This window comes from Acanthopagrus latus, chromosome 9 (assembly GCF_904848185.1).
Source record: "Acanthopagrus latus isolate v.2019 chromosome 9, fAcaLat1.1, whole genome shotgun sequence".
NCBI lineage: Eukaryota > Metazoa > Chordata > Actinopteri > Spariformes > Sparidae > Acanthopagrus > Acanthopagrus latus.
The window spans coordinates 21736199-21803024 of record NC_051047.1 but is presented as its reverse complement, the minus strand read 5'-3'; the positions used below and the strand labels follow the sequence as shown (position 1 = coordinate 21803024).

The 66826-nt window shown below is 41.1% G+C and overlaps 1 long non-coding RNA gene across 2 annotated transcripts; it reads left to right on the top strand.

The window, feature by feature from the left end:
- The first annotated feature begins 11673 nt into the window (after positions 1-11673).
- Positions 11674-58869, top strand: LOC119026399. Of its 2 annotated transcripts, XR_005077137.1 has the most exons (5): positions 11674-11795; positions 12677-12775; positions 26547-26694; positions 52621-52741; positions 58624-58869. It is a non-coding gene; the product is annotated as an uncharacterized LOC119026399 (long non-coding RNA). The 2 variants fall into 2 exon arrangements; XR_005077136.1 differs by lacking the exons at positions 52621-52741; positions 58624-58869 and having other exon boundaries at positions 26547-26872.
- Positions 58870-66826: the final 7957 nt, after the last annotated feature.

The following is a 66826-nucleotide window of genomic DNA, read 5'->3' as shown; positions in this document are numbered from 1 at the left end:
ATTTTCCACTGCCATTCATTTCAAAGCTCGGCTATACTGGAAATTAGTTTTGTGACTTTTCTCCTGTTTTCAAAGTAAAGGGAAATTGAAAAATGTCTTTTCTACGGGGGAAATGCATATATTCCAAATTTAGCACCCACTCTTGAGGAAATGGTGATAATTTCTTGGTGGGTTCAGCAAGGTGTCCTTCAAAAAGGATTTGACTTGGGTAACTTCAACTTAGTCTTCAGAGGGAAAGAACTAAATAGTAAAAACCTTGCAAAATGTTGGAGCCTCAATATAATGGATGTGACAACACATACGTGAAATGGAAATGGAAATTTTAAAAATAGGTACTTTCATTCCTTATCTTTCTAATTTGAACTTTGAATATATATATATATGTATATCTAAAATATAGTAAACATTTCTCTCTTCATATTTAAACATGATTGCAACACCAGGACATTACCCAGAAATCCGTTCTTGGACCTTGTATTTGTATATAACCATGTATATTTTTGCTGGGTACAATATATAACTTGCTGATCACTAAATATCCTGCTTAAATGTTTGCAACTGGGAATGTCTATTCAAATTACAAGATGAACTGCTATTGCTGCTCAGCAATTCAAGCATATCTGTGTGTTTTCATGGAAATAAACAACAAAAACCTGATGGAGAACTTCAAAGAAGCTTTGAATGAACGTGGCACCAAGCTTTTGAAACCGCAGGTGGGAGCATTTCAACCTGAGATTAATCTCCTGAGAGATTTGGACAATGCTTCTAAGACATTATTTGATTCTTTTGAACATGAAATAACCATGAATGAGCACACCAACTAAGGAGCTTTGCTAATGGTGGCAGATGTCTGAGCGTTTCAACACGCATTGTACAAACCTTCAGTGACTTTTCCTTTATATGCTTCTTAAATGGATATGTATAATGTTACCCCCTGCTACTCCCTATTAAGATGAGGGCAGTTATGTGTATCTCTGGTTGAACTTTTTAAAATTCTCTTGGGGATGCCACGATATAGAAATGTACAATAAACTGGTCTTTTGTTGCATTTCTAAAACTTTTTGAAACATTTGTTTTAGGATTATTTTGTATAATTGTATAATTTTGTATACAGTTATTTATGTTAATGACATTTTGGCATATGTGTCTCACAAAGTTGTAATTGATAAAAAAAAACAAAACAAAACATAATATATAACAAGAGACACGGGCGCTGGCTTTTTTGGTAACAAAGAAAAGAAATTATTCCTCTGTGAGTAGTTTTGCAAGAGTCTTCTGTGAATACATTCAGTATCTTCCGTGCTTAAGATGTAGAAAATAAATGCAGAAAGAAACATGTTTGCTACACTCTGTTTGGTTAAACCAATTTGTTTCTCCATCCTGTCCATAGCTAGATGCCTTTGCCTTGTGGGCATTACATTCATCCCATTGAAGTCATCTGATAATTATAGTATTTCAAATGTAGAAGAAATTTGCGTTGCTGCTGTTTTGTCCACTCCGTATGAAATCCCCATTTGTGTTGTTATTGCTGCCTTTAGCTAGCAACGTTCAGCTGACATCAAACCAATTAGGACTGCTGCGTTCAAAGAGTGTTTAAATATCTTCTTGTCGGTAAGCCTCCACAGAGAATCAATCATGGCAAAACCACTAAGGTTGCATAAAGGTTGTACATTTTAGTTTTGCGGCTGCTAATCATTTGATTGTGTTCAAGACAGATTCTTATGTTTACATATGAGGAGGAATGGATCTGATATACAGGCAACCATCTATATCTTAATCTGAATAGTCAGTAAATCAGAAATAATCCATGGTCCACACTGTTAAAATAAACCAAGTATCTGTGCAACATGTCGATAGATTTCCATGAACAGTTTTGGTGAACTCCTGACTTCTCCTCGAGTGCCCACAAGTTGGTTTTGGTTTGATGTGGCACAAAGTCAGCGCAGCTACTGGATGGATTGAGGATAAATGTGAATTGATTCATTATCAGGCAATATGGAAATCACAGATGTGCTTTGCTGTTATTGGAAAAAAAAAAAAAAGTGCAATGCTATATCAGGACAATCCGCCAAGGTAATTTTAAGAGCCTCACAGATCCTGCTCAAATTAATACACAGATGGTTTGATAAACCTACCGGCTGCTTGTCGATTTTTATCTTATAACTGAATCCACCTCTTAACAATTACAGTAAAGAACTGATTGTATATGATTGCAGTGTCTGATTTTTTTTTGTGTGTTTTATAATGGAAAATTATTTTCTTTTGTCAGTCAGATTGCATCTGGGAAATAATTACATGGAGTGGAGAATTATAAATTGTGGATAAATGCACCGTTACTTTGAGTGTGAAGGCGTTCTTCTGTTGGAGGCTTAATTAATTAAAAACAATTTGACAGAGCCAATTAAACGCATTCAAACAGCATGCTGACTGCATCATGTGATATGACATTTGGCCTCCACATTCAGTTTGCTCTTTAGAGCCTCCTTTTTCTTCTGCGTGGGTTTTATGACAGACGGCCTGTGTTACATTTGTGGCATGAAGGGTCTAACAAAAAGTTTCTATTGATCCCTGTATGAGAACTATAGGATACAGTATTTTACAGTAGGAACTAAAACTCATTGTCTCGACATTCGCTGCTTCTATTTTGGCAATTTTTCTTCCTTTTAGATCTCCCCTTTGGAGTTCCATAGAAGTGCAGTCCCTGCTTTTGGACCCCACTTAGACCTGGCAATTGAATTTGATCTGTATCTTGACACGTTATCCTAATAAGGACAAACCCTTTTTAATCCAAGGTGTAGACATGCTGGATCCACCTGACCACATCTGGAGGCAGTCTGGTTTGCTTTGTGTTTGGATCTTAGGTATTAACACAATACATAAGAAATGTCGGCATCCTTAAGCCTCATTTATGCTCTCTTTACCCATGAAACCAGGCATATCCATTTCTAACGATATAACAGTCACTGCCCGCTGACTTCCATGAGTCCTTCACGCTGGCATGGATGCTAAGCAATAGCGCCACTAGATGTGCTGCTCAGAGTCAGATCGGTCTCGGTTGGACAGTTTTCCTTCACCACAGTCCAATCGCCTCATCAGTAATGTCATACTGCTAAAACTTCTTGCCAACTTGCACAACCTCTCCACAAACAGTTTCAGCCATTTTTCACTGTTCTTCCTCTTGTCCTATGTCTTGCTAATGGCCACACTCCTTCACTGCCCCAAAATTCGACCAGATGTGCTGCTCCCTTTGTCCATACCCGTAAGCTTTTCAGAAAGGGTGCAGATACATGGACGAAATGAAGGCAGAGTACGGGCAGAAGGCTCCGTACGTATGCACATTAAGTGTAATGATCCTTAACGCAGCATTAACACGGATACTTTTTAGCTCGCGTAAAATGTGAAATGCAGAGATCAACAAGTGGCTGAGGGACACACCTCTAATTAATGATCATACATTTATTCTATTCCATGAAAATACCAAATAAGTTAATCAACAGAAATGTTGAAAAATGAAAGCAATACAGATATATGGGAAGAAATTGCATTCATCAAATTGGGACACACTTTGGGGACATAGAAGGAATAATGACTGAAGTGCCTTTGCCAGATTTACAAGAGGGGACAAATAATTAGGACAGTCATTCACAAGGTTTAAAGAACTTCCTGTAACTCAGCAACTCACAAAACTCTGATTTGTGATCTGGGGCACATTACTGAGATCGCAGATTTCTCATCCATGTTTTGCTCTGAAGGATCAATTTATTGAGGATAACGAGCACATTAAAAATAAAAGGTGTAAACGCAAAATCAAGATCGGATAACATATTTGGATTCAGATTCCATTTTAATACTACGTCTAAATGGGGCGTCTTGATTGGTCTGGGAAAAGTCGAGCACGAAGCTGATACACACTGGATTCTTAATTTCTCCCTCAGTTATATAATATCAAATCATATTTTGATACAATAATTTCTTTCCATGTTCATCTAAGGGTTCTAAAGTCGTTCAATATCAACCTTGAAAATGATTGGAGAAGAATTAATTAAACCGTGTGTATTGCTGTGTACAGTGTCGGTGTAAACATTGTTGCAGATCCATTCTTGTGTGAGGCTTCGACAGTAGTGGCACTGTAACGGAGATCAGATTCAGATCACACTCCAAACATCAAACAGAAACAGACACGCGTAATCTCATTAGCATATCTGCTCCGGGGTACAGAACCTGTGGAGACAGAAATTAACATGAAATTGCTGCCGGAATCTCGCATTAATTTCACAGCAGGACTCTGTGGCTCTGCCACTTTACCTATTCCTCCACAGGTGACCAGAAACATACCACATGTCGTGTTCGGGAGGAGGATTTGCGGGGAAGAGAACAGGGGGCTTCTTAAAAACCTGTTTTCTGGCGCTCTCGTGAGCCTCTGCTCGCTGCTGTGTCACCTGGCGATGGTGGAAAATACACACTGTGCAAACTGTCACAGGCAGAGTCAACAACATATTGGAGATGAGGAGATGGAGATGACTAGCGGAGCCATTGGGAGGGGCTGTTCCCAGTGCACCCTGGACAGGCTGCCAATTATGGCGAATTGAGTGTTAACGGAAAAGTTCCTCCAAAAATGAAAATTCAGTCTTTATGTAGTTGCTCTCACGCAGATGGAAAGTCAGGTGAAGTTTTGAAGTCTACAAAACATTTCTGGAGCTTCACAGCATAACAGAGTTGCAGCATGGGGACTTTAAAAACATTTTAGAACGTTTGAAAACACCTCTCTAGTCAATAGATCTTGGGTGTTCCCTGCTAGTCCTTTCCTTGACATGTGTATTATTACCTTACAGAAATAAATTCCTTGCATTCACTAATGGAGGAAAGTGGGCGACGCAGAGGAAACCCCCTTGCTGAGCTGAATGCATCGCAGGAAATTGCGCCGCATCGAGGTGTAAATATCACCCGTGCGTTTCTGTCATGCATCAGCGGCTTCGTCAACGGCAGCTCAGCTGGCCCTCTGGATGCACTCAGGTCAGGAATTCCTGGGTGATGGTGGGTAGTGAAGTAAGAGGGGGGATCTCATGAAATCCAGCACTGAGGCAACAATAGAGGATACGTGTCATGTGTCACGCACCGGCTCACGGATTCACGTGTGCGGTCATCCGGAGAGGCCATCTGAACTTACTCAAAATCAATGTGTTTTATACAAAGTCACCGGGGAGAAGATGAATGCTCATCGATCCATCTCCTTTTCCGTCAGTTTTACATTCGAGGAAGAGGCATGTTACTGAATGCTGAAGCGGAGCATCACCACATAAGTTTTTAGTACTGTGTTTTTGTGTCTTTTCGGTGTGTCCTGTGGTTTAATTGGAGGGAACAAATGTGATGGTGCAGGTGTTTTTTGTTTTTTTTGTTTTTTATGTTTACCTGACCTCAGCAAGATCCTCCCCTGCTCCCCCAGCTGTGGCTTGCTTTGGTCACGCATTACATCTGAGAGGCTCTGAAGGGTTTGAAGGGCTGTAGTGGGATTGGTTCCAATGGGGCCAATATATACAGTATGTTGCATCTGACGTAATCTGTATCATAAATCCTCGAGCAAAAGCCAGGGGAGGGGAGTGTGCGGGTAATGATGTAAACTTTAACTGCAACAGCTATTGCCATGACACAAATTCCTTTCGTACCAAAACAGGCTCGTGCCACAGTAAACTGACATTACATGACATGGCAAATGAACCCTTTCATCTCTCCCTCTGACTGGCTCGGTGATTAAAAATGAATCGAAACAATTCCAACTGTTCTGCAGTGTCACCCGAAAGTCACAATCAATCAATCACGTCTAAATCAATGATGAACTGTTGTGGCAATCGCCGCGCCGGATATTATCATTTGCATATTGTGAAATAACAGATAATGATCTCATCAAACAAAAACACCTTCAATACGACAGATTAAATCTGGGACGCAGGTCTGACGGATAATTGTGCTCATCAATTGCAATCATTCAGCTCGCGCTAATATCCGAATGGTGACATGTGCTGCATAAAATGGATCGCAGACGAGCGGCATTGAATTGAAAATGGACGGGATTCACTAATATCCGACAGCCTAGAATTAAAAATGCAGGAGCAACAGTTTCTCTCAGCAAACGCACCACTAGGCAGCACGGTCCGAGGACTTTTAGAGTTAGAACCCCGTCACCAGAATGTAACGTTAGCAGTTAACGTTTCTGCAAACCTCATTTTCGTCAAAGGTAGACTTTTGTACCAGACGTGGCGTATCACGATCCAATGACATGTATATTAATGGATGTTCATATCAGGATATAGAAGGAAAGGAGGTGGCGTTGTTACAGTTACAGTAAGCACTCTTAGCTGGCTATCTTTCACAGGAAGACAGACCATCTCTACCTGCCATCCCGTTTTTATAACTAATTAAAAAAGTGAAAAATAAGTTTAACCGTGATGTTTTCCTCACCCTAATCAAATGGTTTGATTAATGTAATGTTAAACTTATGTTTCTGTGGTTTTTGCAGAAACGTACTTGGCTAACCTGTATTCCGGTGACTGGGTTGTTTAAAAAACGCCCTTTCCCTGATTCCTCCAACTTCCTGCCCGTGATCTCATTATAGGCGCTGTAACGCCTGTGTCTTGGGGGAGACGGCGAGTGGGCAGAGACAGGTGTGTCTTACCTGGGAGTCTTTAACGGGACGACAGCACCCCTGTGGTTAGAATCTTTGTATTGATCGGTCACCATAGTTGATCTAATTGGACCGCTGTGAGCTAACTGAACTTCAGCACCAGCTGTAAAGTCAGCCTATACCATGTTTTCTACTTTGAAGGAAGTGAGGAGTATGAATGTATACATAAGCTCACAATTTTTTTTTTCTTCAGTTTTCCAGTTTTACCCGGTGAATAAAAGGTTTTAACGTCCCTATTGACCTCTTGAGGAGAGGGCAGTAATCATCTGACCGAGCTGCGGATGCCATTAGTCCAGTAATATCTCGCCTTTTATGAAAACATACACACCAAATGCACCTCCTGCCTTTCTCTGACCTCCTGATTAGCCCGTTCTTCCAGCAGTGATGACAATTATTGCTTGTAGACAGTAATTATGTGTTATTACATTATGCCCACACATTACAGTACTTTTTTTCTGATATCTCTCTGTAAAACATAAATAGCGTCTGTATAATATAACTGATAAGCATTCAAGTGTATTCAGCGCCATCCTCATTTCATCAAAAGGTATGACATTTCATACTTTCATTTGAATTTTTCAAAGTTGTCGAGACGAGACGCAAACGTGTTAAAAGCAGCTCGTCCTATTTCTTATCTTGCGGTTACGTCAGTTGTCAGAAACAGTGTGATGGGATTATTTTGTTACACGACCGGCTGCAGATGCAGGTTCTGTTGGTGTGATCATCATGCAGGATCAGAAAAGGGGAAAATACAGAGTCCTCTTTTTGACAAGCATGCAAATCCCCGCTCTCATCAACTCCTTAATAGTGGAAAGCAGGTCCGTTAGTGACATCCTGATCTTATTACTGATAAAAATCTGCCATTATCTCTACAGTTTGGCAGAATTACCCTCCACATCTGATCTGATTTGCGACCCCTGGTAGCATCGTGGAGTCCCTGTTTTGTTTTTGTCTCATATGCGGGTGATAGGATACCAAACTCTACTGCACCAATCAACATCAACAGATGGCAGGAGCCCACAAGACAATGCTGCAACGTGGAAACAAAGGTGGTAAAGAAACTGCAACGTTGGATTTAAAATGCTTAGGTATTTGGGAACAGTGGGTTTGTAGGACACACACAATGCTTTTTGGCGAGCGACACTGAATGCAAATAGTTTGTTTGTTTACAGGGAAAGACCACAGAATACCTTTAATTTCTGTCGCCAACTGTTCGCCAGGTGCCAATCAGAGATGATTACTGTCTTCCTGGAGTTCTGACATCGGTGGGACTAATGCAAATGAGAGAATGAGGGAGTCGAGTGAGAACTCGAGGGAAGGCACGCTGGTATAGCATCAGAAAAAAAAGGTGCAGCTATTTTCTGTCAGGAATTTTGACCTATATTAGCAGTAGCCGCGTCACACAGTGAGTAAGCTATCGAGATTCTGAGTGAGTGTCACATTTTATAGTTAAAATGAAAAGAGATTTTTGGATGGTGTGTTTCATATTCTGCAGCCGTGGAGGATTTCTTGCTGCATGCTAGAGAAGCCCGGGTGCACACAGGTGGTGCAGCTTCGTGGGGCCGTCAGACTCAAAGGTGGAAACTAACAAAACACAATTGCTTGGTCACTTCAGATTTGGATTTTTTCAGGTGTCTTTTTACTTTTACTCCCTCTACTTTTACACAAATATCTGTACTGTCTACTCCTCGCATTTCTTTTTTCAAACAGGCCTGTCACTTCGGTTTTAATGCATTCGGGGTGAATTATTGATTCGTTTTACATTACATCATTGCGCGGCACCTTCTCAACAGCACAAGACTGATTTCGACCATTGATTTCAACCTGTGCACATCGCGCACGGCAGCCGCAAAAGACATGATGAGACAGAAGCAGAGAGGGAGACTTTAAATGATGAGAAAAAGGCATGTTAGTGTCTCCGAACTACAGAGATGCTGCAGCCCATTCTCCGGATTGTCTGCTGCGCCCTGGATGCTGTCTTTCTGGTGCCTTTACCAACAGCTGATTCTACCATCTCTAAGTGTATGAATGATATTAATTTGATGTGTGGTTTGGTTAGTTTTGCACAGAAATGGCTGGTAGAAATGTTCCTCAGAGGGATTTTGACTCAAATACTGAGTACATTTAAGAGCCTGTACTTTGTCACTTTCACTTGAGTAAAGAGGTTGAATAAGTACTTCCTCTTTTACCAGAGTCTAATGAACATGGGGTCTTTTGCAACGTCTGCCTCCTGGTGAAATACACGGTCTGGACAAAACCAGGAAGGCACAGGAAATAGTGTGAGTAGCAGTAGTAACAGTAGTTGTTATATCAAACATACTGTCATTAGCAGTCTGTTTCTGTCCTGAAACTCCCTGCAGCTACAGTAACCCTTCTTTTCTGCCGCTTGTATTATTTTGCCATGCTGTTTAGCTATTAAAAAAAAAAAAAAAAAAGATTATGAACATGAAAAACAGCGCCTCGAGAGTTTGTGTGTCTGAGTTTAATCTGACTGAACTCGAGAGTGGAAACAACAGAGGGAGGTCAATCTGCGGCCGGGAAGGCAAACGCGTGTCTCGCCCCGTTCCACTGGGAAATTAATGGGGCAGATTTCAGTCCGACTGCTCCGTCAGGACATTTCACCGCCGCTCCTGTTTGGTCACCGCTCGGTAGAGTTTGCTAACAAGGAACCGTAAACACTGACAGAAAGCTTTTCTTTGAGGACTCAAATGAGCTCCAACATGCACGCCAACAATACTGCACCATAGACTGACACCATTTTTTTTTCCTTAATTAAACAGGAAAATTCAAGAACCTTGTGAGAATGTGTTTTTTTGGTGGGGTAATGGGAGTCTTCTTGGCTCACAATAACTGTGGTGTTGTTATATAAGCAAACCAGACCTCTGTGCACCCCAAGTTATGGTTACATGCTCGATATTTTGTTGTACACACCAGCAGACCCGCCTAAAATTCACCTCCCATGCAAAGTGTATTTTCAATAATTGTTCTGAGTTTTGACACAACATACTGTAAAATGAGCATTGAGGGGGCTGGCTACATACCTTTTTTTTATTTTTATTTATTTTTTTATGTAGGTAAGCCATTATTTTTGTCAGCAATGCTCCTCTCATTACTGTGAACCATTTGTTGTTTTTCCTCCAGACATCCACCCCCACTGTTACAAAGCCCTTCGGTGTACGTACACGTGGAGGAAGTGATGAGCTTGTTTTTTTGACAGCAAAGTGGCGCACATGATGGATGAGGTGTGTTTTTTTTGGATTCTGCCACACTCCTTTTGCAAATAGCTGCCTGTATGCAAACAGCACAGCGCTCTCTCCGCCGCCATAGGTCCTAGCAGAATCCCTTAGAATGCTTCTCCATCACTGTCCCGGTCACATTTATACACGTACTTGACAGCTGACATATATCCATAAAGCAGCAGCAGGGGGTTCCTGTCATATATTGTCATTTACTGCAGCTATCTTTGACAGCAAGGCAAGTGAAGCTGGTGCTGGTGGTCGAATATTTTACTTTAAAGTGCTACAGTTCCAGGTTTTTTTTTGTTTTCTTTCTGCAGCTTTGGCAACAACCTCAAGGCCCAGCAATTTGTTACCTAGTAACTGCGTGAAGGATTACAATTTTGTAATCATCTAACAGTTACTGATGTTCAATTTGAGAAGGTTTAATGCCTCTACAGCAAGCCCCATAATCTTGACTCCTGCCAAGGGTAATTATGTCACAGGGTCTCACCCCTGTGATAATGTCAGCTTCTCGCATTCAAGTGCACTTACAATTGTGCAGAAATTACCCTGAAATTATCCGCATCTGTACCTGTCATATTAAGCAACGGGGGGAAAGTGGCTCGATTTCAAAAGCAGGCACAAGTCTCGCAGAGAGCAACTGAATGTAACTGACGGCACAAGTTGAGATGAAGGCATGGAGATGTTTGATCTTACCATTGGTGGACTCAGGGGCCGAATCCAACTAGAAACAAGCAACAACACCGAAATAAATATCATAAATCAAGCAACAATATATATTCATTCATGTTTCTAAGATCCAACACAGTCTAATTGGCTGTGACACATTTGGATCCTACTCTTCGGTGCACAGTGGACTGATTGAGGTAAACTTGGATCCAGGCCAAGTGTTTTCACCTGCAGTGGCTCCTCATCCATCCTTATTAAACGGGTCAAGCTTTCGTTCCCCCATTGCTGTTCACAGGGCTCTTCAAGCATTTCAAAGCTTACAAACATTACTGACAGCTTTTGCTAAGTGGCTAAAGTGCTAAGTTGTCTTGAGCTTCTGTGTTTTTGGCTGCTGTGCGTAGAGATCAGACACTAAAAGAAGAGGCATGTTGTTTACTTGTAATAAGGGGAACAACAGTCCCCTTTATGGCTGATTTCTTTAATCAAAATTCACCTATAATCCCCTGAGAAATTAAAACGTGGTGGAAATCCATTCAGTGGTTTTTGAGTTTTGAGGGTCACTTACTTTTCTTTACTTTAGCGAGATGTACACTGTGATTATATGCCAGATTGTTGAATTGAACCAAAGAAATGAATACTTAAAAAACAAAGCATCATCCTATTCATAGACACATAGAGTAAGCCGCAGTTTAAGGTGTGTTAAGAGAGCTGCCTGGCTTGGTAGCTCCACGTAGACATACTTTACTCCCTTCTTCTCACAGGTGTTGATTATCAGTGACCGGCGCACATAATTTAATTATACATTCGGTAAGATAACCCTGTGTATCACTGAACTGTCAAAGGCCGTGATCATTTTTGCATTCGAGTACAACACAACCCGACAACATTCCTCCAATCAGTTGTTGCAGCAGCTCATGTCATGATCCCGGTTTTTGTTGTTCTCTCATCCCATGTTTTCTTTTGAAATTGTGCCCTCGTGTGTCGCGTGTTGCTTCTCAGCTCCTCCCTCTGTGTGATTTTCCCTCCTGCCAGTGTTTTTCCATTTATTTCCCTCACCTGTCCTTTTCCCGCCTCGCTCCACCTGCACCTCATCCCCTCATTAGTGAGTGGATGTAGTCTTTGTGTTCCCTCGTGTCTGTCTGTCAGATCATTACGTTTTCTCCTGTGTTTCAGCCCAGCTTCAGTGTCATCTAGCTTCTCTCCTCATGGTACGTGCTTTATGTTCTCTGTGTTTTCGTTGATTTGTTTTTTGTTTAAGCTCATTTGTTGCTACTTTGTGTTTTTGTCTTTTTTTTTTTTTTTTGACTCATTTTGGTTTTCCTGGATTCATGATCTATCATTAAGCTTTTGTCTAATAAAGCTCCCCCTTAGTTCCTTAATCCTCCCGAGTGTTCCCGCATTTGGGTCCTACCGTTCCCTCTAAACCGTAACAACTTATTTGAAGTCAGAGGAATAAAAGACATGCTGATGATACATTGCATTTCAAGTTGTCTTAGTTATGGCTGATGGGGGAATTTGCATGAAACTGATTGGTCCCAGGTGTTTTTTTTCAGGAGTGTGTTGCTTCTTTGCAACCTGTCTGAGCTACATTTGTTTATGTGGTTCCAAGATTTGTAAGTCGGTATTATGTTTACATGCACACACGTTTCCTGCTTCTGATCTTCAGGATCTTTAGAAAACTATGTTCACAGTATTCAGGCGGTAAGAAAATTTAGATCACAGTTTAAATAAGCGGTCCTGATTGCATAAGTGGGTGCCTTGAAACTGGGATTAGGGATTATCAGGGTCACTGAACCAGAATGTTTACCCGCAATGAACATATAACCATGATACTCAACCCAGTGTTTTGTTGTTTTGCATTTAAATCAAGATTTTTTTTTCTCATTTTTTAAACAGAGATAATATCGCCTCTATTTTGTCCAAGAGGTATATTATGATGCTGTCCTCGATGTGTTAAAATCCGCTGTTAGAATAAGCAGATCGAAATGGTGACACATGGCTTTTTGAGGGAAGAAGTGGGATGTTTGTCGGATCACTGTTGCTAAGACCTCCAAGTAATTCTGTTTGAGTCAGATGTGTTTCGTTGCAGGAATCAAGCCAACCCTTTGGAGTGAGTCAAAGATGTTTGTTCTCCCTCCAGACAAGCTGATGATCACATCTGCGCATCCCTGGATTTTAATTACCTGAGGTGAGCCTGTTGCCCAGAAACTGGAGAGGGAGAAACATCTGGTTAAAGGTAACATGTCAGACTCACACCTTCAGAGTGTTTACGGTTATACCGTTGTTGTGGCTTGGATGGCTTTGGAACATCATTTTATAGTGGATTTATCCTCTCTTATTTTGAGAAAAGAGGAAATGACAAACAGATGCATGTAAGTGATTCACAGGTGTGCGTCTTTTTTTATGCTACCCTGCAGTTTTTCTGGCGAGGTTTTGTGTTGACATATGGCAGAAAGTGTCGTCTCACAGTGTGGTCTGTGAAAGAATTGCAGTGACTGAAAATGCTGAAAATTGAGAACACATGACAATGCACCATCTTTCTTTTTATTTCCTCTACACATCTTTGACTGAAAACATACAAACACGCATCTTCCATCTCCAAATTTCCAAGGCACATGTGGTGACATTATAATAAGCTTTTTGCAAACAGCAGCAGGGTGAACAGACTGTGGTGGGTGTTGTCTTGGAGTATCCTTTGGGCTCTGTGCAGATACCTCACCTCACTGATATCACCGATGCTCTGTAGATGGGGAACCACTGATGATCTGGGGGATTTTAATCATCCGCTGCAGAGTAGTAGAAGAGCCTTTTGTGTGCCTGGGTTTTTTTTTTGCTTGTTTGTTTTTATTATCCTGGACCATCAGTACCACGTTGATCCTGGCTCAACACCACTATGGTGATCCCAGACTAGTATGTTGATCCTGGACCATTACCATCGTGTTGATCCCAGACTGTGTGTCACATATTCATATATTCATCTGGCCCTTTAAGCTTTCAATGACGGTCACAAAAAACAAGTTCTGCAATTTCACAAATTGATTATTAATCAGGAATGAATTAATAACCACGGAGTTAACTCTACATGAAAAATGAATATCAAGCATTTAATGTACAGTACTGTAGTTAAAGAATAAAATAAAAGTGCATTATATATGAAGAAAGTGACACATTTGTGTCACACAATCATAGGGTCGTGTTCCCATGAGCTCTTTGTGATGGGTACATCATAATGAAACTTTATAATACACCCAGTTTATCTGCAGTTCAGCTCTCAGCCTGTGCTTTTTTGTGTCAGAGCAAGTCTGTGTTTGACTCTGAGTGATGGAGAGCAACAGCCACATTCATTCTTCTGAGCTCGCTGCAGATGTTTTGAAACCCGACGCGGTTCACATTTAATGAGCTGGGAGGAAATCTGTGGATTTAAGGGGTTGTGCGGTGTGCTACATGATCAGTCATATGGCAGAGATGTAGCCGGGACGAACAGGCTGCAGTCACGTTAAGGCTGCTTCGAAGATTAAGTCGGGAAGATGCCAAGATATGGCTCAGCGTAGGTCTAGATAAGGGAGATAGAAGTCACATCCAAGCCTTTACTAATTCTTTCTTTCATATAACATGTATAGAACAATCTTTCAGTCATAGTAATATTAACATGAAAGGCTGTATGAAGACATGAGAATTAAAATGGTAATCGGCAATAAATTTAATCATTTTGTTGGATATCATTATTGCTCCTGTGAGTAAAATGCCGCCCTCAATTCACACAAATGTAAGAAGCCTATGAAGATCTCCTTATCAAGGGTGTCAATTAATCATCTGTGGTTAATTTTTAATTAACTGGAGGAATCTCTCGACCATTTGAAAATCATCCAAATGACTGCCTTGGGATGGACCCTCAAGGGCGGCAGGTTTAAATGATCCCAGCCAGAGTCCGTTTCATCTTTGAACCTGAGGTCAGCACAACTGCAGGAAATTAAGGCCCATCCAACAGAACCTCAAATGGGTCCCGACAAGCATTTCCCACAGATCTAATGCATTCTGACAGGAAAAAAAAGTTTAGCTTCGGTTAAAATGAAATACTGAAATTTTGAATTATTCCAAGAGAACAGGAATAATGAACTATATAAATGCAGAAATATTATCCATTTTTGGATCGAAGCCATTAAGGAATACAAGTAACTCAGCTGCCTGAGGTGCTGCATTAAACACAAAAAAACTGGACTGTGTCATTTGAATAGAAATGTATACGCGAAAAGTTAAAATACAGAACAGTTAATTAATCCAAAGCGTCAAAGAGTTAATCTTAAACCTGCATTCATTACCTCCGCCAAGGAGGTTATGTTTCAACTCATGTTCGTTTATTCGTCAGTTTTGTTTTTTTTGTTTTGTTTTTTTTTATCGCTTTCTCTGTCATTGCAAGACATACACTTTTTCAACATTTTAATTAGTTTGTCAGGCAATATTGTATGGATCTTGAATCAGTATTTAGGGTAGATATTTAGCTGGCTTGTACATGTTTGGCCACAGCAGAGATAAGAACTCTACTGAGCAGTATTCTAGTTTATTTTATTGCAGCTGTGTTACATCAGAATAAGCTGAAACATTGAAAATTGATGGGATATTTAATTTCAAAAGGTTTGTATGGCAAACATGTTCACACAGTTGTTTGGGTTCATAGAATACTGTACACTTTTGGAGCGTTTGAGGTTAAGAACTGTATAACAATATATTTTTTACAATTTGTATCAGCAATGTAACTAATTACTGAATTTTCAAATGTAGTGGAGAATAATTTCAATATTTCTCTCTGAATGTAGAGTTGTAAAGCTACCATCAACATGAAAGTACCTCAGAACTGCACTCAAGTACGTTAATAAGTACATTATTTGATGATCTTTTACAACATTGTTGTTGTATTTTCATGGAGAGTCACACTGCAATGACAAGTACAGACTAATTTAAAACACACTTTTACAGTTCCTATAGAACACATTCATAATATTGATTTAAAGCCCCTAATACTGCATGTTTGGATAAAAACCTCCTGTGTGAAACAGTAGTTTCAGTGTCAGTCTTTCATAATTAAACATGACATAGCTGTGAAACATTAAATTAATTCTTAATAAAGGTATGCCATGAAGTGTCATCGCTACATAGTATATTACAGTTTTCAACAGATGACAGGCTTCGCTGAGTTAATTCAGTTCCTAACAATTCAAACCTGATGTTCCTTCTTTATTAATATAATTATGTAAAACATTCTGGTCAGTCTATTGTCGTTTTATTTTTATTTTTTTACACTAGGGACAGTGCGTACATTTTGTAAATACTGTTTTTTTAAAGTGCATGTCTTGTCTACATGGTGTAAATGGTGATGCATCGGTCACATGTCAGGCACCACCCTGATGATGGCAAATTAAAAGTTTGGTAAATAAAGATTGGTGTGCTGCAGAAGAGTCAAGCAACGTGTTGTAACTTTGATGGACTTGCAGCTCATGCTGGTCTGCACCTCGCTGTGTCTGACTGAACGTCCTTTGCAAGACAAAGAGAGTGTACCATATTGGCTGTTGATTGCTAAATGTATGCCTGTGGTTCTTCACACTGGCTTCACCCTCAAACAGGTTTGAAATATGTGCAATCCAATTATCTCCTTTTTGTAGCACGGAGCGGCAGTGTGCAGTGTTCAAGTTCACATTGGGAACAAGTCAATTACCCAGCCTCAGATGAAAGTTTTCAAGTTTGTTACACCAATCAGTGCTGTCCCTTTTTATAACTAATCGAATTAAAGGAACCAAAACAAAATAAAGTGGTCTTCATTAGACAAAAATACATCACAAAGTTTACTGTCTCCTGTATTGTAGATACCTCACTTCCCAGGTGGGGTCATTCATATAATATATGATATGATATGATATATAATATGGAAGTCTTTCACTGGTCTTTTATAAGAACAAAGTGAACTACATGTTATAAATCCTGGGTTTAATTTTTTTTTTTTTTTTTTTTTTTTTATAAAAATCTAATACAGGATAGAATTCATTAGATCAATCATTATGAATTAATTTTTTTTACCACATGAGACCTTTTTGAGGTTAACAGCCACAGTTACATAGCCCCCTGTCTATATGAATTACAGTATTCAATTTTATGTGTTCTAGAAAAAAGAAAAAAAAGAAAAACGGTTCACTTACTCCTGTAAATTAAAGGTGCAATACTTTAGAGTTTCAGTTTTTAAAACTGTTAAAATTAATTAATTAAAAAAAAAAAAAAAAATTAGAAATCTAATCAGCTAGTGCTGGCCTGTCTGGTCCAAAGCTCTTGTAACACCAACACGCCCCAGGTGCTCTGAGCTTCTAGTTCCGATCGCTACATGCTGAGCTAACAGAGCTAACTAGCATCTACAGTTAGCAGGTTATTCTGGTGAGGTTCTGGCCCTTTTCTGTTTTGGAGAATGAATTAAATTACTGACCAGTTCTCACATATTTCACCTTTTACATCCTCTCACATTTCACTCCTTCATTTCTATGGTCAATGACGATAAACATTACATGTAACATTAACAGCATGTTACCATAAAATAAAGCTAATGCAAAGAAATGCATGCTGACATTCTACTGACGTCCAAAACACTCACAGAATATTCATGATTGGTTAGGGTAAGGGACTTTCTAAGTGATTTTTCCCAGAATTCATAGTGTTTGAATTCCAAACATGATGAACACAATAATCCCAGGTGATTAAAAATGCATGCAGCAATAAGCAAAGTTCTTATATGCAGATAGCAGCCAGCACCATTTCTACATCTTCTCATGTCAAGTCATGATTAATTATTTGTTGACATCATCAATACAACTACTGCTGTCTGACGTTATGTTCTCCTCCGCGCTCTGATGTTTATTTACAAGTTGTTAGAGTTCCAATTCACGCTGTGTTAACAGTCCTTTCACATGTGACAGCATCCAGCTGGAAGGCCTTCATCTAGCTCACACTCCAGTAACCTGCTACTCATCAACATGCAAGGAGTGCCTGTGTAATCCTCACCTCATTCCCACTCACCTGTTGCTAATACGGCTAAACTGCAGCGCTGGGATTGACAGGGAGGAGTTCTGTCCATCTGGAAGTTTAGTTTGCAATTCATAGCCAAGACTGTACAGTATTTTTAATCAGCCCTGGGAATGTCAAATCCAGTATTCGAGGGTTTTTGAGTGGGTTGTGCGTCTTTTAGGCCACAAGCCATTTTTCTGACACTGCTTTTGTGCTTATTAAGAGGCAAAGTTAACAACATGTGGTTGTACATGAGGGAGTGCTGTATGGATTATTTCTGCCTGACTTTAGAACTGTGTTGATCCACAAAAATATCGTTATATATACAGTATATCTTCTATGCATAAAAAATGTTTGCATCTTATTCTTACCAGAAATAGAATTTATCTTTCAACACATTTGTTTTAAACCAAGTACAAGCTTTGTACAAAAATATTCCAAATGGTTAAGATTATTTTGATGCGGTGACTGATATTCTCTGTCAGTCAGGTCATGCATGTTTTTTTCATGAACATAATTCTGGGCTGCTTTATGAAGAACAAACCTCTGCAAAGCTTGTGAAGTCCTTTACTTGATGTCACTAACTCTTCAAGACTGGATCCTCATGTTGCTTGCAGCACTATGTCATCTTGACTCAAGTTGCTCTTCCACTATCACTTTGTCATAAGTAGCCCCATGAACCTCTGGTTTTGTGTACTTGCTACCCTCATTATATCTGCTGGCAGCTGAAATGTAGGATGGCACAAAGCCAGGTTTAGCACAGAGCTCAGTTTGTCCTCAGTGCTCATAAAGCTGCCGGCCTGCCAGCTTCCCAAAAAGTCCAGTGAAAATATTAACACACAAATTTCAACACAATGTGCATTTACTATTCCTCATTTCCCTACCTAAGGACCAATTCTGCAAGTTGACAGGAGTCCTGCAGTTGGTTATTAGACAAAAATGAATAATTATTATCTGATAAATGAAAATGTAACTTAATAATCATTGGAGCTCCTCAGTAGCTCCGTTGGCTGAGGGTGCTCGCTATATACAGAGGTTGTGTCCTCGCCGCAGCAGCCCTGGGATGAAATCCGATCCGATTTCATGTCACCTCTCTCAGCTGTCCTAAAAAAGCCGTGAGCCAAATTAAAGCCATGAAAAAGTCCACCAAATAATTTTCAAAAAAGAAAAGAAAGAAGGGGGCACCTTAGCAGCTTAGTTTAAGCATTAGAGAGGCTGTTTCCTGTCACTCTTCAGCTGTACTATCCAATAAAGCCATAAAAATGCAAAGAAATCATTAAAAAAGGAGAAAATAGAAAAGAGACCGTGCCCCATGTAGAGAGGCTGTGTCCTTGCTGCAGCGACCCAGGATTCTAATCTGACCTGAGGCCCTAAACTGCATGTCATATGCCCTCTCTCACACTGTGTCCTGTCAGTCCTCATCTGCACTACCTAACAAAGCCATGAAAACACCCAAAAAATAATTCAAACGATTGATTAAACCCATAACTCATCTCTCGTTTGCAACTTTTGCTCTTCTTCTAGCGCCTGGTTTCTCTCCTGGGTGCCAGCTGGTGCAGTGTAAACTACATCTGACGGAGAATATTAATATTCCAGCCCACGTTAGGATGCCAGGATTGACATTATTATTATTTTTTTTTTTTACTAAAAAATTCGATGAATACAACAGAAGGCAAACGACTGTGCTTACTACATTTCACTTGTTGCTTCATCAGATTCGCGCTACGCTTGATTGCCATCAGGTGCAAACACAGATCAAAAGGTCAACAACAATTAATTTCCCCATGTATTAGATATAGAAAAATGGATTATGATACATTACAAACATGAATGCTTACAACTACATACCATAAATATTAAACGTATATTACAGAATCAGAATCCAACTTTGTGCACGTCACAAGGAACCATGAGTTCATGCACACAGCCAGTTTAGGGTTAAAGGTCAAAGTTGCAGCATTTAATATTTGTTTTGACAAGCTGGAAATTTCATTTAGCTCTGTAAAACCACAAAAAAAAGAACCCATACATGATACTCAGAGAAGATTTGGATGCTCTGATGTGGCAATTAAACATAATTGGCCAGTTTTCCTTGAGGCGTGATAATCACTTTGAATGAAACAGGGTCTTGGGTTTGTGGCCTGTGGTACGTTAACTTCCCCCCCAGGGTGAACAATTACAATAATATAAAGGGGGGCAGAATTAATCACCAGTGGAGCTTCCTCAGAGGTTAAACTGTTAAAGTTATTTTGTGAAGTTTCAAGCAGGCTGTTTAATCAGGCCCAGTTCAGTTTGATGTCTCTCTGTGGGAAGCCTACGAGAGGCTAATCACATACTGACTGAAATAATACAGCTTGAGCACATCCAGGGTGGCAGGCGAGCCCATTAAATAATAACAGCAGAAACCTTCATTAGTATTACCCTGAGTATTCATCACTCAGGTGTACCCCCTGTAATGAATGAGGGGAGCGCATGATTAAAGTCAGACAATGGAGCCTACTGGGTTCACTTCAATGAAGGATACTCACAGAAGCGCTGGCCCCATGTGTCTTGTATGCAGTAAAACAGAGACACTTGAGTAAGGGTGGCATACAAAATGAGAGTCTTTTTGAAGCCAAACAAAAGCTTTCCTCAGAATATTTCCTTCAAAAATAGAGGTCAGAAACTTGGAGGAATTAATCATTTTGGGTCCTACACTGGCATTAATTAGATTTTTGTTTCTTTGCTGTTTTTTCTTATATCGGGTGCTGAGTTATTCTTGTGTTTTATCTCTTTTTAGTGTGGTATGTTATCTTTTTAGTGTAAGTCTATTATGTTTAAAATGAACTGTTAATGATCTGTTATCACGTAAATAGTTTGAGACATTCAGCAATTTTCATTTCTTGAAATTAATGCAGTCAGACATTTGGGATTGAAACCCGAATGGGACTGGGCCTATCTGTGTTGAGTTTGCATGTTCTCCCCGCGCTTGCATGGGTTTCCTCCGGGTACTCCGGTTTCCCCCGACATCAAAACATGCACCATTGCGATTGTCAAGATTTGTTTTTATTGCTATTCATAGTCTATACCAGACAGGTTCACAGGAGAACAAAGTGAAATTATATGCATGCCTACACGTGCGCATAATCACATATACATCCAGACACCCATGAGTGCCTGTGTGTACATACACCCATGCACATATACCCACATTTACTCATGTACATGTACATACATAGCCCTGCATACCCCAAGTACATGATGACACCCACGCATAGATACATACACAGACACATACAAAGTCACATGCACTTGACCATGGCACAGGGACCAACCCACTGCTCCCTCCAGATGGATTAAATGCTAAGTACCATTTTCACTGTGACGTAATAAATCTTCTTCTTCTGGACCTCAGGGAAACCTAGTCTTTCAACTCCAACCACGCTCCAAAGTGTTCTCTGTATTGTTGCTGTTAAATAGTCAGTGCCTGTCAATCTGTCATGTTACCACTTCAGCTCATGAGTCTGAGATTTCAGTTTCAGAGTGAATATCTCATTAACTATTGGATGGATTAATGAAATGTTAAAAAGATGTCCAAGGTTCTTAGAGGAAGCACACTAGACTAGGGTCTTTGGTGATACCCTTACTTTTCCTATAGAGACAACAGTAGGTTATAGTTTTTAGGTCAGTTTGTCAAACATCTCAACATCTACTACATGGATGGACAGACTTTGGTCAGAATATCCATGTTACCAAGCCGGTTTATTCTGCAGACATTTACGATCCTCTGACCATCTTCTAGTGCCATCTTTCTGTATGAGGTGTAATATTCTGCCACCTTCCCAGTAGACATACATTGGGGAATGCTGTCATACAATAACAGACTTTCTGGTACAGTGAACATGTACATAAGGGTACCGGCTATGTATTTTGTTTTCATACACTCACAGACTGCAGTGTGTGGTTAAATCATAAATGTATGAGCAATCAAGCACCAGATTCAGACACAATGTTTCATTTTATTATGAAGCATTGAACACAGTTCTTCATCCTGACTGTGCACTGGCATGTGAAGGTAGCTGCTGTGTTTGTTATTCTGTCCAAGAGCATGTGAAACGAGAGTGAACAGACTTCTAACCTCCCTCTTGGGCCCATGGGACCTGCTCACTCGACAGTCACCATGCCTTACAGCAGTAGATGGCCCGTGGAGATGGCGGTGCATTCACAAACAGCCTAAGCGTGACCGGCAATGTCACTTCTGAGGATGTGGAAGCAATTGCCCCTATGCATTTTTGGCTTGTGTTTTCATTAAAAGAATAAGCGGGTTGAAAGACACCTCCTGAATATTGTTGCTTGCATACGGCAGCTGAATGACAATTTAAGGAGCTCAAAGCCACATTGTGCTCCCAGGTGATTTATTGAACAAAGGGTTATCGCTATCACTAACAAACTCAGAAGCTAACGAAGATAGTGGAAGACAAAGTTGGGACTGAAACATAATCATCAGTGCTGTGTTTGGATTGTTGGAAGTAGCGTGCTGATTCAGGATCAATTTCCTTTCCAGTTTTAACATCATGAAGTTTAGACAGAAATGCACCATTACCTTGAGTTAACCTGGACAAAAGATTTGGGTTAATGTAAGTACACAACTTGAATAATATGCATAAAAAATGTCTAGTCATTCAGCTTGTCTATGAATCAAACAGAAGCACAAACTGGGGCCCGAGGTTTTGGTACAATGTGTGAAAGCTTCCTAGGTTGCACACAAATATAGTACAGTTATACAAAAAAATAAATAAGTGAGTCTGACCACCGGTGCTTTCACTCCGGCTAATGGAGCTGATGGCATGGCTAAAGATAACATGTCCTCTGGCAACCTCCAGCTAAATCCCTTCATCAAAGTTTCACACATCAGGTTGCTAGGGAGGGATCCAGGTCAGAGCCTTGTTAGATCTCAATCTCAGCCAATTTACACAGGATGACGGCTTAGAACGATACAATCAACAACCTCCTGGCTCTGCGGCATGGGTTGCTAATTAATTAATTTAGCTAGGGCTTGACAAAGGAGAGCTTATGTGTCAGCATTGTTCCATCAGTATTTAATAAATGACTCGGGAGAGGGAACAATATGCTGCTGACTATAGCCCCACAAACAGGAGGAGGTGCCGAAAATGTAAGTGACCATGACAAAGTATGGCCACAATTTTCACAAATGCCATCCTTGAAGCGCTTGCATAGACTTTCATCTCATATCTGCCGATATTAAGACAAAAGGTCTGAGCTACCGTGTGTGGCACCACGCCATAGATTCACATTAGAATCCTGACTGACAGAGAGGAGGTAAAATCCTCGCCGTCGTTGCCACAGAGACCGCGTTCCCCTTCATTGGAATTCACAAAGCCATCCCCAATAAGACGAGCACATTTATTTCATTTCCATACACTCAATCCCATTCATTTACACAGTCTCTTGTGCATCTACCCAGAACATGTACCTTTTCTCGGTTTAACAATCATGCCCAGTGCTTTGGGAGAGCCACTGCTGTGGAGAGCTTGAACCAGGAAATCAGCTTACACTGGTAATTAGTTTGCCCATTTGGTCGCTGACAGATGAACCGTTTTCATCAACATACCACAGGAAGAGGGTGCCACGCGTTGCCAACGGTGACAATGCCTAGCCATGGTAACTGGTGATTGCCAGCCCCTCCGATGGGAAAACAAGTCCTCATACCTGTATCGTCCTAACTATCTATGTCATCCATTTAGCAGGGGATGAAATTCCATCTCCTGTGCACATTTCCCCTTCCAAAGAAAACAACCTCTCTGTGACGAAGATGTCAGACCTCCTGATTATCCTTGTACCGGTGCTTTGTCTGCAAGCCAAGGCCAATATTGTGAGTTATAAAGGGAAGGAGAAGAAAAAAGGCTCTTGAACAATGTCAGACTGTTTCCGCAGGTGTCCACAGTTTTTTTTTTTTTTTCTTCCTCCGAAAGACTCATTAAATTTATGCAAATGACATTGTCACCCCTTGAAACATGCAAATGCAGTACTTGCAACGTGTTATGAGTGTTCTGCAGAAAGTGACATTTTCTGTCCCGGCAGTATAAATAGTTGTAGCATTTTGGCTGCTGACAAGGTCTGTAAATATTTTTGCCTTAATCTTATTTCTCTATTTTCTAAACATCAGTGGGGGTTGTTTTCCTCATAAGCCAATAGGAAAGAAGATTATATAGCAGGACCCACTGCTAGCTCAGGGCATTGTACAGATGCATAAGCATGCAAACCTATACAGTATACCTGCAGTTATCGTCTCAATCAGAAAACTCTTATCTCCACATTTAGAGTCATTTGCTGCGCTATCTTTGTGATGCTCTTGAGCAAGGGACATTAAGGGAGGCATTTGGAGAGCAGGGAAAATCGATCATTAATTGTTAGACATTTTAGGGCCTGAGATAGAAAGGATAATTAATGATTCAGGTCAAAATCAGTAGATGCCTTCAGCCTCTGAAAGTACTACACTACAGTCACACGTACTCTGTGTAGATACTTTATATCATTTCTGGTTGTTTATAAAGTTGTTTGTTGAGTTTTCAAGTAGAGTTCTGAGTTGTGTTTTACAATGGCGGATGAAAACAACAGCAAAAACTGTCAAATTTAAATTGTAGGTTGTTGCATGAAAGGTTTACTGCTCATTTACTGAAGGTTTTGTCAAACTATTGTTAGGTCTTTAGTGGATTAACAATGATTCATTTTGTAAGTTTGTCTTTCTCTCTCTCTTTGTCAGTTCGTCTATTTTTGTCCTCATGGTCGTTCTGTGCATCTATATTTCCCAGCTTCCTCGTGTTTTAGCTCCTCGCGTCACTTAGCGTTTGCTTCTTGTGTTTATTACGGTCCCGCCTGTGTTCAAGTCTAGTCTTGTATTTCCCTTTAGTTTTTTTTGGATTTGTCTCAGCCCGCCTTTGTCTGTTCTGCCGCCTGCCTTTTTGATTTTTGGACATCGGCTTACAATATTAAAGCTCCCCTTTTGTGTTCAATCGTCTGTCTTTGTGTTTTGCATTTGGGTCCTCTTTTTCCAGACCTAACACCAGCTTTTAGCACTCGACTGTTTTTCGCTGCCTAATCGCTCAAGTTGTCTGTCTTCTTTTTAGTGCTGTAAAAAGCCGTCTGCTATCTCTGAAAACAAGGTTGTTAAGAGCAGCGAGACGAAATCAAAATAGTAAAGTTGCGTGCTGTAAAAAGGAGACGCTAAAACATTCCATGGAACTGAGACAAACTGCAAAGGTTGGATGATGAATTATTAATATCATTTTTTTATACTATGGCACTTTATATGATTTTTTTCTTTTTGTTGTTCATTACTGCAGTAGATAGGATAGATAGGATTAGGACAGAGACTGCAGTGATACACTGTGAACAGAACCAGCCTCAAACCTTCACACTAGCCGTCGCTGCTGTCTCCGTCTAATTGGTCCTGGCTGTTTGTCCTTTCTTTCTTTCCTCTGCCTGAAGTGCAGTTTATCTTTTTTTTTTTTTTTTTTCACTCCGCCTGCGCTTTCCATGATCCCATCCTTGCCTCCAGTGCTGGCCACACACATTGTATTTACAACTCGACTGTTGATGCCTCCAGTGAAGCTCCGCTGTGGCACCCGTGAGTGGCCCATGAGACCGTCTGCATATTGCAGTTCAGTTACTCTTTGTCTCTCTGGTCCAGATCTGCAGGGTCTGGTAGAGCACCAGCATCTCTACTCTGGCCGGAGTGGATATCAGCCAGCCCCCCCCCCCCCCCCCGAGCTGAGTTCTTCAAAATAGGATTAGGTGCGCTTATTGGGTTTTTTGGAAATGCTGTTCCTTTGGCTGCCACTTATCTGTGATGAGCAGTCGTGAACTGATGATACAGGAATGAGGAACAAATATAGAAAACATGTAGAATTGTACAGTCTGTCGTAGCTGATCTTACATATATGAGCTCTGTTAACCTGGTTTCATAATGTATCTTAATGCAGTGTGACAGGCCGCACCTGATGGGTTTTGACATATTGTCCTCATTTTCAGGTTCACACTGTTATTTCGGGAAACAGCTCGAACAGGTTTTATTATAGGTTGTATTTACTGCCTGTGTGAGACACTGAGGCAGAATTGGAATATGTGCCAGCACCCTGACTAATCAGCCAGTGGTTGGATCCCTCGCTGGCTATCTATCAGGAAACACGGTCAGGTTGTATTTTGTACGTGTCTCATTCATCTTTCATCCACTTGAAAGTCCACTGTGTCAGATGTAGGTGGATCCACTGGCAGAAATAATAGGCTGATATTATATTCAATGTTATGTTTTCATTCATGTATAATAACTTGGAACTGAGAATCATTAATCTTTTTTCATTACCTTACAATGAGCCTTCTATATCTACAGAGGGAGTGGGTCCTCTTCATCGTGTTGCTACAGTACTCCATTTGTTAGGGTTATATTATCATACTCATACACGTAAAATGTGTCAATACGTTGTCATTGGGTAGGTGACTGAAGTTTATCTTACTCTTGTGATCAAAGACGTTTATCTCAAGCTCAAATTCGGAGGCTTTGTAATGAATAATTAATGAAGCAAATTCTGATCAACCCAAATTTCTTAAATTAACAACTGTTGGTTACTTTGGTTTAAGCAACACCTACTTCAGGTTTATGTCCTGCCCATTGCAAGTACGGATTCATATACATATACAGATACAGATTTAGAGATGGCCTTTCTGGGTTGCACGTGACCCTTACTGCTTGATTCCACCGGGGATGTTTCTGTTACCTGGCCTGTGTGATGCTGTTTTGTTCCATCCACAATGTGGCTTCATACCCCTTATTTTTGTACTTGTATACTTTTGTGCTTTTTCTGTGGTGGGGTGGGCTACGTAGTTAAAATGTTTCATTTTCTGTTTGTCTATTTATTTAGAAACTTGACAAGATGCAATTCCCATGCCAGTCCGCTGTGTGACTTCCTGCTTGGCTCCATCTGCTCAATGCAACTTGACGTGGATGCTGTCCGCTTACATCAGAATTGACTTGGGTACGAGAACAGCCTGGTGAACTCTGGGGTTAAGGTGAGACGAGGGGTGCTCAGTTGGTTGCAATCCACAACTTTACCAAGATGGAAGTTTTAACCTCAGATCTGGTCAGTAAAATTAACATTGGATGCTTTGACTGTTCACCTTAAAGCTCTCAATATGAAAAATGTTAGCATTCCTGTCATTTCTGTCAATAATAAACACTGTGATAGCAAAGTAATACTTCTGACAACCTCAGTTCCATTGCACCATCCAGCCTGAAAAGAGCTTGTTTCTTTACACAATGCTCATTAAACCCCAATGCACTGTTTCCCTTCTAATATCGCTCTGCCTACTTTGATATCCTGAATATAAACATGGATCAATATGAAGAATTCTCAAAATGACGCGGTTGCCCTTTAACAAATTAGTACTTGCATGCAAATATTTCAGTGATATTTGTTTCAAGCCAGGATAAATGGCATTCCTTCTGTCAGAGGGAGAAAATCTGGCATTTCATATCACACGCGGGTATAAATTCATTTTCTAGTCTGCAAATAAAACCCGACCGACCTCTGTCAGATGATCAAAGGTCGAGAAATGGTCTGTGTGTCAATCGTTTGATGTGATCATCTCAAAGTTATCGGTCGAACTAGACAGTGACCTGCAGCTGTATTGTCTATCACTCTGGCAGCCCTCATTGTTGTCCACATATAGACACATTCTCAACAGCCAGTATTCACTTGGAGTGATGACAGCATGACAGCCAAAGCAGAATAATAAATGGCCTGTTGTAGCTATAAAATGAGACAATGTCACTGGAGAAAAGCATGCAAATATTAGTCTGACACTTAAGAATACTTAACAAAATACATGAATTTATTATCAGGAAACCTGCGTTCACTTTGTCCTATCTGACCTTAGTCTCACGTATCCCATCAGGTTATCTCGGTTACATACATGCCATGCGAGAAAATCCCAGGCAGCATTATGCTCTTAGGTGTGCTCTCTGACCCAACAGATGTTAATATCATTCTCTGTGCTAGTTCCTTGGAAGGCTGCGAATACATTACTGAGATTCTCAAGGTCAGGTAGAATACAGCTTTCCATACAAAATTCTCTTCACTCTTTTGTCCGTCTACCCTGGGAAAATCCTTAAAAAGGAACCCGGGGGTGTGTGGCTTTGTTGCAGTGACAGGCGGCCACATCGAGTCCCAACCTAAGGGTCTGAAATGGCACGAAATTCTTTGCTGCCAATTTGTTCGATATATCCAGATAACAAATGCAGATTTGGCTCATCTGTCCTTATTTTGCAAGGCAGATCAAATGGCTTCCACTCTTTACTCTCGGTTTTGAAAAATACACTCACAAAGTGAAATATGTCATTGTGTTGCTTCAAAGCTCCAACCATGATGCAATAATTGGCGTGAATGTCACATTAACATTCCCTTTAAAGAAAGGAAGTGTGATTTAAAGGCTTAGTTGTGATTTAAAGGGCTTTGTGGAACGTCTATGTTGTGCTAGAAGCTGGTCTTCTTTTTTAAGGTAGTGGACTAACGATATCTACTGTTGCTCTCTGTTAGCTGAGCGAATAGAGGTGCTTGAGAATGTGCATGTGACATAGTTTGGACTGCCACAGAGTCCTTTGCAAAGAAATCCAAGGTCCAGCAGCATTAAACAACATAAACAAATCATCCACAGGCTTGTGTGGGCAACTGAGACAAACCGGGGATGGCCTCATTTTTCACATCACATTAGTGTCCGCTCACATATGGTCAATAAAAAAAAGTGATTATTACATTTAAATTGCTGCAAATGGTTACATGGAGCCCCCTAGTTCATTGTAATATAGCTCCGCAATGTGACAACAATTGGTGTTAAACAGTGTGCCCACATTGTTCAGCCGACATTGGATTTGTCTATGGAAAACTTTTCAAACACATCATTTACAACAACATCACCTGATTGTGTCAGCAATTAACAAGCTGGACAAAGACAGGCGTGTCCTTCTGCCCACACCACTCAGCTAGCAATTAAAGAGGAGTTTTTATCTCTGCAGATATGCGATCCTTGTCCTAATAATACAGGATTCATATGGGTCACGAGTTCTGCTACAATAAAACAATATTATACAGGGTGTGCATATCATCATTTATGGTAGAAAGTTCCCAACACCTTCTTTTAGATACCTTGTTTTCTGTCACGTGTAATGTGAAAGCGTTTTGACCCCCTATTGACAAACATACACGGATTGAAATTGTGCCACTGTCTGTTTTAAAATACAATATTTTTGGGGGGGCTTCAAATTGTCTCGATGTCTCATCACAAATATCTCACATTAACCTAGATTAGACTCAGCTCATACACAGGCACATTAAGTAAGTTGAAAGTGGCCTAAAACATGTTGTACTGTACTGATGTGTCTGCTGGTCCAGCTTTATTCTGCTCATTTGTAACTCCTATTGTTGTCTTATCAACCTTCATAACGGAAGGCGCTTGTTTTACAACAAGTTAGTTGATTGCCGCTAATTGCATAATAAATGAAATGTCAAGGTTATATCTAACAGTTCAGGCAGTGCTGTGCCAGGTGGTAAGGTCATTTTGAGTGATAAAGGAGTAAGTGTTCAGCTCTTTCAGCTCAATTTATACAGCCGGGCATTCAGGAATCCTTCTTTGCATATGATGACATTTATGATATGGCCCAGAGGGAGACTGAATATTATAAGTAAGGCCATTGGCCAGCTTCTCCCGAGAACTCAGTGTTAAGCCTCAAATGAGCAGCAATGACAGTATTCCCTGCCAACGTTTTTATGGTGAATGTAGAGCTTTGTGTGAAATAGTGGGCTGGATCAATACTGCCTCTCCGAGGATTTCTTCCATTCAAGATAACCTTATCCCAGAAGAGAGGGCACCACCAGCCCAAAGCACTTGATGTGAATGACAAGGAGCTGAGGCCCTTTTGCAAAAAGGGGCTGAAATCTTTTTGTCACTGTTACCAGATAAGAGAGAAAATGAAGTGGAAAAACACAAGGATGTGCCGCCACCTAATTTCTCTCTTCTTATTACTTGTCGTTTATCCAAGGTCATCACTTGTGAGGTGCAAATATTAATCACCGTAATTGTCACATTATAACAAAACATGAAGCAGATTGTAGTTCAGAGACGGATGAAAGTATTGAGGAAAAATCACAGCTGTATGTCTTAATTGAAGGCTCAGTCTTTTCAGTTTATGATGCTTCTTTTTGATCATGGTCGACTGGATGACAGAATAAACAGGGCACTGCATTATTTGGGCTTTCAAACACTTAACAACAAGGCACACAATCAACATATTGATCACTTTCTTCATGAGTTGCTCCGGATTAACAATGAACCAGCCGCGAGCAGCACAAATTAGTGACAACTCATTCATTTAAAAACGGCTATTGATTGAGTTACTCTTTTGTGCCCCCTTGATTTAAGTGAAACATAATACTGAGTAGTTACTAAGTAGTCCCGTTACTTCATTATTAAGGCAACTGAGGGGCACAAAAGAGGTAATGAAAATAATAATTAGTAATTAATTAGTATACTGATAAATACTTGGTATAACGTCACACTTAAGGGTGGCACAAAAAGAAAACAGAATTCAAATTATTCTTTATAATAATTTGTATTGGAGTGAACTTGGTATTATGAAACAGTTTAAGTAAGTTGTGATTAAGAAATTAGTAATTAATGAGCCATCACTAATTCCTCAATGGCTGGTTCCTATTTAATCAAGAACAACTTACCAAGGTCATTAAGTTGATTCTCGTATATTTATGAACTAATCCTCTGGCCTACCTAATGATTCAGTGATGTATCTCCAAGACTGTTCTTTAGTAACTCAACATGATCTAGTACATAGTCCCAAATGACAGTTATATTCAGGGATTACTCATTAATGATTCATTAAATATCAAGTTTTTCCCCGATTCATTCCTAACTTGCTCCTTAGTACTTATTCACATTTTCATTGTTGGTACTGTAAAGAGTTACCTTGGATTTTGCTGTCAGAAGTTGTGTATTATTCTCTTGCTTTCTTGTTTTCCTGTTTTCTGTCTTTACATGTTTCCGTATTTTCCCTTGGTTGTGATTCCCAGTTCCCTGCGCACTGTAGTCCTAGTTACTGCTAACCCTGCTGCTGACCCCAGGAGTGCTGCCAACAGATGTGTGCTAACACTGTGACATTTGTCACCAGCTGTTTCTTTTTAACCTGGCAGCAATGAGCTTCATAGGCTGTAGTGCATGAGTCATACTATCCCCCTCAGTTCCACCTCATACTGTGAAAGCACCCCAAGTAACCTGCCAGCAGTTGTAAACCTGACTGGCCGCCCACCAGCGAGCATGGCCAGGTGTGCTGTATGCTGCATTTTTCTCATTCATCTTTAATTTACTTAAAGTGAAACTCTCGCCAAAATGCAACCAAGGCTTTATTTGTGAATGTATATGCGTTAAACCTTAGCGTAAAAGCATAATTACAATGAAAGAGGCACTTTTAAGAATTACCGTGTTTTCGTTTTTGGGTCAAACTCATTTTCAGTGGGAGTGCTACGGGCGAGTTTTTGAACAACTCGCGTTAGCAGTTACTTGTTCTGCAGTGTTCCGCTCCCAGTCGTCATGACAGCCAAGAAGTATCAATCTCCAAATGTGACATAACATGGAGGTCAGTTATGGTGGACCGCTACTGTCTTCTGGCAAAAACCATCCACGCAATATCTCACATGACTGTTCCGGCTTTTGATTTTAGTATTGTTTCTTATATGAGGCTCCTTTTTCAACTTCAAGGTCAATATTTTTTTCACTAACTACAAAGCAACAAATTATCCGTGCATTTACGTATATGTAACTAAGCTTTAGGAGCGTTCCACCTTAACTGATCTCCATGTTCTCAATCTCGATCTCAATCTTACACTCTGGCTCTAGAAATGGACCTGGTTGTAAAAAGTTCTTCCCTTACTTAAAATAAACAGTATATACTTATTTGCAGGGTTGATAGCAACTCATCACAGCTACTGAAATTACTGTCAAAGTCATTTTTTAGGTACTTCTAGAGTATTATTTTGAAATCTGTAATTTTACTTGTACTGGAGTATGCATTAAGCCATGTAATCTACTTAGTTCCTTTTACAATCAGGATTGGGTACTGATAGATATTTTAATCAATATCTAAATCTTTCATCTGCATTCATGGTTAGAAGTAACTAATATTGTCAGTAACACTTGAGAAGAATAGTTTGTACTGTACAGACCTTTAATGCTCTTTCTGTCATGGCTTATATGTTTCTGTAAAAGATGACAAAGTATTTTAACTTATGAGGTCTGCAGAACAGATCAGCTCAAAGTAATTGATCTTGCCAACTGCAGTGTAATTGCAAGAATGCCTCAAGTGCAGTGTGCTTTTTTTTTGCGATGTCAACAAATGCCCTCTGTGTGAACCCACTCACATATGGCCTAATGTCTCATCAAGCGCAATCTCCATCAAGTAGGGAGGATGATGGTGTTCATCCAGGGGCCTGATCGCCTATAACTATCCCCGTATGAGGCTTTTAACAGGACTGCCCCCACCTCCTAATGCCAGGGGAAGATTTCAGCATTTTCCATCAGTTGATGAACATTTAATGGCTGTGGAAACAAAGTCCTCATTATGGTTATTGTCGAGCTCTGATGGTGAGTGCTGACATTTCAATCTCGGTGTGTGACTTTCACAGTGCGAAGGTCAATACCTGCCACGTCTCCACGGATCCAAGCGGGAGAAGCTTGGCACAAAGAAATGTATGGTTCACTCCCCCTCACAAACAACTTAAAGGTGAATCCTCCAAAAGAGGTTCACACAAACACGCCTGCTGCATAGTAAATCAACATGGAGCCAGGTCATGCTGTGTTTTTAGATTTGCTTGTGGTTTGAGGTCTGCAGGAACGCAGTGGGGCATTTGAACGATGAACTTTTTAACACAAAGATTGGCATGAGGAAGCTATTGATTTATTGTTTCTTCTTCAGCTCGTAAGACAAGCTTCTGCTGTCTGCTACCTGTGGCCAAAAGTATGTGGACACCAGTGAATTCCACCCATGTGTGATTGTTGGAGATCGTATTACAAAGTGAAAAACAAGCAATTCAAAGCAAACCCACTTAATGTGTAAATAGATATGATTAAAGCCTATCTTTATTAATTATTGGTACTCAGGCAGTAAGACAAGGTGGGGATATAAAGAACAGGACTCAATATGTTAAAAAAACATGTCCTAATGAGGGGGATCACTGTGTGCTGACTTGATCGAGGGTTGTTTTGCATCCTTCAGGTGTAGCCATCTAAACAAGATAGTTAGATTTATGATTACCTACCATTTATTTCATTTGCTTTCAGGGGCATATAGTGTAAGTTATGATGAGTTATGACTTATTTAATATGCGGATCATAAAATAACACTCATAAAGTGTGATTAAAAACATGCTTGGACATCTGCCCCTGGTGTAGGACGAATGACCAGAACTCAGAATAAACAAACAGACCTAATTATTCAGGAATAAAGGGACAATTTAATTATGAGAGATAATCAAATCAAATCTTGCATAAATTATGCGAGTCACGATGAGTCACGCTAAATGTAGAATTTGTGGTTTATTGTGTTCATTGTATGCTTTTGTTTTTTGTTTAGGAGAGTCTTGTTGGTTAAACATTGGAAAGAATAGTGTTTTCATCCCGAGCTCATTCGAAAATAAATCCAGCAACACTGAATGGCACCATCACACGTTATGAAGCGCTATCATTCACGCTGCTTACATGCCTGTTACTGAATTATTCATCTGTGCTTTTGTTATTCATTGTCCTGCTTGTTGTGACACATGGCCTCCCATATGCATTGCGCAACAAGTTCAGTAAGTTAAAACAAAAGCAAGGGCACATTAGTATGACTGATTTGCAGCGCGGCCTCTTTTCTATTCGCGTCTCAGTAATAGCAATTAGTACCTTCTGCAGCTGTTTTATGTATCTCGTACGCATTTGCATGAAGCCGACATGATGATCATTCTGTGCTCATTCTGCCAGTGGTTTCATAATGTTAGAAGATAGATAAGCACAAAGACAGTAGCAGTGATTAATCAATTGATAGCCGTTAAGCGATTAACCAATTAAAAATGTATTAGTGGAGTCTCTTGCAGTAGATTACAAGACTCCTTAAAATGCTATATTAATTCCTTTAGTACCAATCTCAAATACAAAATACTGTCTTGAGAATGTTTTGAATTTAAAAAAAAAAAGCAAGTAATTTGTATATACTTTTTAATTACCAAAAGATGTTTCTACAGACTGATCCATTTCAGACATTTAGTAACCTCATCATGGGCTAGTTGTTGAATAGCAACAGACGGGAGCTCCACCATTAAAACCAGCGAGCAAGATGTGGCAAGTCAGTCACAGTAGTGGGGCCTTGATCTTCAGTCGATGTAATGACAATATTGTATTGTGCGCAACATTCATGTTTAGTGTGTTAATTTAGATGGTCAGGATAACTTATAGCAAATAGTGACAATTAGTAGTAGTAACAATTAAATTTAAAAAATAAAAATAAAAATAAGCAGTTACAGCAACTACAGTCAACAACAGCAAGGCAGAGAGAAATTCCCCAGACTCGCTTAGAAAATTGCTCAATTTTGTGAGTTGTTGTGAGTTAGGAGATATTTAATGCATTTTGTTCAATGCTATCTACGACAAATTCTTAATTATTTGGGCCTTCTTGTAAGTTCGGCATATGGTGTATATTATGATCTCTCTTTTGTTGCTGTGGCACCCTCGGCATCTCCAGTTTCTGCGTACATCCTACTTTTTTTCTGCATTGAACACAGATTGTTTTGGTGGTTAAAATAGTTTTCTAACACATCCAGCATATTTCATATATTATTAATGGTGAATGGAAATTGGTAAAGCAGCAAGGCAACTGTCAGTTTAAATTTTCATCCCAGTGAAGAGAAAGACTGCCAGCTGGTAAACATGGATGTAAACAATGAAGGATTTTAACCACTGCAAAATATGTATTGATTTGGAACAACCTGGTGTACAAAATAATGCTAATAAGGGATATAATGTAAACAATCTTCACATTTTAAGTTAAAATTTAAACAATAAAAGATGCATACTAAATATTGATACTTTCTATGTAGTTGTTGCTCACTAATAAATAACTCCTGTAAAAAAAAGTGTCATTAAACTGTATACCAGCACTGTTAGACATTTATCTGCCTCATAAGCAGGTCATGACTCTCTCATAAATCTAATAAGCGAGATTTTAACTCCTTTCTAATAAATATTAATTAAGCTTTACTCCTTGAACTGTGAAGTGATACAAGTTCCACAGAAATGTCAAAAAAAGAGCCTCATTATTAGAGAATGTGACAAAGAGGTTACAAAATGAGATGTTTGCATGCGATGACATACAGTAATGTGCAGAGCAGCGCTCGCTGCATCTGTCCTGGCAAATAAGCCGAAACTCAATTCATGGCGTGACAGCCGCTTCCCCTCAAAGACACGGAAAACGTAATCAACAACACCAGGACGGGCCGGAGACAAAGTAGGCTCATGAAAGGGCTGTCAGATAGCAAGTCGGACTTTGGGGCCGCTGAAAGGTCTCAGTCTTTCATTGTACCCTGGGCAGTGCCTGAGCCAATGAGATAAAGGCCTCTGTGTTTGTAAGAGCCAATCAGTAATACTCTGAAGAGACCCGCGCCAATTAATCTCTTTGGTGACATGCGCTTTGGAGGAACGGCCTGGTTAACTCCTGGTGGCGTGCTGAGTCCAGATCGAAACCCTGCTGCTTCTCCTTTCATCTCACGGCAGACAAAACCGTGATGTTCCCCTCAGCAGAGACAACTTTTCTAGAGGGTTTTTTTTTCTTTTCTTTTCTTTTTTTTGTCTCCGTTTGAAACCATACCTGTTCTCTCAGGCGCTGGAAAACACGAGCTCTATCCTGGAATCACTTCAGCAATCTTTTGAAGAATTTGCTGTCAGAATAATTTATGCAAGGGGAGTATGCACACACTTACAGCAGCTTTCCAGCTCTTTTTTCATTCCTCTGTAGTGACACGCCAGACTAACTGGCAGACCAAAGTGTCGACTCTCAAACCTCCTGAAGATCAAAGCTAAGGAGACAGTCAGGTGTTCCACATCCTCTTCCAGGTCTGGATGTCACATTGTGTCTCGCTCTCTCTCTTGAATCTCTCGGAGTTTTGTTGAGGCTGCCAGACAGAAGCCGAGCCCTGAGGGGGCACGAGCATCCTTGGCATGCGTTCCAAATTGCTGGATCTTCGGAGATTGGTGTTAAATGATGCAAATCAAACAACCAAGGTTCAATAAAAACATAAATACATCATAAGTCATACCCACCGATAAACGTAACCCTCTCTCTCTTCACAGAACCGCAGTGAGTGTGGTTTTCTTTTAATAGCGTGATTTGATAGAAATGTAATTTAATTTAGAGAATGGAGCCAATCGCATACTTGAACTTGAAAGCAGCCATTGAGTACATCTCTCTTCTGGCACAGCTGCGGTTCCAGCCCATATTGCAGCCGAGATTAATGCTGTGAACATACGGTAATGCGCTCACTGTTGTTCAAGGTGTTCTCTGTCACAATTGCGTGGAGGGGGGGAAGAATAATATATCATTAAGGCTCGCGGTTCGATACGAGACAACAGTGGTTTTGGATGAGGAGTGACTTTCTCGCAGAATACTAATACATCAGACGGTTTTCTACGAATGAGAGCGAAGCGCTGCACAGACTGCTGATGTTTCTGCTGAATTTTAAATACGTCAGTGCTGCTTTCTTTCTAGTGCTCGGGCTGAATTACTTAGAACACTGACTGTGGCAGAAGACAGGCGGCATCTCAATTAGAGGAAATTATGTAATTTTGAACTTCAACAGGTGATCAGGCTCGAACTGGAACATTTTATGGCTTGTTCAGACCTGGTATCAACAAGCAATCACGAGTGGACAGCTCTAAATGCAGGTGTAAATGCCAATCAAATAAGAGCCGGATGCAGTGTGGATGCACAGGACCACATTCTTTAAGCAGTGCTGGGATTGTCCTGGGCCACACTGAAGGACGGCCAACTCAACTGATGTCCTCTTGGAAAACAGGAAGCCTCAGCAACTAGCATAAAAGATCATGTTGGCAGATCAGTGGACATTTGTGAGCACACTATCTGTTTCAACTGATCTAACCAAAGAATCAGACTCGTCTATCAAATCGTGCAAATTGTTGCATGAGGAGAGATTTAGTGCACTTTCTTCAAAAAAAGCTACAGCATATTTAAAATGCTTTCTTGCAATTTCAGCATTAACTACAACACACCTAGTCATTTCTTTTCGTGGAAAAAGTGTCCGTTTGTGATGGAATTCCCTGTACTTCTTATCCGTCAAAATAAAACACACTGTTTGGTCTGATTTCACCAATCACACTAAATTTATGAAAGAAAACAACATTTTATTGACAGTAAAAATGTCATCAATTTTACGAATACAGTACACAAGACGCAATATAGATGACATTTTTGGTGCTCGTGGGAAAGTCCCCGGACCCCCTGAAAAGATTACACAATATTGTGAGTTGTTGATTTATTAACTTAGTGAAACGCTATCTGTGACAAATATTAATGCTAGCTGTGGACTGACTAACTTAGATCTGTTCACTTGTCGTCCCTCAGTCCAGTCTCCCGAATAAAATGCTGGCAGTTAATGTTTCGACAAACCTCAGGAACCAGACAATTTCATGTACGCGTTGCGTGCTAATGACCCTAATTGTAAAAAACAATACATTTTGATCAGGTGGTAGAGGCAGCGTTGGTAGAGTTACAGCTAATGAGAATTACTCTGTTCAGCAAACCAAGAACCTCGTTCGGAGCCCTCGCTCAGAATCTGGTGGGACAAGCAAGCGCTCTTTAACGAGATGAGCGACAATCCAGGTGAAAATTTGCTCAAACAGTCGGCTGGTTTCTTGTTATTTGGCAGAACTCGGCGCCCGTGCAGCGGCTGGTGCTTTACGTTAACATAAAGGCCGAGCAAACATTCTGAGGAGGAGAGTGGTAACTAAAAAGCAGTGTAGAGGAGTTCATAAGCGGATGAGGCAATGTTTTGACAGGACTCGAGCCCCCTGATAACCAAGCATAACAGATCTGTCTGCTCTATTTGTCCATCTTCACCGAGTGCATAATCCTACATGTCTCATAGCCAAACGAGCCTCACTATCAGTTTGATATATGAAACAGAATGTGACAGAGGGGGTAATGGAGCGGGCGTGTTGTCTTCATGCATTCAGCCCGCATACCCGAACACTTTGACGCCATTTGCTACCCATCAGCCCCCTCCCCGCCTACCCGCCATCCAGGACAAGACCTGAATCAAAGAGAGGTCAGGATGATTGGAGATAATCTTGCGTCTTATCATGTTGACTAAGATATGATGTGACACTGTGGAGGGATTGGAGGTTGCCGGGGCGAGAGGCGGGGGGGGGTGTGAGGGAAGACAGAGGAGACGTAAATGGTGTTTAAACAGGAATGGAAGCTTGTAGCTCACTGTGGGAGTCCCGTCCACAGGGGACAGATCTGCCCGCATGAAGGATGCGCCGCGGTTCGAGCAGTGCATGTGTGTGTGTGTGTGCGTATGTGTGGGGGGGATGTTTGAGTGGCTGCGTATCGCAAAGCATGCCCATTCTTCATCACAGTATCTCCATTTTTTTCAAAGCCATCCTTCTTCAGAGGAGATAAGTTGCATGCTTGCTTTTTCTTCACCCAGATTCCGTATAACTCAGCATCCATGTAAGTCACAGGTTTGTCTTCTGAAGCTCTACATCACGCCGCTCGCATACTATTGTGTCAGCATCTATAAATTATAAAAGAGAATCGTATTAGTCAAAATGAATATTTGCATATCCCATGTTAATGTAGAGAGCATTATTAAAACCAACACTCCGAGTCATTTATTTCTCCCAGTCATAAATGTGGTATCACAGAAGCTCTCGGCAATAAAAGGAGCCATTAATATTTAGACCAAGCAACGGCTGCGTGTCGAGAAGTGAGTGCATTTTCGACCCACTAGACTTCTAGTGGGCAGCCGCAGTGGTAGAACAATACTCAACCACAACCCCACTTGGAGAGGATCAGTATATTACAATATCTGTTCACCTCCCAGGTATTGCACACGCGATGTGTTCAATAACACGAGCCCCCGCTCTGTCATCTGGTGCACCCAGAAGGCTAATCGTCGGATAAACAAACAATTCCAAATGTGTTGTAATAGGAGCTCAGCACTCCGCTGAGGTGAGATTATGATGACAGTGAATCAATGGGCCTCAATAACAAGGCTCTGATTTAAATCCTCTGTATGGACAGGAAATCCCTGCTGTCTAAATGGAGCCAGCAGTAACACCCTTTTTTTTTTTTTTTGTGTCACATGACAATGAGTGATGCAAAAGGATTAAGACCTGCTGGTGCTCCCTGTCCCGGTTGAAACAGTCAAACTCTTCTTGATGAAGGTCAAATGAATGAAAAGTTTGTAGATCAGACATGGAAATTGGCAGGCAGGGTTTTTGAAAACTGATCACAACATTTTGTATTTGTGACAGGTTTGGTATCATTCGTTGTGACCTGATGATTACTTGGCCAGGTGTTGAGATTTAGTGTCTCTCTACTGGTGTTAGTTTTTTGATACCTTTAAATCTCCCCGAGATCTTGCAGCGGTATACGGATTCATGGACTGATATTAAAGCTAATGCCGTAATGTCACGGAAGAGAGAACGCTCCACTCTTCCATGACAAGATGGCTGGTACACTTTACTGAGCCTTTGGCAAAGACACAAGTACACATTCAGAAAATTGTGTTTTGAAAATGTAATAATAAAAATGTTCATTTGCAAAAAATGGACCGTCATAGAACCCTCCAACATCAAATCCTCCAACATTTGTCTATGAAACCGGTTTAAATTACTTAGAGTGACGACTAAGTGTTTATGAATCAGTCTCACCAACAGCGGGCGCTTGCAAAAACTGACTTTTAGTTTACAGCCTCATAATGTGCTGTACCTTTGACCCAGACCATGATAGTAGGAGAAAGTCAATATCTGCTTGAGTGAGATGTATTGCGGACTGAGCCGACCTGATTGCCAGAATAAAGTTTACATCAGTGTACATTCCTGCAAACGACAGATATGTTGTAGCTTTACTTTTCTTAATGTCAAACGTGCATTTGTCAGGTTCAGATTTTCATTTTGTTTGGTTGTGACACTGCTCTTGTTCATGGTCGAGTGAGGCTCTAATGGCCACTGGAGGTGCTGCTGCAGGTTCTGGTGGACTCCAGCTCAGCCATCTCAGCCTGTAACCGCATCTTCGTCCGACCTACAGAGCACAGAGGTCAAGGAAGTACAGCTGTGCACAAACTTGCAGACTGCTTTTACTTTTGGATAGAGCCTGCAGCATGTTCCTCGATGTCCTTGGTAAACTGAATGTCTTTGTCTGACACAGCCAACACATCTTCCCCAGCACGGCTTAAGGAGGAGAAGCTTTCTACAGGCAAAATATCAGTGAAGTCAACAACTACAATATAAGAACATTAACTTATTAACTAAGCAAGTGAAAACAACATTTAAGTCAATTCAAATAAATAATAAAACTAGGCCTTAGGGGGGAACAAATGACTCAAACTATGAGAAACAAAGGAAATGTAATACCTATTCTAAACTTAATCTTGCTTCTGAAAAATAAACTCCAAATTATATAAAAACAAACTGAAACGAATAGTGAAATTAGTAAAAAAAAAAAAACAAAAGATCAAAAATTAACATTTTGAAATGATGAAACGAGCAAACAGTCTCCGAGCTGAAACTGAGTGAAATCGAAAATTAAAAACAAAATAACAATCTTCTGAAATACAACAACTTTATTGATCCAACTGGGGGCAATTTGTAGGCACACAGAGCGTGTTGCGCACAGAAACAGTCACACACAAACACATAAACTTGGAACAGAATCTGTAATTATTATTGATGAATCAACACAATGAAAACATCAGATAATGATCGGGAGAGAGCGATTCGTAATAGCGGTTACTTTCACGAGCAGTTAAAACTGATGGCAACGGAGAAAAAACGAAGAAAAACAAAACACTTTGCTGCTTTCTGGAGGATTTGTTGGGTGCAAAAATAAAACTCTTTGCTTCAGTCCAGTGATCCTCAAACAGATTTTAACAATGTTGTGTTCAGGCTGTTTCTGACTTTTTACTGTGAGGCTGTAAAAGGAGCAGATAAAAGGGGAAAAACTCAGGAGACGCTCAATAAAAGATTGATATAAATGACAGAAGCTGACGGGAGCGACACAAAAGGAATTAAGTTTGGTGGAAAGTGTGAACTGTTTGTTGCCTACGCTTTACAATAACCTCAGTGTTCGGATCAGATTTAGGCCGTCTGGGAGGCTCTGTTGTGTCTGAAATCAATAATCAGTTTGTTTTAGCTGCATTTAGAAGAAATAAACACGCAGGCCAACACATAAACTCAGTGAGAGCCTTCCCATGGACAGGGGACAGAAATACGGGGTTGTCAGAAAATTTCACCAAGCAGCTGCCATCCCGAGTGCTCCAGCACAGCGACAGCAACGAATGAGGACGAATGGAAGCACCCTTTTAGCGAGACTGGTGATGCAGAGCGTCTGAGAAAAGGACCACTTACAGAAACCCTCTGCTCGCTGTCAGTCAAGAAGTCCAGGATCCATAATATGGGGCCGGTGAGGCAAATTAAAATCACATAGCAACCCTTCTATTAAAAGATCCGGCTGCATTGTATGAATGCAGATGAAGAGTCTGCAAACAAAAGCCTGAGTGGGCTTATATAGGTCATCGACTATTAAAAAGTTTGCATCCTTGCCACCTCTTCCTGCCTGGTAAGCATATAGCAAGAGCAGGCAACAATGTTTTAAAACATTTGCTTAAACTGTTTCATTATTAATGGTGCTGTATGTGAGAACTTGCCATCCGTGGAAACCATATCGGGGGGGCAGAAGTGCACGGTTTATAGTAATAGACAAGCAGATGCATTTCAGGTCTTCCTTATTTTAACAAACACCTAATATAGCAAATATTGTAACTCTGTCAATAATGTTATGCATTGCTACTGTCACATCGCGGTGAGGTTGTCTTGTCTTGGGATCTGTCTTGTGAACTTCCTGTTTTATTTTGAAATTAACTCTCCTTTCGTTTCAGGTCACTTGCCCTTCCTTCTGTGTCCCTGGTCTGACGTCATCCCTGATTCCTGATTGTTTCCACCTGTGTTCCCCTCCCTCATGTGTATATAGTCTCTGTCTTCCCCTGTCTTCGTTGCCTAAGTATTTCGTCTTCCATGTCGCATACTAAAGCCTTGAACCACAGCCTTGAACCTCGTCGTGTTAAGTATTATCTTGTTTTATTCATCTGTATTTTGCCTCTCTAGGAGAGTGATTTTTCTTTGTAAATTTTCTGGTTAGAAGTTTTGAGTTTGAAGTTTGAATTTTCATAGCCTTTTGTTTGTCCTCCTTGTGAGTGATTTTTTGTTGATTAATTTTGATAACTTAGAGCAGTGCATTTCATAGCCTGTCTTTTCCTCTTCGGAGAGTTTTATTTTGTAATCGTTAATTTCTCAGAAATTCTAGAATAGAGTAGATTCCTCCTTCGGGAGCGCCTTTTGTTATTTCATGTTCCTTGTTGTTTGTCTTGTTTGTCTGATGAAGATTTTCATAGTCATTTTGTTTTCATTCATCCTGGAGAATAACAAAATCAGATTAATAAAATTTGATTGTACTTTCGCCCAATCTGCAACTGAGTCCTATTTTCTGTCCAAGTCTGTCAGTATACTTAGGCCAGCTATGGACTCAGCAGAAGCGGGGCGACTCTCAGAACTGTTGCGGATCCAGGAAGCTCGTCTAACTCGCCAGGAAGAGTTCCAGACCGCCATGGCTGTTAACATGGGGCAACTCTCGTCTCAGATCCAGGAAATGCTGGGACAGCTCTCTCGCCAAAGCCCCGTCACTCCGACTCCGCCTCCTCCAGCCATCCCGGAAGTACAAGCGGCAACTGGAGGAGCTCCATGCAAACTAGCTGCTCCCACTAAGTACGCCGGTGAGCCTGGACGTTGTCAATCATTTCTAATAGACTGCTCAATACATTATGAATTTACGCCACAAGCCTTTTTGACCGACCGAGCTAAGGTGGCGTTCATGATGTCACATCTTGACGGGAGAGCTAAAGCTTGGGCTTCGGCCGAATGGAGTCGAAATTCAACTGTATGCGAGACCATTGAGAGCTTCCAGACGGCGCTGAAAAAGACTTTTGACCCCGTGAGTTCTAGCAGAGAGAAGGCGCAAGAATTAAGTACCCTGAAGCAAGGTAAAGACTCGGCTTGCGATTACGCCATTCATTTTCGCACTTTGGCTGCGGAAAGTGGGTGGAACGATGCTGCTCTGTATGATACCTTTCTAAAAGGGTTATCGATGGAAATTCAAGATCTGCTTGTTCCCTTGGATTTACCCACCGATCTGGACGGACTCATCGCTCTCGCCATTCGCACGGACAACCGACGCACTCAACTAAGAAGGCACCGTGAAGGTAGACGAGGCAACAGGGAACCCCGAACGGCGTCTATGGATTCAAAATGGCCGACGCCGCACCGCGCGTCTCCAGAGAAGTCTTCTCCCCACACCGAAGAGGAACCCATGCAATTGGGAAGAGCTCGCATATCCTCGGAGGAAAGGCAGAGAAGAAGACAAGAGGGTAGATGCTTTTATTGCGGAGAAATGGGTCACCTCGTCAACTCTTGTCCAGTCAAAAGGATCCAGGGGGTGAGTTCCAATCAAGTTGCTAAGTCTGCTGTTCGTGTTCTCACTCCAGCTACCATTAATTCGTACATAGACATGAATGTTATGATTGACTCAGGAGCGGATGAAAGTTTAATGGACTATAACCTTGCCAAGAAGCTAAACATTGACTACCAGCCTCTAGCCAGGCCTATTCGTGCACGATCCCTGAACGGAACTGATATTTTTGTCATCACGCACATAAGCAATCCGGTTAAATTGTCCATAGGTCATCATCATGAGAATATCCAATTCCATTTATTCACTTCCACCTCTCACTCTCTAATTCTGGGGCAGCCTTGGCTTTTCCTTCATAATCCTCACATAGACTGGAAGAGTGGCCAGATCAGAGGGTGGGGGGAGGATTGCACCGAACACTGCACTTCAGACCCAGTTGCAGAAATTAATTTATTCTCCACCAATCCCGTTCCAGAAGCAGAATATCCGGACCTGACCGCCGTTCCAAGCTGTTATCACCATCTAAAAGAAGTTTTTAACAAAGCTAAAGCGTTGTCTCTGCCTCCTCATCGCCCATATGACTGCACCATCGAACTGATTCCAGGATCCACCATACCGAAGGGGCGACTTTACTCCATATCCGGACCCGAGAGGAAGGCAATGAACGAATACATCACCGCATCTCTGAAAGCCGGACTCATTCGCCCCTCATCTTCACCAGCAGGAGCCGGCTTCTTTTTCGTGGGAAAGAAGGATGGCTCGCTCCGCCCCTGTATTGACTATAGTTCTTTGAACGATATCACTGTCAAGAATCGATACCCGCTCCCTCTGATGACTTCTGTCTTCGACCAGTTGCAACAAGCCAAAATATTCACCAAATTAGATCTTCGTAACGCCTATCACCTGATCAGAATCCGGGAGGGAGACGAGTGGAAGACAGGTTTCAACACACCGAATGGACATTACGAATATTGTGTTATGCCTTTCGGGCTGACTAATGCACCCGCTGTTTTTCAAGCCATGATAAATGACGTACTCAGAGACTTTCTTGACCAGTTTGTCTATGTCTATCTGGATGACATTCTGATATACTCACCCGATCTTGCTTCCCATCAGATCCATGTAACACAAGTCCTCGAAAGATTGCTTCAACACGATTTGTACGTTAAAGCAGAAAAGAGTGTTTTTCATGCCGAGACTGTCTCGTTCCTGGGCTTCATTGTAGCTCCTGGAAGAGTTCAGATGGATCCGGCTAAAGTTAGCGCTGTAGCCGAATGGCCTACCCCAGACAGCCGCAAAAAGGTGCAGCAATTCCTTGGTTTTGCTAACTTTTACAGGCGGTTTGTCAGAGGTTTTAGCGCAACAGCTGCTCCTCTCCATGCTCTTACCTCCACCCAGGTCCCATTTGCTTGGAATTCGGCGGCTGAAAAGGCATTCCAGGAGCTAAAACATCGCTTCACCACAGCCCCTATCCTCACCCTGCCGGACCCCCAGAGACAATTCGTGGTGGAGGTGGACGCCTCTAACGACGGAGTTGGAGCAGTCCTGTCCCAAAGATCTGAGAGGGACGGTAAGATGCACCCCTGCGCGTTCCTGTCCCGACGACTATCTGCAGCAGAGCGGAACTACGACGTGGGTAATCGGGAATTGCTGGCTGTGAAACTAGCGTTGGAGGAATGGCGACATTGGCTAGAGGGGGCTGAGATACCTTTCATTGTCTGGACTGATCATAAAAATCTGGAATTTATTAAGAAGGCCAAAAGATTGAATTCTCGCCAGGCCAGGTGGGCGCTGTTCTTTAACCGCTTCTCTTTTACTTTGTCTTACAGGCCGGGATCCAAAAACGTGAAACCCGATGTGCTTTCCAGACTCTTTGATCCCGAGCCAAGGGCCAAGCAGACCGAACCTATCCTGCCACTGAACTGTGTGGTAGGAGCGGTGAGCTGGCCTATAGAAAACGAGGTAAAGCAGGCTAATGGTGGAGCCCCATCGCCTCGTGGCTGTCCAGACAATCGCCTATTTGTTCCCGCAGAGCTACGGTCACAGGTGATTCATTGGGCTCACACCTCGCTGCTTTCATGCCATCCGGGGGTTAAACGAACCATGTACGTCATCTCCCGGAGATTCTGGTGGCCAGCAATGGAGTCGGAGGTCCGGGAGTACATAGAGGCGTGTTCGGTCTGTGCTCGCAACAAATCGTCGTCCAAGGCCCGACCAGGACTCTTACAGCCTCTACCCATCCCATCCAGACCCTGGTCGGATATCTCCCTGGACTTCGTCACTGGGCTCCCGGTCTCTCAAGGAAACACCACTGTTCTCACAGTGGTGGATCGATTCTCTAAGATGGTACGTTTCATTGCACTCCCGAAACTACCATCAGCCAAAGAAACAGCAGAACTCATGATGACGCAAGTTTTTCGAGTCCACGGATTCCCTAAGGACATTGTATCAGACCGGGGGCCCCAATTCATATCCAAATTCTGGAAGGAGTTCTGCAAGCTGATTGGGGCCACAGCAAGCCTGACATCAGGTTACCATCCAGAGGCTAACGGCCAGACCGAACGACTGAATCAACAGTTGGAAACCGGCCTCCGATGCGTGGTCCACCAGAACCCCTCGACATGGAGCAAACACCTGGTCTGGGTTGAGTATGCCCATAATTCACTACCAACTTCTGCTACTGGTCTCTCTCCATTTCATTGTGCTTTCGGTTATGCACCACCTCTCTTTCCAGACAATGAAAAGGAAGTCTCGGTTCCCTCAGCATATGCCATGATCCAACGATGTCGCCGCATCTGGGCAGCTGCCAGACAGGTTCTCATTCGGCAGGGAGATCGTGTAAAGAAGTATGCAGATCGGAGAAGACGCCCAGCTCCTGAATACCAGCCCGGGCAAAGGGTTTGGTTATCGGCCAAGGACCTCAACCTCAATGTGCCTTCTAAGAAACTGGCACCTCGTTTCGTAGGGCCATTCCCAGTCACCAGGAAGGTTGGACCTGCAGCAGTTCGTCTACGTTTGCCTCGGTCCCTGCGTGTACATCCCACATTCCACGTCAGCCAGGTCAAGCCGGTAAAGGAAAGTAGGTTGGTGCCTACCACCACGCCCCCACCACCACCCGAGGTCATCGAAGGAGGTCCAGTTTATAAGGTCAAGCGTCTACTAGCAGTCCGGAACCGGGGCCGAGGCAGACAGTACCTGGTGGACTGGGAAGGATATGGCCCGGAGGAACGGCAATGGGTGCCATCTCGACATATCGTAGACCCACAGTTGATAACGGACTTCCATAAGGACAATCTCGATCAGCCTGGGCCGTCAGGAGTCGGCCCTAGAGGGGGGGGTACTGTCACATCGCGGTGAGGTTGTCTTGTCTTGGGATCTGTCTTGTGAACTTCCTGTTTTATTTTGAAATTAACTCTCCTTTCGTTTCAGGTCACTTGCCCTTCCTTCTGTGTCCCTGGTCTGACGTCATCCCTGATTCCTGATTGTTTCCACCTGTGTTCCCCTCCCTCATGTGTATATAGTCTCTGTCTTCCCCTGTCTTCGTTGCCTAAGTATTTCGTCTTCCATGTCGCATACTAAAGCCTTGAACCACAGCCTTGAACCTCGTCGTGTTAAGTATTATCTTGTTTTATTCATCTGTATTTTGCCTCTCTAGGAGAGTGATTTTTCTTTGTAAATTTTCTGGTTAGAAGTTTTGAGTTTGAAGTTTGAATTTTCATAGCCTTTTGTTTGTCCTCCTTGTGAGTGATTTTTTGTTGATTAATTTTGATAACTTAGAGCAGTGCATTTCATAGCCTGTCTTTTCCTCTTCGGAGAGTTTTATTTTGTAATCGTTAATTTCTCAGAAATTCTAGAATAGAGTAGATTCCTCCTTCGGGAGCGCCTTTTGTTATTTCATGTTCCTTGTTGTTTGTCTTGTTTGTCTGATGAAGATTTTCATAGTCATTTTGTTTTCATTCATCCTGGAGAATAACAAAATCAGATTAATAAAATTTGATTGTACTTTCGCCCAATCTGCAACTGAGTCCTATTTTCTGTCCAAGTCTGTCAGCTACCTTCTATAATAGATCTCTGAATAGCCAATTTCAGAATAACAGCTCACCAGTCTACAAGAAATGTTGCAAGTGTGGCATTAAACCAAAACCTGCTCCAACTGTGGAAAACTACACTAAATTAAATTTAGTTTCACTTTTCCTGCCTTCACTTCTTTTCTCCCCCATTGTTCGGTTTAATGCCTGGAGGCAGTGGTTAGAATATGCCCTCACAAGTATTCCTTTTCCAATTCGACCGCAGCTAAAAAGGTGGAATTATTTGAAGTACATGGAGGTAAACAGAGACCGAGCAAGGACATACAGTTGTAGCAGCAGCCTCTATGAACACAGGCTCATATAGCCTACAGTTCATCATGTTTCACCATGTGACTAATGAACCAGAGGCTACACTCTCTGCTCCTCTGCTGAACATCTTGCTAGTTGAGTTACGCCTGCAGCACTTACACATCCGGAGAGGCTCTGTACCTCTCGCCTGGAAGTAGGACAGAAACAGAAATGGCTCGAATGCGTCAGACATTCTCTTTATTTTGTGGAAGCAAACAGAACAGGGAACAGGGATCACTTATTTTGAAATTGTAACTAAATAAAAGATAATTGAAAAACAAATCTAACACATTATGCTACTTTTTACAACAAGAAAGTAATCTGAGTACTCCAACACATTTAGAATTTGTTTACAATCACGTGACGTCTGTAAGATGAACGGAGGTCACTGCATGACCGCACAGTATCCCAATGTGAGCAAACAAATGGGATCTGAACCGGAGGCCTTCCTGATGTTTACACATTTTAATTGATCTCTGACACATCCCTGACTGATCACAGAATGAAAGTCCGAAGAGAGAGGCCCTCTGAGGAGAGAGATATTTTCAGAAGCCCCATCTTTTTCAGAGCCGACGTTAAAGTTGTTAAAGTGCTTTGGGAGCGGCCTGCAGGACGTTAATGCCCGGCTATTTAAGGCAAAGGTTGCTCCCTCTGTCATCAGTCAATCGCCTGCGCTTGCTCAAGGATGCATTCAGTCTCATCAGTTTAGAAAATAAAGCACTGATCATGAAATCATTCCGTGTGAAATCTTTCACTAGAAAGATCGCAATGCGTCAAATGTCAGGTCGGGAGCCCCGATTCCACCAAATTAATCTTAGTTCTCTAACTCTCTCTAGCTACAAGCAAGATAGGAGACGACATTTTAACCTTCAGCTGAACTCAATATCAACGTTTTACCTCCGAATCTGCATCATCAGAACATTCAGGGATTAATTAACGATAGACAAAGACAAAAAAAAACAAAATAAATGGGATGCGAGGCCCCGTGTTGAATTAGCTAAAATGGAAAACCGCTCTCTCACAGTAGGTCTTAATATGCGCATTGTACATTATAATAGCAGTTACTGGCTGCCACATTGCTCAGGAAAAATTCAAAGACACAAAAAAAAAGAACTCAAATATTCAGTTCATTGACTTGAAATAAATAATTCACGTCAATGGATCCAGCTGCAGAGCATGAAGCCCAGATTTGTCAGGAGCAATTACTTTATCTGTCGGAGTCGGTATATGTAGCACTTTTTAGGAGAAGTGTACCGCAGAATGTCTAGAAAGAGACTGTGGAAAAATTAAAAATGTAATATTTAGTAACTCACCACATAAGAAATGAGCCCTGTGAAGAAAGAATCACACCTGCAGGAGGAAGTGCAATAAGATGCTAGGAGTAACAAATGACATTCAAGCATCTCTGGCAGAGATATAGGCAGCTACAACCCAAGGGGATAGGTGGGTGGGCAATAATGTCTTCCCAGAGGCCCCGCCGAGCCCATGCAGCACCCCAAACTCCCCCCAGGAGAGGAGATAGGTTCCACACACACACACACACACACACACACACACACACACACACACACACACACACACACACACACACAAACAGACTATAGTTTTTCACCCAAGAGACTCCTGAGCCGCACAGGTGAGACCACACATGTATCACTTCAATTTATCATTCTCACAGGGCAGGCTTTGCAAAACACACCGTTGCTGTGCTAGATCAGCTGATACGAAACATGACCAGAGTCGCCGGCGTCCCAGCGGCTTGCTGTCCTGAGATGGCAAAGGTACAAAACAGGGATTAAGTCGTTGTGGCTTGCAGCAAGAGTAAACAAACACGGCATCAGTATGCTGCAATGCAACAGTGTTATCTGGGGCTTATTTTACCATTCTAGGCCCATACTTGTTATATGTGATGATAAGTCTGTTGGCTTTCATCTTGGTGCTCTTATTTGTAACTTAACAGCTCACTTCAGCATTTAATATTCCTTTGGGTTGGTCATCCCCATTGGTTAGTATCTCACTGTGATGTCCAATTCAATAGACAAGACATGATGGAAAAAAAAAAAATCATATTTTCATCCTGCCACTGTTTTGTTTTAATTTTTGCTCAGGTAGATTCTAATAAGACTTAGTAGGAGTTTCACTTCTCCAGAAGATGTGAAGCAGGAGCATGTTTGCATTTTACATTTATATTTTAAGGCATTTTTGTCCAAAGCTACTTACAGCAATTCAAACATATGGCAGTGGCTGCCATGCAAGGTGGCGACCAGCACATCAGGAGCAGTTTGGGCTTCAGTATCTTGCCCAAGGACACTTCGACATGCAGTCCAGGGGAATGGAACAAGCAACCTTCCAATAACCACACACTGGATTGACCAGTAAAAAAATAAATGGTACAATTATCAACTCAATTGCCAGTCATTGTTGGCTAAGCATGCATGCTTCTTTATGCTTATGGTCTGGTGAGCTTTAGGCACAAAAACCAGGGTGGGGTGAAGACAAAGATCATGATTTGGCTGAAGTAGCTCGCCTGTGTTGGTCACCCATAAAAACAGCTTAGAAATCTCCCTGTGGCCACAGTGCGGCTGCTTGCTTGGGAGCCTTGTGGTTTGTCATATCCCCATCATGCCCCCTCTACCACCTGATGTGAGAGCAGGCTAATGAAAATACAAGGTGAACTCGATATGTGACGTTTGGCACAAATGTCAACCGTGGACGTATCTGTAATTTATCATTAACTGCTAATATTACATCTGTGCGACTGGGCTGGTAATTATGCTTGTCTTGAAAGTTAACTTTTTTCCCTATAATCATTAGCATTTTATATAATTCTCCCCAGAAAATTTCATGGAAATTATTAGGAAATTGGAGCGGACCTGTATCCGTCTATGCCAATATTAAAAAAGCTCATTGTCCAGTGGTTATTAGTAACATGCTGATGATGAATTGCAAGTTTAATTAGAAGCAGGCCGGGCTATTTTGTGCACTCAGAGACGTCACTGAGAAGTAAAATATTTAAAAGGAAGTGTGAAAGTGTCTGAGTACATATCGAGCATGTAGTGAGCTGGTCTTGGTATGATTCACTGAAGATAAACAAATGAAGATAACAGCATCAGTGAATGTGGATCTTTGAAAAGACATGATGCAAGGCCCACGTACTGTATAAACAGAAGTTGTAAAATCCTGCCTGCAAATTTTAAAACACAGCATTGCAACCTGCATCCAAACACACAGATGAACACAACAAGCAAATCAGAAAGTCAGAGAATGGGTCTTCACCAATACAAAATAATACCAATATTATGATGTCAACATAAAAAAGTTATCAGTGAGGCTTATGAATGTAGATTGAGATTTTGAACATAAATGTAGCGGCATAAACTGTTTGCTTTGCACAGATATGTTGTAAATGTACTTTGAACACTGAATACTGGCTATATTCATGTGAAAGTCGAATACTGTATCAAGAACTCCATGGTCAAAAATGACGGATCAAACCTTTAAGCGAACGTGTATTTAATGTAAAATCAAACAAATGGATTCCTAAATAAAAGGTTTCATTTATATAAATGAGGTGCATTTGCGGTATTTCTATGTCATTACTTTTTCTCACCTCTAACATGAGTGTCAATCATCACTCACCATGGAGCACTCACCCAGTGCATGAACTCAGCAAGGACCAGACCAAAAGGCTGGATTTAGATTAAATCAATGGATGATTAATTTACCAAGGGAAGCAATTTAAAAGGGCCTTAGGAGTTCAGCTTGTCCTCAGCAGAGGAAAAAAGCACAGCGTCTAGTCCTATGGCTTTGGCATGTCTGATGTTATTACATTAATTTGCTTTGGTTCCTAAAATCTGCACTCGCTCGTCACCAGCACCGGGCTGCACTCAATTTTACCTCTCTATATTAAAAGAATCCTATTCTACAAGCACCAAGTGAAACCGAGTTCATGTCGTCATCAAGCATTGTTTTACCTTGAAGTGAGACACAGTAATTGGTTGCCAAATGTTGTTCCGGCCTTCAGAACCCACTGCTTTTTTCATTTTTATTTTATTTTTATTTTTGAGCGAGAGAATTGTGATACCGTCGCGGTGCATAAACGGAGGTGCTGCTGTGTGCGAAAATGCAAACGCAGCACGTTTCTGTAATAAGGATGGACAGTCAAAGAAGAGGCCTATTTAATCCATGTGAGACGAATCAGGAGAGGGAGAGATACGGTGGCCTTTGAACCTGAACACCAGCTCGCCTGAGCAATTGTCACCATCAGCAAAAAAAGTCAACTCCCAAAAATAGGTTGCACTCCGTATGCTTCAGCCTTCACCACTGCACCTAATCGCCACAGGGGCTTCCTGTATCAGCTATAAGACAAACACTTATATAGATGGATGTGGTGCTATGTGACAAAGGAGTTGGTATTTTTACCTTCAAGTGCTTCCTTTTTTTTTTCAGTGACCACCATTAGAGTGTCTGTGGGGTGGTAAAAGTGTGCACTCCTGCTGAGTTCAAGATGCATACAGTAGGTTTGAAGTCTCCGGGTGACTGTGTCAATGATCCTTAAAAACGCTGCTCAGCTGAAAAGAGTCTTTTTAACCAAACAGTATATCTTGCGAAATGCCCACGTTTTGTAATATGGGGAAATCTGAAGCACTTAAAGCAAATGGAGGGTGATCAGTGGGCGCTTTATCTACCTCACGCTGCAAAGTTATTCCCAAATTTCTCTTGTTTTCACTTCATTGCTCCCAACTGACAAACCCTCTGCTCTCTCAGCCTTCCATTGTCAGACGGTGTCTCGCCAATTAGAGGAAGAGGAGCCTTGGAGAGCTACCCTGCTATGTCTTCCCTACGTTTCAGTCTGGATAATAGCTTGGGTTTGCCAGCGAGCGGTTAGGTGAGTCCTATAATGTACAGTCTGGCAGGAGAATACGTGCACTGCTGGAAATGTAATGATCAATAGTTTGTAAAGTGCTATCCACAGAAGATTGCAGTCAGAATAGCCGTTGTGCAGGGACATCATCACAAAACCGACATCTCGTGCTATCAATCATCAGTATTGTTTTTCATTACATTATTTCACCATTTTCAGCCAATGTTTCTATCTGCAGCCACCTCACCTAGAGGCTGTAAAGTACCATTGCACAGGTAATAGCTGAGGTGAAATCAAGAGAAAAGAAGGCCTTATGTAGCAACTGTACAGTACAGCATATATGTACTATACAGCATTTACAGTTTTTGTAGAGTCTTTGTAGCATCCGTGCAATGTTTTCATAGATGGTATTTGTGCAATATCATTGCGTTTGGCGTCTGTGCTGTGGAACCCTCTATGATAGTGTAGGCTGCTTAGGAATGTACATCATTGTGTTCACTGAATGTGCTCATATGTTTGGCACAACTGTGTGACCAATTGGAACAATTGAAGGCAAATGCTAGCATTTATTAACGGTGGGTGATATTGTTAAGCCTTATGGAGGCTCTCAGTCAGAAGCACAACCTGTGATTTGGTCCCACTTCATCATGGAACTGCCAGTAGGTGGTTAACAATCATGCTAACAACAACAACTGTTTTCAAAATGGAAAACAGATAAACAATCACCGAGGACATTCCTTGATGGATTCAGTTTCCAAAGCCTCCAAACAGACATTACTCGACTCTGAAGTTTGGTGTCTTTCAGCTTTTTGTTTTGGTTTTAGGACCTTTAAATTCTGCTCTAAATAATACATTTTCAGATGCAGTGGCAGGTTGTTTCAGTTGGCCTGATACCACTACCTGATACTAAAACAACACTATCGGGCTATGTCACATATTGCTCACCAAATGGCAGACAAAGTTGTTGACTAGTAGCATTTTCCTCCGAATGAGCCAGATATGTCTCTCAATTTTAACAAAGCTCTAATCCCTAAAAATAAGTAAATGGGATAAAAGACATCAAACTGGGAGTAAGAAAATTAAATCTCAGAAGTTAGTGGAGACATGAACAGATCTAAAAGGTGAGATGAGGGAAAACCAGACTTGAAACAGGGCTGTAAATACATGCAAGTCTTTATATTGATCTTTGATCCTAAAGGTAACAAAACAATAAATGTGGTAGTTTTTTAGGTATTCAGTATCAGGGCACGGTGCTGGAAGACCTACTTAAGGCTCTGTACTGTCATAATTTGCTGCATGTTTGCTGGGGTTGAGTAGCACTTAAGTCTTGACATGAGGACTGACTTGAAGTGGGGAAACATGGCGTAACACCCCCTCTACTGCCTCTCTCTTGTTGCAGTGTGGATGTCAAAGCTCTTAAGTGTGAGAAGTTTTGCTCGTTAGCAAGCATTGTGTAAATAATCAACCACTCACTTCAAGAATTTACTTTGAACCTGCTATCTTGAAAGGGAAGACAAATTAGGGCCTCCGAAAAAACCAAAATAATGATCTTCTACTCTACATTTCTACTGCTGTTGGTAAAGACTTGCCCTCCATGGCATTACTTTTTCACTTTCAGCCTCTGGGCAATTCAGTAAGGATTTCCTCTAGGAAAATTTTGTTCATCCTTGCATGAAGTTAAATGGTCCAACCTTTGACCCCTGTCTTTTCTCAGACTTTGACTCAATCCCACACTGCCTGCTTCCTCCAAAAGCCTTGAGAAGTGATTCATTTGCGTCCCAGTGAAATGCAATACACGCACAGAATCTCTTTGCACTGAACTGTGGTTGGTGGGCTTTAGTAGTGAAGTCTTCAATGCTGCATTGCCAAAATATCATCACATTGCTGATGGTCTTGGTCCGTTTTTTTGTTAATATCTTCTCATACTGAGGAAGGGCTGCCTCTTTCTTCACTCCTTGTGTCAAAGTGGTGGGAACATAAGGGCTCAGATGAAAAGCAACAGTCTCAACATGTACGATTTCAGACAATGAAATGGAGGGGGTGCATAATGACTCATGAAAAGGGCAAAGCCTACGCCACTATGGAGTCAGCAATACTAATACTTTCATAACAAAAAGCACAGCAGTGTTGATGGCAAGTAACACTCATGCGTCACAAAAATCCAGCTGAATCTCAAACCTCTAGCTAGTAGCTCAGTATTACTTTCTGGTTTGACAGTGTATACTGATAACGTCGATTACTTAATAAACAATAACAGTTTTCCAGCACATATCTAAGCCTTAGTTTATAGTGAACCCTACAATTCAGATCCTTGGTTATAATTTTGTGACAATTTCCCTCTAGAATCAGCAGCACCCGCTTTCAGTTGCAGGTGCTGATGGAAAGCAAAATCTTCTCATTTGTCGGTCAAAGTTTTCTGGTGCGAGCTTTTGCGAAAAACCGCATATCTGGTTGAAACCTTTAATTTTCAATTCTAACTTTTGACAGTGCTGTGCTTTTTGGTTTGTTTTGTTTAAAAAAAAATAATAATCATGTCTTGCCTAACCTGTTTCTGTCACCACATACACGGGCTGCACATTGCCCTGACATCTAGTTTAGAATATCCAATTTCTGTTGCCAGTAACCAGGCTGGAGAATGTCCCGACGTCTTGTTGAATAACATCTAATGGCCTTGTTGAAACGCCCTCTTGGACAGTGGTGTGCCGCTTGGCAGCCTCTCGCCTGGGTGTCGCCAAGGTGTCACTCCTCTCACCGCTGCTCTTTCTTACCTGATACTTCACTCGTTTTAAATTGCATCTCCAAAACTCCGCCGGCCAAAACATCCTGCTCGTCTTGCAATATAATTCACAGCTCTCCTGAACTCCTCTCCCGTCACATGATTGGCTTGTTGTGGTCAGTTTCAAATGGCAGAGCGATATAGACCTGTTTTTATTGAGGGTTTAATGTCATCAGCCATGTAAAAGGTGGCTTTCTTTCACACCCTATCCCCCCCCCCCCCCCCCCCCCACCCCCCACACACTTCTATCAGACCTCGAATGTATGAAGTGTGAAATACATGAAGTGTGTTTTCGTCATCGTGTTTGATTAGGATGTGGTAATTCCAGGCCTACATTAGCACTTTTGTGTACGATAGATTCACGATCTACAATATCTGGTCCCATAATGACAATTAGAATGGATTAATCAACAACAACATTGTGCTTAAACATGGTGACATTGTTAAATGTGTTCTGGTACTGTGTGTTTTGTTTCCCAGGGTGAATTAATGAATCAGCTAGGGCTTTGTTTATGATTTATAATTCAAGAAATTCTGATGAATGATCCAGTGTACAATCTTAGAGAACATTATCCGAGTCTCAGTGGAAAGATTTGAATACCACTTTGTACAAACTCTTACCTTGAGGCAGAAATTGGATCATTTGTTGAGCACTTCTCGCCTCCTCCCACCCCAGCACTTGTCACTCACCCTGATAAGCTGTCTGCCTTGAAGCAGCTTCTACCCTGGAGCTAAGGTAACCGGCATCCACGAGGCCTCCGCAGAGGCTGGCAAAGCTGTCAGTGAACGTCTTTCGATCTGCAGTAAATACTTTAGGTGTGAATGAAATCTCAACATAAAAGACCGAAGGGTTCATTTGCAAAAATAGTTATCTCCATTTTTGATTCATTTTCTTACCTGTGCACTCCAGAGATTGTCAATCACACTACTGTCGAGTTATTTTTATAAGACGCCTCCACAATGTCTTCTTTCCCTAAATTTGCTTTTTTTTGTTTTTGTGCAGTCAAAGGAATATCAATCAAACTGATGTTGATTTGTTCATTTGCAGAATGTCTTTTATGTTTTTGCAGATAACCACTGAGATTGGTGCATTCTTTGCTATTAACCATACAATTGGTTCCAAATTGTGTTTAGTATCATAGAAAGTAGAAAGTAAACTTCAGATCAATTCAGGTAACTGCACACAGAAAGTTATGCAATAAAGGGCATGAACAGTAAAATAACTAGGCTATGAAAAATGAGAAAGATACTTAAATATGAGTTCCATGTACACTACATTGTATCTTTGTTTATTTTCAACACTTGGCCTTCAACTTCACTCCCACACCACGGCAGTACATTACAGCATCAACAGAGAACTCATCTGCAATTTACAGCTGACAATGTATGAGGTGAAGGCTCAGGTCAGTAAATATTATCTGGACCTCCTACTGAGCCGTGTTGTGTGGAGACACTTTGATAAGAGCTTGCCCAGGGTTGCACAAAGTTTAACTTCACCAGTGTCCTTGGATTTAACATTATGCAATTTAAAGGAAGGTTTTAACTTTAAAAAACATGTTCAAAATCCTGTTGATGTTTCAGTGACTTGTAATAAGGTGAATGGTGTCTCTGTCTAAGTCACTCCGCCCACCTCCACCCACCACTGTGTCACTTAAGTCAGAGGGAAGGATCACAGCGCTACATACTGTGCCTGTTTACTTCAACATACAAGTTGTCAACACTGTTATGATGTAATGAGTTTAGCTTTAACTTCTGACAAATTGTTACAAACCTGGGATTTTGTATTAAAGACAGTGGTGTGGCTCTCAAAAACTGTGGGGGCGCCCAAAAAAATCCCACGAATTTCAGTTCCTACATAATGTTGCTTTAATTCCATGGTTCCCAAACTGTCAGGTGTCACTCGTGTAGAGCAGGAGCATTTATCTTGAACCCGCCAGTGTAAATGTTGGCAAAGTACATTTCTGTGACTTTGACATAATGTTAGTTTCAGAAATGTTTTGTTATATTGTTTAAAGTAAGACTAAATCATTCAAATGAAGCCAACAGGATCAGAAGTGTTGTGATATAGAGGGTTTAATGTGTGAGTTGAGAAGTGGAGCCCAGTTAAGATGGCACAGCTTAAAAACTTAAAGCTCAGCTTCTTTAAGTGGCTCCGTTAAATTTTCTTTAGGTTCAGTTCTAAGTTTTATCTTGGGACAGTGCTGTGCTTATGATCAGGTTAGCTTAAGGCACAAAAACCACTTGGTTAGGCTTAGGCTGGTTTTTGTTGCCACAAACATGACTGGAGATGTCCAGAAGTCTCACACAGTTCTGTTGCAACAAACAAAGCTAGAAATTGTCACTACATCTCATAAAATGTATAGTTTTATTGCTGATAGCATGGCAGGAAAATGTTTGACATCCGGCTAGATATATCCATTTGTTTCATACATTCAGATGTTGAAACATAGTCTCGAACAGCAGTCACTGGCTTCACAGCCTTCTTGCCTATGACTCCACCGACACAGCTCCCAATACGGCAGTCAGGTTAAAACGTAATGTGAATGTGATATGACATATTGTAGTGTAGAAAAGATAATATTCTTACAAGACATGTACAAATATGAACGTTTGCAGAAACGCTTTACATTGATTTTGTCTTGGATTTGTTTTGAGCTGAATGGCAGCAAAGATTTTGTTCCCCACTTCTTACAGTGTAGATGTATCAAGGCCCATTATTATTTTAGGTTATTATAATGTGCAAATGAAATGTGAGCATTTTATTATGTTCAATGGAATCAGAAATATCTGGATATAACCTTTTAGGTTAGGAAAATATCACCAAAATTAAAGGTCCATGTTGTAAAAAGTGAGATTTACGGCCAGAAACTGTGCCTTTCAATGAGCCCTCAGGACTCTCGTAACGTTGTGATGTCACAACCATGAAGTAATCATCCGCAGCCATGCGCTCCACCAAAGAGTAGGGTGACGAAAGGTGCTGCCACAATGGACAGAATGAGAAAATAATTTGTTTTGTGAACATTAAAGCATGTTACAATAATGCTAATAAAAGCTTAAAGCTGAAAATTATCTTTATAAGTTGCCTTTTAAAAGTGTTGCGACCCTCAATTTGTGCAATTTGTTTACCCAGCCAGTCACCGGGATGTTTTCTCAAAGTATAATCATCTCACACCGTGTCCACATTCACTACAAAGAGAAGACGATTACTCTCGCAGCAGGAGGTCACTGCTCAGGACAGCAAACACACTGGTCGCTTTGTTCCAACAAAATGACCAATGATGTTGATATTCAGTGTCTCTTTGTGTCAGTGGAGCATTTTATATTCCTTTTTAACATTAATAAAGCTGCAGTTAAAAGCAGCAGCACGTTAAATCAATTTTACTGGATCTTTTTTTGTCTCGCATGCTGGTTTCTCTGTGAGGCTCTCTGCCTTTTCCGAGCTTTGGTGTTAAGACAGTGGCTCTTTCAGGAAAGTCGTGTGCTCTGAACTCGAGCCCTCTGCCTCCTCTTTGTTCCTCATGAATATAATGGTTCTGCTTTTCCTTTAGAGCTCCCAAGTCATGCTCACTGGGAATAAGAGCGAAGACTAGGGGCTTTTATCTGCCGATAATCAGGCCAGCATGCACTTCTTAAAGTGCTCTTTTGGGACATTACTCATTTTAAGCACACCCTGTATGCGAAGGTAATCTAGCAAATAACACAAATTTTAATCACCAGTGCGATCGCCAACGTGGGTGCACAGGTGAATTAAAAGAGGACTTGCTGGAAGAAGTGGGAGGTGGAGACAAAGACTAAATCATTGAACATTCGTATGCAGAGACAGATGCTCTGCATTTTAAACAAGTACGGGTGCGTTGAGGTTAAATCTTCAGGACAAAATATTTAGCCTAGATTTCTCATAAACAGAACCAAACCAACAACACAGCTTTTTGTTCTCTCCACAAGTGTGCATGGAGTAAATTGAGGTTTGATGCATGATATATTGCATGTAAAAGTTTTGTTGTCTCTAATCCATGATGCGGTTTGTCCTTGACTGTGTCCTTGAAGTCTGTGTGGGTTTTTTTTTTTTCTCTTGTCTTTGACATTTCGCCTACTGAGGCTGTACCGCTTATCCATCTGCCCAACTACAAACAGCAACAATTACTCAGGGGTCTTTTAAATGTGAGGGTGAATAGAATTGTGCATGCCACTGAACTCAATCACTCCTAATTCTATTATGGACCCTCTCTCTCCCTCTGTCTGGCACTCATGCTCCCTCAGTTGCCCTCACACACATACGTACATGCACGCACCTCGATAAGGGTCATAAACTCTGAGTAACACCTGGGAGGACTGTGACAGAAATTGTCGTTGGGCACCACATTTGCATCCATCTATTAACATAAAGTACGCCGACAAAAGCAAAGAGGGACAGTGTTAAAACCCCCAAGGACTGCCCTCCCAGGTGGGGCCAAGGTTGCGAGATAACCACCACCAGCGGCTCCGAAGATTAAATGACTCCACCTGACATCCTAGCTGAGCATTTGAAGCATACAAGCCCTGCTAACTTCAAAAGGCAATGGCAATTAGAGGGAGACTTCAAAGCTGAAAATAACTGCATGTGTAAGCAAATATCTTACAGTGGTCTTCAGTGACAAATGCATGACTGTATTTCACATTTTATCAGAGGTAAGGTGTAAGACATGATAACTGCTGGAAGTTTCACGTCTGACAGGATGTATTCTTTGATATAAATGGCACAGCTGCAGTATATTCAGCCTGGCTATGCCCATGTTCAGTGACTAATTCGATTGGGTTTGAGGATAAAAAGAAAAAAGGTGAGCAAGGGTGTTTAAGTAATAACAGTCATGTCAATAAGTACAATATGAAGGCAATGTCTTTCATGCGTTTAATCTGCTTGATGTTCATTCCAGACTGAGATATACCAGCATGCGAAGCAGTTATTCAGGAACTTGCATTCTTTATAAGTGTATTTTATAAGAAATTGAGAAAATTTGAATGTAGCTCCAAAACTACAGGAGGCAGCATAACCACTAACTGCTGCTTATTATATTCTTTGCTGCAGTGACTAACGGCCTTTGAGCATGTAGCTTGTTTTTTGAACATGGCTGGAAAGCAGATTGGGACTGAAGACTGACTATGGACTATGAAATGGAGGCGATTTACAGAAGCTGAAATCGGGGATGAAAAAACATGGCAGGCGGGAACAGGAGAGGCGTGAAGTGGCAGAGGAGCGCGGGACAGTCATGCATCAGCAGCGGGCAAAAAACGTTGTGTAAGGCTGGAATATTGATAATATCCAGTTTGAATAAAGTTTGTGTCAGATGAGTTAATGAGGCAAATCTAAGCACGTCTCGATGGTGGGCTGTAGAGTATCTCCTCCTGACATTTTTTTTAGTTTGTTTTGTTGATTTGTTTGACTAAGTAGTGAATTTGCCATTTTTACATCTCCCAGCTGTAATATTACAAGAAAGAATGGGCTGGTTAGCATGATCATTTCTGCAGACTTCTCTGCAACCCTATATAAAGGTGTTTTTGACATAATGTCCACACTGTAGTTTCAAACATGCTGCTGATAGGTTTTTTGGGTTTGTTGCCCACTTGTTGCTTTGTCACTACTTTAGTGCAGAAGTGGAAGACGTACTCAGATTTTGGTTAAAGTAGCAATAACGTCGTATAGAAGTGCTCAGTTACAATTACAATACGTGCATTTTAATTTAGTATCATTGCAGTATTTTAGAAAGTGTTTATCACCCAGTTTAAACTAAATGTTGTGGATTAAAAAGTACAACATTTGCCCTTTTTGTAGTGGAGCGGAAGTACAAAGTAGCAGAAATAATCACATAGAATTCAAGTATCTCCAAATTTTACTTCATTATGGTACTTGAGTAATTTCACCTAGTTTATTTCCACCACTGCTTCTTTGTACTTTATTGTAAAGTGTTACCAGATGCTGTGAACAGTAGAAAGCTATGAAAAAAAAAAAAGAAAAGAAATATAAAACCTGATGAAACCTCTGGTGGATCTGCAAGTCTTTCTGAATGGTGAGGGGACTGTATGAATCCATGTAGGCTTGGATTATCCATGCTTTAGCTCAGCCAAAGGTCTGAAGATTAAATACTGCAAGTGGCCCGAGGGCTGCAGAATGACCTGTGGGACCAAACAAACTGTTATATTTGAGTCTGCAGGCTCAGTCAGATCAGGGGAGATTTATTCCTCTATCCTACCACGGTTTAACTCAGGGGGCCACCTTCTAAACCAGCAATAAATCAACCCTATTTCTTGTGTGGAAACCTTGTTTCTTCAGGCTCCCTTATCTAATTGTTCATTTATTATTTTGTTTGGAGACTTGACGCTTTTGGTGTGTGTGTGGGAGAAAATAAAGGATTAAAGAAAGAGTCCCCAAATCATTCACACACACAAATACGTGCGCACAAACATTTGTTTATTATAATTAAAGATTGCCAGTCATCCAGTTGACTTGGCATAAAAAGTAAGGCACACAGACTCACTCCACATAACACCTACACATGTAATCCTGCCTGTGGGGCTAAACAATTAAGTTTCATTCTATGTAAAAGTTTGATTCAGAAGCACTTGTACTCAAATTTACATTCACGTTAATTAGATGCATTATAATACATTTTTCATCTGAAAATTCAAAGATCTACCTTAATACAGCCACTTTACTTATCTGTAGAATGACATCCAAAACTTTGGTACCATGTCTAAAAACTCACTGTGCAACAATAGAAGCAAAATAATTCTTCCAGGGATGGAATTGAAGTTATTTGGGCGAACCGGTGAATTGGCACATCTTGCTAATCGCTGCTGGTCGGTAATATATTTCAGTGGGGATCTGTGATTATCTGTGGAAAGTCATGCATCAGTTTTTTCTCCCGCTTGGCGAGTAATTTGATCATAGGATGGGAAACAGCATACTGTGAGAGCTTGTTTGGTACAAACACATTGCATCAAACTGCGGTGTCACAACATAATCATACCTGGATGGCTGAATAGGTCGATTACTAGATTGCTACTCCGAAAACAACATGATTGTTTCAGGCTACCAGTGACCTTTGTCATACGCACAGAGTTTGGTTGGGCTTGGGCTGTAAAACTATAGGGAGATATCATGGCTTGGGATGGCACACTGATCCCAAGAACCTCAAATAATGTTTTGGGTTGGTTGCTTGGGTAGGAACCTAACGCAAAGGCCTCAGTGTGTATCCTGCTGATAATATTTTAACCTGAACCAACCTTGAGCCAACATTAAGTGTTTTTGTTGCCTTGATCTCACACACAGAGACACACTTTGGAGGCAATCCCTGGATTCTGGTCTGGCCATGTACATGAATCCTGTTGATTACATTTCACGACAATTACCCATGATACTTTGTCGCCAGGCAAAAAAACCCCCACAGGTTTCAGACATCCAGACAGCAATGTTTTTTAATTAAAGTTGTTGTGTTGCATATTGTCTCCTGGGAATGGTAGTTACTGCTAAAACTTGCAAAAGCAAAATGCTTTCTGCTTCTTTGGGCTCTGTAGATCATCTCTTACAATCTATCTGGAAATACACTGAAAATACAGAGTGTATGTGTAAATATTAACCTAACAGTATGTAAGAAAGAGATATAAGATTGCATAAGACAAACTTTAGGGAGTTGCAGATGATTGGAAGAGTTGCTGTCTGTGTTGGGAGTTGATTGGTGGTGCCATCACATGTATCTTTGTTTTTAGAATTTTTGAATAAAAGGTTAATGACTCTAATTGCCTTTGGATGAAGTCTCTAGTCACATCTGGCCATCGAGCAAAAACACATCCAGAAAAACTTCAATTCAACGTCTTTGCCGACCTTGAAAAGATGTCCAATGGAGACCCAGATTTATTAGACATCTTTTCATCGTTCACTGGTGATGTCCAAGTGACATCCTTTGAGAGCTCAAAAGTCATTACAATGTAATTTGCCTTCAAACTCAGTCACAGATTTCTAAAGAACTTCTTGTGGCTCAAAAAAAAAAGTTTTTTATGACAGACAGGTTTTACTCCTGACGAAAACACATTGCCAGGTGAGCTATTTATCAGCTTCATTTTATACCATATTTTGGTGATCCAGCCTTCATCAAGTAGTTGAGCTGATATTCCTAGCTTGGCTTGGACATTGAATAGATATCTTTTGGATATGTTTTTGCTCAGTGGGTGGATTTTGGCTCTCATATCAGTCGGCAAACAACAATCACTTATTCAAGGATCAGGATCCTGCTGCAGCTGTACTACTGTTAGGTGAAAGGTCAGAAGCAGTTCTGGTCTGCTCATATTGTGTTTTTAGCAATGAAAAAATGGGCTAACAGAAGACCATGCTGGATGGGGAGATAAACACCATGGAAACTAATTTCACATAAAGAAGTCAGGGTTTGTGAAGGGCTGAACTGGAGGCGGTATTTAGCAGGGATTGGTGATGGGTTAGGCTTCGGATAAAACCATTACTTAAGACTTCATGGTCATGTGTGTTGGAAGTTTAAGGGTTCATCTTAACTGCAGTCAGAACTAGCCTGAACTAAACAAGACTCTGAACAACAAAGTGTGAATGGAAGAAAAGTGGGTCACATGGAGGAGAAGAAAAAGAGCTTAATAAATGTGCATATTGATTCTACAATGTCAACACAATTATAGTAACTCTGTAAAACTAGATGCTACATTTACATGCAATCAAAACACAAGTAAAAGAAAAAAGATAAAGCAGAAAAAGATAATTCATATTTTGTATGCCTCCTCCTGGAAGCTCCATCATGGTTCATGCATTCAAAGAAAATAATTCACAGTAAGTTTATATTTTATGACAATTTTACAAACTGCCGTGACACTATGTTCTCCTGGACGGTCCAGTGGGATAAAATTGAATGTGATGAAATGACATCTCAAAATTGCAGTCTCTTTTTTCTACATCCCATCTTTCAAATGCACCTAGTCTTATCAGAAATCCAAAATTGTTTTCTGACCTCTGGTTTATAATGTAGCACCGTTTTAGTGCATATCAAGGCTGTTTGTGTCGAAAGAAAGTGAGTCAAATAAATGGAAAGAAGTAAACAAAACACTTAAATACATATTTTGGGCTGTTTGTGTTGCTGTCGGTGTATTTTTGACCTCTTGTATTGTGAGGGCTTTAATGCATGCCACTTTTTGGGTTTTGTTTTTGTCCTTGTAAAATTGTTGTGAAAACAGTCCTCCACTTTTCTGTGCATCAGACCGATAAAGTCTGTTTGAACCCTGAATGCCCTGAATTCAGTGTTTCAGGCTGTGAGCTGCCCAGTTTTAAAATCAATACCAGTCTTCATTGTCGTTTTTGTATTAAAGTATTGAATATTTACTTTCCGACAGATCTAGAGATCGACTCCAGGGGGCGATTCTGGGATCAAAACCTTTCGGGGTGCTCAGCTCCCACACATTTAAAATTCTATCAACTAAATGTTTTGTTTTGTTTTTTTGTTTTTTTTCATCCCCCTTCAGCTAAACAGTTACTGTTTATCCACCATGATCTTCACTCTCAGTTTACTTTCTCATCTGCTCTCCCGCTGTTCCTCCTCTCCATTCTCATCTTTCCCTTTCTGTATGACAATCACACACGAATACACTGTGTGCAGCTAGAGGACAACATACAACCTGAAAATAAATAGAGCAAACGTAATATTTAAGCCACAAATAGTGTATGAATACGTTGCTTATTCACGTGGCATCATCGTGGGGTCCTCTGCAGTGAATGTGGCTTTGCATATAGCTCTGTGTTGTTAACCACCTTCTTGCACTCTTTATCTTCTACCTTTCAGAGGAAAAAAAATGTATCCTAAATGTACCACAGTGTCCCCTATTCCCTGGTCGTATCAGCATCATACAACACAACAAAACAAAGGCAGACTAACGAGACGTAACATACCGATTCTCCCTCAATTCGAGTCATCTTAACTTCAGCTGTGTCTCCCTGCACAAGTCTCACAGAGCCCCGCCTACCTCCACAGCACCGTCAGCTAACGCCCGCAGTAAACAGAGGAAGAGAGAAAATAGTGTCACGGTAAATTACAGCAAAACACGGTAAAGTCTCGCACTGTGCTGACACAAGCGCACGTTAAAGGTAAATAACATAAACACATATACTCTATCTACAGCCTTGAACTTCAGCACACAATGAAAGCGACACCGGCGATGTGACTCATCCTCTAAAGAGCTTCACACTGCCAGTAAAACCTGAAATAACTGTTTTCTTGTTTCTGTTTTTCAGCCCACTTTGGAAGAAAAGAACAGACAGCGCTGATAAGAGCGAGAGTAAGAGGAATGAAATGGAGAAATAAGAAAAAAAAAAAGGTGGCGGTGAGGGGGAGGAGATAAAAAAGGAGAAAAGAACTGGAGGAAAGGCGCAGAGCTAAATTCTGCAAAACTGTATGAGCAACAGATTAAAAAAAAAAAAAAGAAAAAGAAAAAAATCAAACAAGTGAGACAGGAAGACACGATGTCTTTTCAAGATTGGAGGGAAAAGGCGCAGATAAAGATTAAAGAAGCAGATTAAAGGGCAGAACACTTTATTCTCCCTGGTCTCAAAGGGACACAATACGAGCCACTGATGAGCGGTCCATTAGTGATGACAGAACAGCCATCCCGCCGCGAAATGCATTATGAGTCATGCTGCGTCACACTGTGTAAAATGTGAGTGAAACTATCCATGTGAAGCATGTGAGGTAAGTATGTATCACTCTCAATCTTAACAGCATGCCATTAATTCAGCTTGTTTGCAATTATACCCAAGAATAACAAAATAAAAACACAAAAAGCGTTCCTGAACAGCCGCCGCTTGATATCCGAGCGGAAATATCATGTTTTACATTATGTTACAGTGACTTCTTCGAAGGTTGTGTTTATGACCATAATGGCACATCAGCGTGATGTGGAAATTATAGCTTGTCTGTGCTAATTTGAGGCGGCGCACTCCGAGAACTCTGTTAAAACCTTTTTGCACAATATGAATGTCACTCTTGGCGCAATAAAGCACGGACAGGTCTGCAGGCTTGGGCAGCCCACGAGATGATTCAAGTCACAAATCCCGGGCATAATTAGCTCTTAAGCCGTCCAACATGCCTTTTTCCATGACTGCAGCCTTCCGATCCTGACAGGTGTGATTAGTAATAAATTATGAACTGCAGATATGCTCCCGCTGTCTGGGACTAAATAGCGGCACATTTTACCATGTGACATTACAAGAGCTTTGTTCGCATGGATTTGTCTTAAAGCTCCCCTTTGATTTAGAGTAATAAAGGTTTGACTTGTGACATCATAGTTCCAGT